At 46.2% G+C, this 72,089-nt stretch overlaps 1 protein-coding gene across 2 annotated transcripts; it reads right to left on the bottom strand.

Annotated features, from left to right (window-relative positions):
* Positions 1-34,516: 34,516 nt before the first annotated feature.
* LOC137519681 (protein QNR-71-like) lies at positions 34,517-63,404 on the bottom strand. Of its 2 annotated transcripts, none has more exons than XM_068238650.1 (11): positions 63,310-63,404; positions 49,252-49,404; positions 44,504-44,647; positions 44,268-44,432; positions 42,824-42,982; positions 41,878-42,243; positions 38,361-38,552; positions 38,187-38,286; positions 37,877-38,079; positions 35,989-36,079; positions 34,517-34,744 (listed from the first exon to the last, which is right to left on the bottom strand). In XM_068238650.1, exons 1-11 carry the CDS (start codon positions 63,314-63,316, stop codon positions 34,597-34,599), a joined length of 1,728 nt encoding a protein of 575 aa, XP_068094751.1. In that variant the 5' UTR covers positions 63,317-63,404; the 3' UTR covers positions 34,517-34,596. The 2 variants fall into 2 exon arrangements, with proteins under 2 accessions (XP_068094751.1, XP_068094750.1); XM_068238649.1 differs by lacking the exon at positions 63,310-63,404 and adding an exon at positions 56,013-56,117.
* Between the last annotated feature and the right edge of the window lie 8,685 nt (positions 63,405-72,089).

Below are 72,089 nucleotides of genomic sequence, written 5' to 3'. Positions count from 1 at the left end.
AATACACGTCTAAAATCAAGGCTGTGAGGAAACTCCGTATCCTGATCCCGGAATGTAGGCAATGTCCAGCCCTGATTAAGATGATATATGGTAGAGACCTTCGGGATGAAATGTTGTATAGGCCTGATGACCACTCTGTCTGGAAAGAAAACTAGAGAAGGTTCCTCTATTTCGATGGTCTGAAGCTCTGACACTCTTCTAGCAGAAGAAACTGCCAGTAAGAAAACCGTCTTTAAAGTAAGATCCCAAAGCGAACGTTCTTCTAAAGGTTCGAAGGGTGGACCTGAAAGTGCATCTAGAACCATAGGGAGATCCCACTTTGGGAATAAATTCTTTCTTGGTGGTTTTACCTTCATCACTCCCTTTAAGTATTGGACTAGTAACCGGTTAGTAGCCCATCTTTGTTCGGTGAATGCTGAAATGGCTGTTACTTGCACTTTAAGGGTTGAATAGCCTAAGTGTTTGTCCAGACCTGTTTGTAGAAATTCCAGGACCTGATATGCCTCCAGGTGTACTGGATCAAATTGTTTCTCTCTAGCCAATCCCATGAATCTATTCCAAACGTTATGGTAGGTCCGATTTGTTGATGTCTTTCGTGCTCCTAGGAGTGTGTTTCCTTAGTTTTTCCCCCTCAACAGCCATGCCTTCAAATTTAGTTTGTGCGGGTTCGGATGTAGAAATGGCCCCTGATGTAACACGTGCGGTGTGCTTGGTAACTGCCACAGAGGTTCGACCTTCAGGCTCCATAGTAGGGGAAACCAATGACGATGTGGCCAAAACTGTATTATTGCAATTACCATAATTGTCTCTAGTGGGATCCTGTTCAGGATCTTGCTGATCATGGGAACCAGGGAAAAACATATCCCAGACAAAAACTCCAGTTCGCCCTCAGGGCATCCGTGGCCTCCGCTGAAGGAGTCCTCCAGCGAGAGAAGAATCTGTGGCATTTCGAGTTCCGGGAAGTCGCCATGAGATCTACTTCTGGGATACCCCATCTCTTGCAGATCCTTTTGAAAATAGTTTGATTCAAGGACCACTCGTTGTTGCACAGTTTGCTGCGGCTGAGATAATCTGTTTTTATGTTCTCCACTCCAGGAATATGGGCTGCCCTTAGATTGCTCAGATTCTCTTCCGCTATACTCATTATGTGTGCTGTTTCCCTTAATAATCTTAAGCTCCTTGTGCCCCCCTGTTTGTTGACGTAGGCTACCGCAATTCTGTTGTCCATTCTCGGTAGAATTAATTTGTTGGTCAGGCACAGAAGGAAATGAAGTAGAGCCTGGTAAGCTGCTCTTAGTTCCAACACATTGGCTGGTTCCCTGGACTCTTTCTGGTGCCATAGGCCTTGGGCTGTCTCCATCCTGAGATGCGTTCCCCAACTAATGTTGCTGGCATCCGTCGTTAATAATAGCGGATTTTGCTGTACAATCTGATGGGCTCTTGAAAGGTTGTCTCTGTTCTCCTACCAATGTAAACTGTCTTTCATAGGTTCCGTTATACAAATCCTCTAAATCATACTGTGTCCGTCCCACTGGGCAAGGAACTCCCATTGGAAGCCTCTTGTATGCCACTGGGCCCACCGAACCATCAGAATGGTCGAGGTTAGAACCCCTAGTAGACTCAGACACTGCCGTGCCTGCAAACAGAAATTTGTTTAATTTCCAGGACTCTGCGGAGTATAGCGTCCTTTTTGTCTTCCGGTAGGCCTACCGTATTCATGGTTGTATGGAATCTTGCTCCTAGGAAAACCATATTCTGTACTGGTGTCAGTTGACTTTTCTTCCAATTTATCAGCCAACCGAAGTCCTGAAGTGTGTTCAAGAGAGTCTGTCTCTGTGTGTGAATCAACTGGTTGTTCTGTGCTAGAAGAATAATGTCGTCCAGGTAATGATATGTTCTTAACTCTCTCAGACAAAGAAGAGCGATTACCTGGACCAATACCTTGGTAAATGTCCTGGGGACAGTGCTTATCCCAAAGAGAAGACATGTAAACTGCAGATGTAATCTGTCATAGACCGCACGGGCCGGCCCTTGATCGGGTCAATCATTCAGAGTCAGAAACTCGGTCTCGCTGTCGCTTTGCGCATAGATGCCCATATGTGGATTCACAGTCTATGAACCAACTAGCGAAGAGGAGCGTCCGAACACCAAAGGATTCACCACACACGTACAATTCAAAAGCTTGCCACCACCTGTGAGTCAGCACAGGACTGTAAATATTTTAGCACACTGTGAACACTGTAAGTTAACCCTTAGCTGTATGCAGGGATTGGCGCCAGACCTGGTTATCTGTGCCCGATTCAAGCATACGAGTTATAAATACAAGATACTCTAGAACACAAGGTAACGTTTTTGGAGGAGTAAGTACGATTGTGTAGGTTCAGGAACAGGTCATAACCGCTAAACGATTTTTAAACGTTTAATAACAAAAATGCATTACACACATTTACATACATATACACACAAAGCTTAAAATAAAAGGGAATAATTGTGAAAAGGTTTACTTAGCCGAAATGCAGTCTGTGTGGGGATATTTCCTTCTGGGAGAATAAATGCAAATTCCTTGGTTTCAGAATCAGAGGTCTTTAGGTATACTTTGTAATCCAAACTGAGATTACAGTTTCAAGATGGCTGCTAACCACATGGTCCTCTGGTTAGCAGCAGCAGGTCGAGTTGTAATCCAGATGATGTTAAAATGGAGGACTGAAGTCCGCCTGCTGGCAATGTGCTTTTGATGAAGATGGTTTGGGGGTGTGGCAACGCCTGCCCTCTCTGAATTACCCACCAATGACAGTCCACCTCCTCCTAGGAGGATGTTGAGCTTAAACTGTAAAATACTGTAACTCATAAACTATACATGTCATATTTGGGTGGATAGCAGATTCATAATTGTCAGAAAATACCGATTAATATGACATCTTGCATGAGTGCGTTAGGCTGATTAGTCTCCAAGGAGGTTCATACACAATAACCGGACGGGTTATTGTTATGAATTTTATATCTGCACATTGGGCATATTTTAATGAATCAGACTATATTAAGTTCATAGCTGTGCTATACATGGTTTTCATGTTACAGACCAAACTCATAAACTACATTCATTTAAACCTGTCCCCTAGCGGTGCCTCTGTGTCTGAGGTTCAGTGGACTCCTGTGGGGCTAGGCTTCCTTTAGCTGAAAGCACCTCATGGTGTGTTAATTAGCATCGGAGTGTGACTAGCTAGAACACCCTTTGCCTAATTAACAAGTCACTGGCCAGCAAGGAATTCTTTTTGAACAAGCTAATTTAGTGTGGGTGAGGGGTTTGCTTCGACTCAGAGAGAAGGAAAGACATCTGTTGTACGTTTGAAAAGGAAAAATGTCATTCCGCTCTGCTTTGCGGAACGATACAGAGTCGCTAACCATCTCGATTTCGGTATCATTCATCACATAATCCTCCTACACAGAACATGAGGTAACGCTGAAAATCCTGTGCAAATATGCGTCTTCTAGGTCAATTGATAACATCCAATCCCCCACTCTTATGGATGAAATTATCGATTGTAAGGACTCCATTTTGAATCGATGCAGCCTTATGTGTCTGTTTAACTGTCTGAGGTCTAGTACCGCCCTCCATTCTCCCGATTTTTTCTTTACGAAAAATAGGGGTGAGTACAATCCTGTCCCCCGCTGTTTCTGTGGTACTTCTACTACTGCTCTTTTTAGGATCAGTTCCTGAATGTATGATATTAATATTTGTCGTCTGTCCTTTGGATCTTCGTATTTACGAATGTATTGGAAGGAGGCTTGATCTTGAAACTCCAACGGTGACCCTTGGTCACCGTATCCAACACCCAGGGATTGTGAATGTACTCCGCCCAAATGTGCCCAAAAATAGGGAGTCTTCCTCCGACGGGACACATCTGGGCGGACGCACCATCAATATCCCTTCGGTGCGGTAGAAACAGAGGACGTGGCCTTTTGTTTGTTTAGCCTCTGCAATGTGGCCTGGCCACTCTTTCCTCGGCCTGTATGCCCTAGCATTGCGATATCTTGTCTGTTGGAATCGATTACTTTGGGTTGAAAATGGTTTCTTTGTTCTGTGATCCTGTGGTATTAGCCCTGACTTTCTGCCAGTGACCTTGGAGATTGCCGAATCCATTTCGTCTCCGAACAAAGTTTTCCTATCAAATGGAATCTTACATCAGTTCTGCTTGGACATGGGGTCGGCAAACCATGACCTAAGCCATAAAGCCCTTCTGGCCGTGACTCCATATAACATTGCTCTTGCCATACACCTGACCAGATCTATGGCTGCCTCCCCTACAAAGTCAGAGGTTAAATTGAATTCTTGTAATGAATTGATTAGAGTCTCTTTATCAGTATTGGCTGCAATACCAGTCTGGAGGTTATCCGTCCATGCTTTAATGGCTCTGCTTACTGAGGTTAGGGCTACCGCTGGTTTTATAGCGCCACCCATGACTGTATATACCTTCTTCAAATCTCCGTCGATTTTCCTGTCGATCAGTTTTTTGAACGAGACTGCGTCCTCGATTGGTAAGATGACATGCTTTGCCAACCTCATTACTGAGGCATCTACGGCTGGTACCTTGTCGAAATTTTTTGTCTGCTTTTCTGGCAGTGGATAAAGCTTGGAGAGTGTTATTTAAGCCTGCCTTTCTCTCAGTCTTGTTCCATTCTTCCTCAATTATTTCTGCTATTTCTTCCATAAAGGGAAAAGCCGTCGCACCAGTGGCGGATACAGCCAGCAGTGGGCCCCTGTGCAAAATTGCAATTGTGGGCCCCTATGACCTGCCGTGGAAAAAATGGGCGTGGCTATAACCTAAAAATGGGTGTCGATACAACCCGCGGCGCTTAGCGTCAAAGCAAAAATGGGCGTGGCAATGACCGGATGAGGGCGGAGCTAACTGTAATTTAAAGTTAACCCGGGGTGAGAGTGATATGGAGGCTGCCATATTTATTTCCTTTTAAACAATACTGGTTGCCTGGAGTCCCTGCTGATCTATTTGGCTGCAGTAATAAACTGAATTACACCAGCAACAAGCATGCAGCTAATCTTCTCAGTTCTGACAATATGGTCAGAAACCCCTGACCTGCTGCATGCTTGTTCAGGGTCTATGGTTGAAAGAATAAGAGGCAGAGGACCAGCACGGCAGCCAGGCAGCTGGTATTGCTTAAAAGGAGAGAAATATGGCAGCCTCAATATTATTCTCACCTCAGGTTCCCTTGAAAAGTGCAACGCAGACAGTGGGCCCAAGTTTTGGTGACCCTTTCCCCAGAAAATTCACATAATTGTGCAGGTTTTCTCAAGATAATACACATAATGTGAGCAGATATGCACTGAAAATACGTGCAATCATGTCGGCAGATATGCCCAGAAAATACGTGCAATCATGTCGGCAGATATGCCCAGAAAATACGTGCAATCATGTCGGCAGATATGCCCAGAAAATACGTGCAATCATGTCGGCAGATATGCCCAGAAAATACGTGCAATCATGTCGGCAGATATGCCCAGAAAATACGTGCAATCATGTCGGCAGATACAGCATGCCAAGAAAATACGTGCAATCATGTCGGCAGATATTCCCAGAAAATACGTGCAATCATGTCGGCAGATATGCCCAGAAAATATGTGCAATCATGTCGGCAGATATGCCCAGAAAATATGTGCAATCATGTAGGCAGATATGCCCAGAAAATACGTGCAATCATGTCGTCAGATATGCCCAGAAAATACATGCAATCATGTCGGCAGATTTGCCCTGAAAATACATGCAATCATGTCGGCAGATTTGCCCTGAAAATACATGCAATCATGTGGCAGACCTGCCCAGAACATACACCTGCTAATATAAATTAAAAAAAAAAAAACGTTTACTCACCTGCAGCAGCAGACCTCCTGTCCCAGCCTCCATCCGGCGCGCAGCTCCCATGGGTGGTTGGGTGGGTAGGTAGCCTGGTGGGTGGGTGGGTAGGTAGGTAGCCTGGTGGGTGGGTAGGTAGGTAGCCTGGTGGTTAGGTAGCCTGGTGGGTGAGTGGGTGGGTGGGTGGGTGGGTAGGTAGCCGGGTGGGTATGTAGGTAGCCGGGTGGGTAGGTAGCCTGGTGGGTGGGTAGGTAGGTAGCCTGGTGGGTGGGTGTGTAGGTAGGTAGCCTGGTGGGTAGGTAGCCTGGTGGGTAGGTAGCTTGGTTGGTGGGTGGGTAGGTAGCCTGGTGGGTGGGAAGGTAGGTAGCCGGGTGGGTGGGTGGTTAGGTAGCCTGGTGGGTGGGTTGGTAACCAGCCCGGTAGGTAGGTAGCCGGGTGGGTGGGAAGGTAGGTAGCCGGGTGGGTGGGTAGGTAGGTAGCCAGGTGGGTAGGTAGGTAGCCGGGTGGATAGGTAGGTAGCCGGGTGGGTAGGTAGCCTGGTTGGCGAGTGGGTGGGTAGTTAGCCTGGTAGGTAGGTAGCCAGGTGGGTGAGTGGGTAGGTAGGTAGCCGGGTGGGTAGATAGCCTGGTGGGTGGGTGGTTAGGTAGCCGGGTGGGTAGGTAGGAAGCCTGGTGGGTGGGTGGGTGGGTGGGTAGGTAGCCTGGTTGGCGGGTGGGTGGGTAGTTAGCCTGGTAGGTAGGTAGCCAGGTGGGTGAGTGGATAGGTAGGTAGCCGGGTGGGTGGTTAGGTAGCCAGGTGGGTAGGTAGGTAGCCTTGTGGGTGGGTGGGTAGGTAGGTAGTCTTAGGTAGCCTGGTTGGCAGGTGGGTGGGTAGTTAGCCTGGTAGGTAGGTAGCCAGGTGGGTGAGTGGATAGGTAGGTAGCCGGGTGGGTGGTTAGGTAGCCGGGTGGGTAGGTAGGTAGCCTTAGGTAGCCTGGTTGGCAGGTAGTTAGCCTGGTAAGTAGGTAGCCGGGTGGGTGAGTGGGTAGGTAGGTAGCCGGGTGGGTAGGTAGCCTTTAGGTATCCCAGTAGGTAGCTATCCGGGTGGGGCCCGACTCCTATCCTCCCTCACCTCGGGGGGCCCCCCTCCCGGTATGCACGGCGGGAGAGCGGAAAATACAGGAAGTCTCCGGGGCTCCAGCAAGCACTAGAGGTTCAGCCGCTTGGTCTCCTCTTCTCTGTATACTGCTCGCTACCCCCTGGTTTAGTAGTGCGCGATATACAGAGGAGGAGACAGCAGAGATCAAGCGGCTGAGCCTCTAGCGCCTGATGGAACGCCAGAGACTTCCTATGTTTGCCGCTCTCCCGCCGCATTAGGGGGGGGCCCTGAGGTGAGGGGGGGGAGGATAGGAGTCGGGGCCCCCCAGGAAAAATAAAAATAGAAAAAAAAAACAGCAGTACTTAATGGGCCCCTGAAGCAACGGAACGTCAGGGGCCCTCGTGCGGCGGCACGGCCGTATGTCCGCCCCTGCGTTGCACTCTTCTTTAAGTGCTTGTAGTAAGTCTTTTTCTCTTTTTCCTCCTCTTCCCAATCTATGGCCTGTCTAACTGCCCTAACACATGGTTCTACTAGGGTGAAATCAAAGCCTACTTCTCCTTCGTCTAGACTCTAGAACCTCGTCCTCTTCTTGCTGGGAAGTAGAAGGAAGAGGCCGAGACTCGTTAGGTTGTGGCACCATGGATATATATTCTGCCATCGAATCCTGAACTGCCTTCTTGATGAGCTCTGAGACTTCGATCGGCTGCTGCTGTTCTGCAGCCATCTGTGAAAACAGTCCTGACACACTAATTTCCCTGGTAATGGAGTTCTTCCACAAGTCCAACATAGTTTGGTCGAATGTCTGTGCTGGTGGGAACGTCTATAATCCCTGGGAGATCTGCTCCTTGATCTGTCATAGTATCGAGAGCGAGACCTTCGCAGAGATCTTGGTCTTCTACAAACAAGTGTCCATTAATCTTCTGCTCTGTTTTACCTAAAATAAAATTACTTACCTAATGCACTCTTACCTGAGAAGCCATAGCTACCGTGCTGGAAGGCAATATGACCCTCTCGTGAGCAGCCTATTACTGCACAGACCCCAGTGCTAACCTTGAAAACACAGGATAGATACTTGAAATCGGCATTCTGGGAGGCGAACCTACACCCTGCAGCATGGACGCCGATTCCCGGCTCTGTAGAGCTTTAAAAACAGAGCTCTGATGCCTCCCCCTGACCTCCGTGTACATCACCTGGATACCCGGAAGCGGAAGTGACGTGGCAGCCAGGAACCAATCGTGGAAAGGCACAGAGCGGGCTGGCATGCAACCGGAAATCCTCCAATCACTGCAATGGAAAGCAGCCTTTATATACCTCTCACTACAATTCTCCTTTAAGAACTAACACAGTTCCACTGTATAGTATGATATAATCCTGAAATTACAGCACACAAGCTGTATATCAGTGTGTACAAGATTCCATAAATCTGGCCATGTCCACTTAAACCAGCAGCAAAGCACAAATCACCTGTCAACACACTTTGGCCAATGTCATCGCCAGAGGCGTAGCTACGGTTTTCAGCGCCCGGGGACAAAGACTATTAATGCGCCCCCTAAGGTGAAGGGGCGTGGCCAAATGTGGGCGTGGTTATGGGTGGAGCCAAATGTACATGGAGGTTAGCAGGCTCACGCTCACCCACCCTCCCTCAGTATGTACCTTCCAGCATGTTCCAAGACAAATTCAGCAATCATGAGCGCCCCCCCCCCCCCCATCAAGACAAATTCCGCAATCATGAGCAAACATGAGACCCCCAACATCACCAACTCAGCAATCATGAGGCCCCCAACAAGACAAATTTAGCAATCATGAGGCCCCCAACAAGACAAGTTTAGCAATCATGAGGCCCCCAACAAGACAAATTCAGCAATCATGAGGCCCCTAACAAGACAAATTCAGCAATATTGAGGCCCCCAACAAATCATGAGGCCCCCAACAAGACAAAATCAGTAACCATTAGGCCCCCAACAAGACAAATTAAGCAGTCATGAGGCACATAAATAGACAGCATTTCACATAAATAGGCAGAATGCCCCCTTAATATGGTGGACACCTCTCACCTGGCAGCAGTTCCCCAAAATACACTCAATCTGACAGCAGTGGTTCCCCAAAAATAGGTAGCTCCAGGTCTATAGGTGTCCCCAGAATAGGTGGCCAGCAGTATAGATGTCCCCAGAACAGGTAGACAAGGGTAGAGATGTCCACAGAACAGGTAGCCAGGGGTATATGTGCCCAGTATATGTAGGCAGGGGTGTGTGTCCCCAGTATATGTAGCCAGAGGTATATGTGCCCAGTATATGTAGCCAGGGGTATAATATGTGCCCAGTATATATAGTCAGGGGTATATGTGCCCAGTATATATAGTCAGGGGTATATGTGCCCAGTATATGTAGCCAGGGGTATATGTGCACAGTATATGTAGTCAGGGTTATATGTGCCCAGTATATGTAGCCAGGGGTATAATATGTGCCCAATATATACAGTCAGGGGTATATGTGCCCAGTATATGTAGCCAGGGGTATATATGCCCAGTATATATAGTCAGGGGTATATGTGCCCAGTATATGTAGCCAGGGGTATATATGCCCAGTATATGTAGCCAGGGGTATATGTGCCCAGTATATGTAGCCAGGGGTATATATGCCCAGTATACAGTGGTGTGAAAAACTATTTGCCCCCTTCCTGATTTCTTATTCTTTTGCATGTTTGTCACACTTAAATGTTTCTGCTCATCAAAAACCGTTAACTATTAGTCAAAAATAACATAATTGACCACAAAATGCAGTTTTAAATGATGGTTTTTATTATTTAGTGAGGAAAAAAAACTCAAAACCTACATGGCCCTGTGTGAAAAAGTGATTGCCCCCCTTGTTAAAAAAATAACTTAAGTTCAATTTCTGTAGTCACCCCCAGACCTGATTACTGCCACACCTGTTTCAATCAAGAAATCACTTAAATAGGAGCTATCTGACACAGAGAAGTAGACCAAAAGCACCTCAAAAGCTAGACATCATGCCAAGATCCAAAGAAATTCAGGAACAAATAAGAACAAAAGTACTGTAATTGAGATCTATCAGTCTGGTAAAGGTTATAAAGCCATTTCTAAAGCTTTGGGACTCCAGCGAACCACAGTGAGAGCCATTATCCACAAATGGCAGAAACATGGAACAGTGATGAACCTTCCCAGGAGTGGCTGGCCGACCAAAATTACCCCAAAAGCGCAGAGAAAACTCATCCGAGAGGCCACAAAAGACCCCAGGACAACATCTAAAGAACTGCAGGCCTCACTTGCCTCAATTAAGGTCAGTGTTCACAACTCCACCATAAGAAAGAGACTGAGCAAAAACGGCCTGCATGGCAGATATCAAAGGCACAAACCACTTTTAAGCAAAAAGAACATTAAGGCTCGTCTCAATTTTGCTAAAAAAACATCTCAATGATTGCCAAGACTTGTGGGAAAATACCTTGTGGACCGTCGAGACAAAAGTTGAACTTTTTGGAAGGTGCGTGTCCTGTTAAATCTGTCGTAGAAGTAACACAGCATTTCAGCAAAAGAACATCATACTAACAGTCAGGGCCGGATTTAGGCCTAGGCCACCTAGGCCATGGCCTAGGGCACCACAGGAGGAAGGGCACCAAAGCAGCAGGCTAATCTGGTGCAGTATTTGCAAGCTTGCACATGCTGCCATGCAGGGAGATCAGGCTAGCTCCTGACCGCGGTACTCTGCTGCTAGCCTCCTGTGCAGCAGCCCCCTTGCTCTCTGTGCACGTTTGCATTGTGGCTGGCGGCTATGGACTTGGGCAGCATTGGAGACGGAAAGGAAGAGGAAGTTTCTGCACTGGAAACGAGCTGAGAAATGAATGACACTGGTGGCTGCTGTGGTGTGAAGGCAAGCTGGCTACCTATACTAGAGGGAAGGGGAAGCGGTCATCTGGCTACCTATACTGGGGGAGGGGGGGGTCATCAGGCTACCTATATTAAAGGGAAGGGGAGGGGTCATCTCGCTACCTATACTAAAGTGGGGCGGCTGGTGACAGTGGCCTAGGGCGGTAAAGAGTACAAATCCGGCCCTGCTAACAGTAAAATATAGTGGTGGTAGTGTGATGGTCTGGGGTTGTTTTGCTGCTTCAGGACCTGGAAGGCTTGCTGTGATAGCTGGAACCATGAATTCTACTGTCTACCAAAAAATCCTGAAGGAGAATGTCCGGCCATCTGTTCGTCAACTCAAGCTGAAGCGATCTTGGGTGCTGCAGCAGGACAATGACCCAAAAGACACCAGCAAATTCACCTCTGAATGGCTGCAGAAAAACAAAATGAAGACTTTGGAGTGGCCTAGTCAAAGCCCTTACCTGAATCCTATTGAGATGTTGTGGCATGACCTTAAAAAGGCAGTTCATGCTAGAAAACCCTCAAACAAAGCTGAATTACAACAATTCTGCAAAGATGAGTGGGCCAAAATTCCTCCAGAGCGCTGTAAAAGACTTGTTGCAAGTTATCGCAAACGCTTGATTGCAGTTATTGCTGCTAAGGGTGGTCCAACCAGTTATTAGGTTCAGGGGGCAATTTCTTTTTCACACAGGGCCATGTAGGTTTTTAGTTTTTTTTCTCACTAAATAATAAAAATCATCATTTAAAACTGCGTTTTGTGTTCAATTATGTTATCTTTAACTAATGGTTAACGTTTTTTTTTTTTTTTTTTCAATTCTTTATTTTTGAGATATAAAGTTATAAAACAGAGCATACAGTAACATAACTATTAGGTACATTCTTGTGTGGGCACGTATATAACAATAAACACATGAAGTTACAGCAAGCCAGCGCTGTTTGAGATTAGGGTATATATGGCCATCTTGTATGAATGGAGGAGCTGGAGTCGGTCATGGACTGTCTATTGCCCAAACGGACTGTGGGTTGTCGGGTAGAGAGGAACAAACTCCTCGCTCTCGACAAAAGGTATATAATGTGAGTGAGAGTTGCCGCCAGGTCCATAAGGGGAATTTAGGGGCTGTGGTGACCCAGGAGCCCAGTGGGATCATACATCCCAGGACACCATATATGAAAGACCAACATTTGGACCAAGGGGGCTACAGTCCGGCAACCTGGAGAGGTGAGTATATATATATTTTTTTTCTCCCCTGATGACGCAAGACTGCGAAACCGGTCGGGAAGGTAACAGGCGGCACCATTGTCTATTGATCTTCGATTGACCATTACATGCACGCTAATCTTCTGGGGTTCCCTGTTTATGGGCCCCGTATGTGAGTTATCGTTTTTATGTCTACTGCCTTTTAAAGAAATTTTATCTAAATAAACGGGTTACGCTTAGATATTGCCGTTTTTGTTTTCCTATATAAATTCCTGAAACTTTACCTCCATACGGATGTCCACTGGATCTTCACGACGTCTGATGTTCCCTGGACGTTATCTGTGACATGAGCCATTTCACAACCTTATAATGTGGGTTGTTGGGAGCTGGTAAGCCTTTTCTAGTTTTAATGTTTGGCGGATACCTACCTCTGAGCATTTGATATATTGTGGTGAAGAATTTACCATTCCCTACATACAATGACTTTCTAAACCTGCGCTGACCTTTGATGTGCACCATAACAAATCAACTGATTACCTAGATCAGTGCTGTCCAACTTCATGGGCATGGAGGGCCATTTTTTTTTCAGACCCCATGGTGGAGGGCCGAAGGTTCTTGCTAGAGCCGCTGCCCCCCCCCCCCCCCCCCCCCGGAAAAAATGCAATTAAAGGATAATTAGATTGGCAGCACTTTTCACAAAATGCAATTTAAAATAACGGTGAAGTTGTGTGGCGCGCATAGCGCGCCAGAAAACACGAGGGTTCCATTGAGCGGCGCGCTTAGCGCGCCGCGCCGAAAAATGGGTGTGGCCATGGACCAGAATGCGGGTGTGGCCACGGGTGGAGACAAATTTACATGAACTTAGCAATGTGGGACATTAGATTAGGATAGTGGTGGTGAACCTTTTGGAGGCCGAGTGTCCAAACTGCAACCCAAAAGTCACTTATCGCAAAGTGGCAACAGCAATTTAAACTACATACAAACGTTTTAACTCATACATGAACATTATGGAAAATCCAAGTTGAAAATAAACTGTGAAGATAAACAATTTCATCCATCCTACTCCTGAAAAATGTGGGGTTTTTTTTAGAACCTCCCAGTTTTATTTTCCGTTTTAAAAAGCTAAAAAAGTAGGTTTAATGCTATTGTCTCATGATGACGATTCAGCTTTTCCATAGTCTCACAGTTCGCAATCATGTGACTCCCAACAAGACAAATTCAGCAATCATGAGGCCCCCAACAAATCATGAGGCCCCCAACAAGACAAATTCAGCAATCATGATGCCCCCAACAAGACAAATTTAGCAATCATGAGGCCCCCAAAAAATCATGAGGCCCCCAACAAGACACATTCAGCAATCTTGAGGCCCCCAACAAGACAAATTTAGCAATCGTGATGCCCCCAACAAATCATGAGGCCCCCAACAAGACAAATTCAGCAGTCATGAGGCACATAAATAGACAGCATTTCACATAAATAAGCAGAATGCCCCTTTAGTGACAGGTGCCCCCCACTTAGATAGTGACAGGTGCCCCCCACTTAGATAGTGACAGGTGCCCCCCAGCTAGATAGTGACAGGTGCCCCCCCAGTTAGATAGTGACAGGTGCCCCCCCAGTTAGATAGTGACAGGTGCCCCCCCAGTTAGATAGTGACAGGTGCCCCCCCAGTTAGATAGTGACAGGAGCCCCCCCAGTTAGATAGTGACAGGTGCCCCCCCAGTTAGATAGTGACAGGAGCCCCCCCAGTTAGATAGTGACAGGTGACCCCCCAGTTAGTGACAGGTGCCCCCCCAGTTAGATAGTGACAGGTGCCCCCCCAGTTAGATAGTGACAGGTGCCCCCCCAGTTAGATAGTGACAGGAGCCCCCCCAGTTAGATAGTGACAGGTGCCCCCCCAGTTAGATAGTGACAGGAGCCCCCCCAGTTAGTTAGTGACAGGTGCCCCCCCAGTTAGATAGTGACAGGAGCCCCCCCAGTTAGATAGTGACAGGTGCCCCCCCAGTTAGATAGTGACAGGAGCCCCCCCAGCTAGTGACAGGTGCCCCCACCAGTAGCGAGCCCGTTACCTCTGGGGCTGGCCTCTCCGGTGTCCCCGCTGGCCTCTCCGGTGTCCCCGCTGACGATGCCGCTGCCTCTCCTATGTCCCCCTGCTGCCGCTGCCTCTCCTATGTCCCCCCGCTGCCGCTGCCTCACAGATCAGACCTCACAGATCGCGGCGACTGAAGCAAGCAGAGCGCGCGCATGACACCCGCGCGGCAGAACGTCACATGCGGTAGTGACTAATGATTCACTTCCGCATGTGACGTACTCCGTGCGGGTACCATGCGCCCTCTGTTTACATCAGTCGCCGCGATCTGTGAGGTCTGATCTGTGAGGCAGCGGCAGCGGGGGGACATAGGAGAGGCAGCGGCAGCAGGGGGACATAGGAGAGGCCAGCGGGGACACCGGAGAGGCCAGCGGGGACACAATAAGAGGGAGCAGGCATGGCGCCCATAGCGCAAGCCATGCCTGCATCCCAGGGAGACGAGCGGGCCGCAGCAGGTGGCCTGGCGGGCCGGATGCGGCCCGCGGGCCGCCAGTTGGACAGCACTGACCTAGATCAAAAGGTTATAGAGGAGAATATATAGAAAAGGTAGCAGGAAAGAAGAAAAAGAAGATGGAGAGGAATTAGGAAACACTAACCCTTGCGCTGTGAAACCAGTGTGCCTTATCCAGAATTAGAAAGGTTGTCATGCCAGGAGATATAGGATTATATTTTTGTTTAGTTACGAGTCAGCTCCAGCCAGCAGAGATCTGAAGCTATTTGATTCAAGGAATTCATGCCAGGGCATCCAGGTGCGAGAGTGTTGCTCGTCAGTTCGATGAATTGCTGCAGTAAGAGATTCCATCTCGCATATGAATTTGAGTTCAGAAATCCACTCTAAGATGGAAGGTGGTTTAGTATCCTTCCAATGTCTGGCGATCAAAACTCTCGCAGCCTGTAGAAGATGTTTCATCAGAGACTTTTTTATTTTTTTGAGCGGTTTGTCAGTGTGGTATAAAAGATAGAAGGCAGGATCTGGTACTGGGTCTGCACCCGTAAGTTCTTTTATACAGATTTGGACTTCCAACCAGAAGCTCCTAATTAGTGGGCAGTGCCAGAAGATGTGTAGCAGGGTACCATTATGTTGCTGACATCTCCAACATTTCTGATCAGCAGTGGGATAAATTTTGTGTAGTCTGGTGGGCGTCAAATACCACCGAGTCAGGATTTTGTAATTTGATTCTTGAATTCTCGAGGATATAGCAGATGTGTGGTTGATTAAGATTATTTTAACTAATGGTTAACGGTTTTTGATGAGCAGAAACATTTAAGTGTGACAAACATGCAAAAGAATAAGAAATCAGGAAGGGGGCAAATAGTTTTTCACACCACTGTATGTAGCCAGGGGTATATGTGCCCAGTATATGTAGCCAGGGGTATAATATGTGGCCAGTATATATAGTCAGGGGTATATGTGCCCAGTATATATAGTCAGGGGTATACGTGCCCAGTATATATAGTCAGGGGTATATGTGCCCAGTATATGTAGCCAGGGATATATGTGCCCAGTATATGTAGCCAAGGGTATATGTGCCCAGTATATGTAGCCAGGGGTATAATATGTGCCCAGTATATATAGTCAGGGGTATATGTGCCCAGTATATATAGTCAGGGGCAGGGATGCTCAGATACCCCTTTTTATTATTCGAGTTAGGTCGAATTCGAATAGTAAATTATTCAAGTTAGGTCGAATATTCGAGTCGCATATTTTTTACTATTCGATTCGACCTCGGTATTCGAGCTCACTATTCGAGTCGGTATTCGAGCTCATTATTCGAGCTGACTATTCGAATTGGCCTTAAATAGCTTCCAACACTTGTTTTGGGGGTGAATGATGCAAGAAACATGCTTTTTTCCAAGTAACAACAGCAAGTGATTATGTGGGGATGTTCCTTTAAAAAAAAAAAAGTTTGAATGAGAAGGTGTGTCCAAAATTCTTTTCAATACTGTATATACTTCTTCTTTTTCTTCTTCATCTTCTTCTTCTTCTTCTTCTTCTATATCTTCTTCTTCTTCTTCTTCTTCATCTTCTTCTTCTATTTCTTCTATATCTTCTTCTTCTTCTTTTTCTTCTTCTTCTTTATCATCTTCTTCTTCTTCATCTTCTTCTTCTATTTCTTCTATATCTTTTTCTTCTATTTCTTCTATATCTTCTTCTTCTTCTTCTTCTATATCTTCTTCTATATCTTCTTCTTCTTCTATATCTTCTTCTCTATCTTCTTCTTCTATATCTTCTTCTTCTTTTTCTATATCTTCTTATTATTATTATTTTTCTATATCTTCTTCTTCTTCTTCTTTTTCTATATCTTCTTCTTCTTCTTCTATATCTTCTTCTTCTTCTTCTTCTTTTTCTTCTTCACTTATTTCTCTTCTATATCTTTTTTCTTTTTTTAAAGAAATGCAGCTATTTTTGAGCGTATTAAATAGCTGGTGGCGCATGGTGGAAGCACCATTGTATGTGCTCCCTGGCAGTGGAAACACACAGACAGCAGGAGGTAAATTCAGCAGCAGGAGGAGGAGGATGAGTGTGTGGCAGCAGGCAGTCAATGAGGCAGGCAGCGAGACATAATAGGCTGTGGTACCTAGCGGTGGTACCAGGCCGTAAATACACAGCATGAGGTTCCAGACAGCGGTCGTGAAGCCCACATCATTTCCAATACACAACTGGGACAACACAGTTTTCAACCCGGACACCTCTAAAAATAATATCACAAAGTATTTAAAAAGTATATGTTTTATTTTTTAAGAAATGCAGCTATTTTTGAGCGTATTAAATAGCTGGTGGAGCATGGTGGAAGCGCCATTTTATGTGCTCCCTGGCAGTGGAAACACACAGACAGCAGGAGGTAAATTCAGCAGCAGGAGGAGGAGGAGGAGGAGGATGAGTGTGTGGCAGCAGGCAGTCAATGAGGCAGGCAGCGAGACATAATAAGCTGTGGTACCTAGCGGTGGTACCAGGCCGTAAATACACAGCATGAGGTTCCAGACCTCTAAAAATAATATCACAAAGTATTAAAAAATATATATATTTTTTTTAAAGAAATGCAGCTATTTTTGAGCGTAATAAATAGCTGGTGGCGCATGGTGGAAGCGCTATTGAATGTGCTCCCGGGCAGTGGAAACACACAGACAGCAGGAGGTAAATTCAGCAGCAGGAGGAGGAGGAGGAGGAGGATGAGTGTGTGGCAGCAGGCAGTCAATGAGGCAGGCAGCGAGACATAATAGGCTGTGGTACCTTGCGGTGGTACCAGGCCGTAAATACACAGCATGAGGTTCCAGACAGCGGTCGTGAAGCCCACATCATGTCCAATACACAACTGGGACAACACAGTTTTCAACCCGGACACCTCTAAAAATAATATCACAAAGTATTAAAAAGTATATATTTTTTTAAAAGAAATGCAGCTATTTTTGAGCGTATTAAGTAGCTGGTGGCGCATGGTGGATGCGCCATTGTATATGCTCCCTGGCAGTGGAAACACACAGACAACAGGAGGTAAATTCAGCAGCAGGAGGAGGAGGAGGAGGATGAGTGTGTGGCAGCAGGCAGTCAATGAACCTTTTTTTTTTTTTACAGCAAATTACACAGATATAGCTATTGTTGGACGTAATAGCTGGTAGCAGAGTGGCAGCAGAAGGTAATTCTGTGTACCCTGGCACTGGGAGACACAGCCAGACAGCAGCAGCAGGAGGAATGGAGGAGTAGTGTGAGTGTGGCAGCAGGCAGGCAGCATGACATAATAGCCCTGGTACCTAGCGGTGATACCAGGGCTGTAAATAAACACAACAGGAGGTCCCAGACAGCGGTCGTGCAGCCCACATCGTGTCCAATACACAACTGGGACAACACAGTTTTCAATCCGGGCACCTCAGAAAAATTAAACCTTTTTGTTTTATTTTATTTTATTTTTTTACAGCAAATTACACAGATATAGCTATTGTTGGACGTAATAGCTGGTGGCAGAGTGGCAGCAGATGGTAATTCTGTGTACCCTGGTAGTGGGAAACACAGATAGACAGCAGAAGGGCAGTACACAGCAGCCCACTATACTATAAAATGTGTGGCTACACAGGCAACGTAATAGTCAAACTGAACCAGGCTGGCTTAGTGAGCAGGAGCCAGGAGGTGGTAAAGGGTGGTAAGGCATATTAACGATGGTTCCGGCACCCACTTCATGTCCCCCTCTCGCCGACAACAGGGGCCAGGAACTCGCCTTCCACCCACGCCTGGTTCATCTTGAGAAACGTCAGTCTGTCCACAGACTTGTGGGACAGACGTGAGCGTTTATCGGTGACCACGCCACCAGCTGCACTGAAGCAGCGCTCAGACAGCACGCTGGAAGGGGGACAGGACAGCACCTCCAGGGCGTACTGCGCCAGCTCGCTCCAGATCTCCAGGCGCTTGACCCAATACTCCATGGGATCAACAGGGGCATCGCTGTCAAGCCCGCTGTAGGATCCCATGTAGTCAGCCACCATGCGGATCAGGCGCTGGCTGTGACCGGAGGAGGATGCTGCTGCATGCACCTCCTCTCTAGTCACTGCTGGAGCCTCTACAGTCCTGTAGAGCTCGTTGCTGAGAGACAGCAGGTCTGTGGTGCGCTTGCTGCTGGATGCAGGCACCTGCTGCTGCCTCTGTGCTGGCTGGACAGGGGGGGGTGGAAGGCTGGGGGAAGGCTTCCTCCAAGCGCTCAACAAGGGCCTGCTGCAAGCTCCTTATTTGTTGCGCTGGGTCTCCTCCTGCAGGAGGCAGGGACTGGCTCAACTTCCCCTTGAGGCGCGGGTCCAACATCATGCTGATCCAGATGTCCTCCCTCTGCTTCATCTGGATCACCCTGGGGTCCCTGCGCAGGCGAGTCAGCATGTGCGCTGCCATTGGGAAGAGGCGGGCCACGTGTACTGGCACATCGACGGCAGTGCTGTCCTCATCCTCCTCCTCTGCCGCCTCATCCTCTCTCCACCCCCGCACCAACTCAGCTGCACTGTGCTGATCCCCCTCATCAGCAGCAAGGTCAGGGACCTCCACCAAGTCCTCCTCCTCCTCCCCCTTTAGAGGTGGACTGTGCAGCTGCATGCCGCTCCTGCTTGGCCAAGGCTGCCGCTCCCTGTTCCAGCAAAGCATCGAGGGCCCTGTTCAGCAGACAAACCAGGGGCACCCACTCGCACACCATAGCATGGTCCCTGCTCACCATGTTGGTGGCCTGCAGAAAGGGAGCCAGCACTAAGCACACCTGCTGCATGTGCCCCCAGTCGTCATCGGGGACGATGGACGGGATGTTGCTGGTCTTGTCCCTTTTCTGAGCGGTGGACACAGTGGCCAGGGCAAGGTACTGGTTGACAGCGTGCTTCTGTTCAACCAGACGCTCCAACATCGCAAGGGTGGAGTTCCAGCGAGTTGGAACGTCAAGGATCAGCCGATGGCGTGGAAGCTCCAGCTCCTTTTGCACGTCTTCCAGGCTCGCAGAGGCTGCAGGCGAGTGCCGGAAGTGCCGCACAACATTCCTTGCCGTTTCCAGCAGTTCGCCCATCCCCTGGTAGGTGCGCAAGAACTTCTGCACCACCAGGTTCAGCACGTGGGAAAAACAGGGGATGTGGGTCAGGTTTCCCCTGTCGATTGCAGCAACCAGATTGGCCCCATTGTCGGCCACCACCTCTCCGACTCTGAGGCCTCTGGGGGTCAGCCAACTCCTCTCCTGCTCCTGGAGTTTGGCCAACACATGGGTTGCCGTCAGTTTGGTCTTCCCAAGGCTGACCAACTGCAGCAGCGCTTGGCAGTGGCGTGGCTTCACGCTGCTGCTGAGGCGGTGGGTTTGGCCAGGTGTGCCGGAGGATGGCAGAGGATCGGAGGAACCTGCTGCAGTTCCCCTGACCCTGCGGGGTGGCACCACCCACTGTGTTGCTACTGCTGCTGTGCCCGCTGCTGCTCTTCCATCCTCACCCCCTTCCACCAAGCTGACCCAGTGGACAGTGAAGGACAGGTAGCAGCCTGCCCCGAAGCGGCTGCTCCAGGAGTCCATGGTGACGTGGACCCTTTTACCAACCGCATGCTCCAGCCCTCGCTCCACATGGGCCATCACAAAGCGGTGCAGTGCAGGCATGACCTGGCGGGCAAAGAAGTGTCTGCTGGGGAGCTGCCAGTCTGGGGCTGCACAAGCAAGCAGCGCACGCATGTCGCTCCCCTCCTGCACGAGCTTGTACGGCAGGAGTTGGGAGCACATGGCCCGTGCCAGCAAGCCGTTCAGCTGCCGCATGCGACGGCTGCTGGGAGGCAGAGCCCTAACCACCCCCTGGAAGGACTCGCTCAAAAGGCTCTGGCGTCGCCTTTTGCTAGCACGGGAATCAGCGGAGACAGCAGAGGAGGCCACTGAGGACTGGCTGCCAGAACAGGCCTCAGTGTCGGCAGCAGGAGTTGCAGAGGGGGGAGGAGCAGTGCGTTTCCGCACTCCTGCTGGTGGTGCTGGAGGAGCAGGAGGGCGGGTGGCTGCTGTTGCTGCTGCTGAAGGCTGTGCAGTGGTGGGTGTGGTGCCACTGCCAGCGCCAGATGCCTTCAGCCTCTTGAACTCCTCATGCTGGTGGTAATGTTTAGCAGCAAGATGGTTCAGAAGAGAGCTGGTGCTGAACTTTAAGGGGTCTGCACCTCTGCTCAGCTTCCGCTGACAATGGTTGCAAGTGGCGTACTTGCTGTCAACTGTGGGCATGGTGAAAAATTGCCAGATTGGTGATGTGAAATACCCCCTACGGACTGGAGCTGCTGCTGCCTGTCTCCCTGTGGTGGTGGGGGGGGGGGGGGGGGGGCTTGGGTGCGGCTGGTGGTGGTACTGGCAGATGCTGCTGCTGCTGCTGAGCCTGAGACACCAGCAGGCTGTGGGACCTGCCTACTGCTGCCAATGCTTGCAATGATGCGCCTCCTTGCAAGGCCCACAAGCGCATCCTCCTCCTCAGAGCTGCTGATGATGACATCCCCAGGAGCTGGTGACACCCAGTCTTTGTCCGTCACCCTGTCATCATCATCATCCTCCCCCTCCTGAAACATGTCCTGCTGGGATGATGACCCCCCAAACTCCTCTCCTGATGCCTGGATGGGCTGCTTGACTGTCGCCACAGTCTTGCTGTCCAATCCCTCCTCCCCCAAAGTACCCATCAGCATCTCCTCCTCAAAATCGCCAACAACAGCAGACAATTCCCTCATGATGCCTGGGGTCAAAATACTGCTGAATGACAGGTCGCCAACTTGTGACGGTGAACTGGCCTCCTCCCCAGGCCCTGCTGGGCGGCTGCTGCGAACAGGGGTGGTGGTGGTGGTGAGGGTGGAGGGCTCGGATGCAGAGCTGATGGCGGGCTGCTCATCCTCCGTCATCAGTTGCATCACAGTGGCTGCATCCTTTTCCTCAATGGGACGTTTCCGACCCGGCTGGAGGAAAATAAGGAGCAGGTACTACACGCTGCTGCTGCTGTGTCTCTGCAGCGTGAGTTGCAGATGGTCCTGCTGGGCGCCCAAGGCATCCATGGCCAGTGGCTATAGGCGGAATGTTAGCCACTGACGCAGCTGCTGCTGCTGCTGAGGAACTGTGCATGGTGGCGCGGCTTGCCACAATGCTGCTCCCTCTCCTCCTGATTCCCTTGCTGCCCTTCCCCTTGCCCAAACCGCGCTGGCTGCCACTTCCAGACATCTTAGATGTTTTTGGCGTAAACAAAAAAGTCTTTTAAAAGGGCGGGTGAAAAAGTGGGGTACTTTAATGGAGTGGGTTGGTGGGTGAGGTGACACTAATCACTAAGTGATTAGATCGCTAAGTGATTACTAGTACAGTACAAATACAAAATACAATAATCAGTAATCAGTGAGTGTGAACAGTGAACAGTGAGTGTGTCCCCTAGTACACTAGTACAACTAGAAAATACAATAATCAGTAGTAATCAGATTCAGTAGAAGGAAATAGAGTGTGTGTACACTACAGACAGTGCACGCACACACACACGCAGGAGCTAGCCTATGAACAGTGAGTGTCCCTAGTACAGTACAACTAGAAAATACAATAATAAGTAGTAATCGGATGATTCAGTAGAAGGAAATAGAGTATGTGTACTGTACACTACAGACAGTGCACGCACACACACGCAGGAGCTATGAACAGTGACAGCGAGTGTCCCTAGTACAGTACAACTACAAAATACAATAATCACTCAGTAGTAAAGGACAAGACAGGGTAGAATACACAGCAGAAACACAGGTATAGATGAGAAATAAACAGAGGACAGGAGGACAGCTGCCCACACAGGCAAGGCCCTGAGGCCTAAAGCTGTAAGCTTGCCTGCAGCAGCAGCTGTCTCTATGTAACACACAAGCTACTAACTAAAATACAATCTCTATCTAGCTAACAACAATATAGGTGTGTATAGCAGGTGTATGTGAGCAAAAACGCTAGGTGATTGACCACAATAGAGCACTTGCTAAGCCAAAGCACAAAGGAGCAGATCTCTCTCTGTACAAGTCTCAAGCAAGGACGGAAAAACCGAACATGGCTGCCGCTATTTATAGGGTAGGGGCTGGCCAGGGTCCCCCTCGGTGATTGGCTGCCATCAGAGGGCCTGGGAGCCCTCTGATTGGCTCTAAGGACATCAATCTGGGTTATGACGCTATTCGAGCTCGGTATTCGAGCTCGAATACCGCTGTTTGCTCGAATAGCACGAATAGTGAATGGGATATTCGAGTTCACTCGAATAGCCCATTCGAATAGCTGTAGCTATTCGAGCTCGAATACCGAGCTCGAATAGCTGAAAAAGAGCTTGAATATTCGAGCTACTCGAATATTCAAGCTCTGCTGAGCATCCCTGGTCAGGGGTATATGTGCCCAGTATATGTAGCTAGGGGTATATGTTCCCAGTATATGTAGCCAGGGGTATATGTGCCCAGTATATGTAGCCAGGGGTATAATATGTGCCCAGTATATATAGTCAGGGGTATATGTGCCCAGTATATATAGTCAGGGGTATATGTGCCCAGTATATGTAGCCAGGGGTATATGCACCCAGTATATGTAGTTAGGGGTATATGTGCCCAGTATATGTAGTTAGGGGTATATGTGCCCAGTATATGTAGGCAGGGGTATATGTGCCCAGAGTAGGTAGCCAGGGGTATATGTGCCCAGTATATGTAGTTAGGGGTATATGTAGACAGGGGTATATGTGCCCAGAGTAGGTAGCCAGGGGTATATGTGCCCAGTATATGTAGTTAGGGGTATATGTGCCCAATATATGTAGGCAGGGGTATAGGTGCCCAGAGTAGGTAGCCAGGTGTCCCCCTCCCCAGCTGGAGGGGAGCAGCGCAGAGAAGAGGGAGAGCTGTGAGCAGCGGTAGGGAAGGGGGGCAATCTCCCCCCTCCTTCCCTCACCTTAGGTGCTCTCCCTCCCTCGCTCTCCCCTCCATTACTGTCCGGGTGGCTGGCAGCGGCGGGCGGAACTTACCTCCGTCTCGTCGCAGCGCCGGATGGATCTGCCGCTGCGGGACCCGAACTTCCGGCCGGCGCTGGAGCGAGATGGAGGTGAGTTCCGCCTGCCGCTGCCAGCCACGAGCCACCCGGACAGTAATGGAGAAGAGAGCGAGGGAAGGAGAGCACCTAAGGTGAGGGAAGGAGGGGGGTGATTGCCCCCCTTCCCCGCCGTCCGCACAGCTCTCCCTCTTCTCTGCTCCCCTCCCTCCCCCCCCCAAAGAAAAAAAGCCCCCGCAGCTCAGCTAGGCGGAGGGCGCCCTTAGGGACTTGTCCTACCCCGACCCCCCCTAGCTCCGCGTCTGGTCATCGCAATTGTGTGATTGAGAGTTTGTGTAGTGCCCGTTTTGTTTGATCCCACATCAGAGAATGCAGAATTTTACTGCAGTTATTGGAATACCACTAACATTTTAGGCCAATCACAAGACTCAGGGATACTCGGTAGTATCTGAGTCTTGTGATTGGTCTAAAATTACCACAGTAAACAGATTTTCACTGAAAAAAAAAAAAAGTGCATTCTCCGATTGGTCCAATACTTCAGAGTTCTATGATTGGGCTAAAATTACTGAGTTGCGGTATTTCAGCATTTTCGCGAAAATCTGATTTCCGATCTCTACTGCCGAGTGTCATCCTTTTTACGGGGATAGGGTTTCTACTCATTTGTTCTTCCAATGACAGTTGTGATTAGTGAAGTAGACACGTGATTGTGTATTATTACTACATTTTGCAACATTTAATCAGTGTTGCTCATCTCAACCTCGTGATCACGGAATATGCAGGATATGTTAAGTAGAACAGTAGGAACAAGGGAACATTTTTTTTTTCCCAAAAAGACCTTATAGTTTGAGATACTCGATTGGAATTTCCTTTAAATGTTTAAAATTGATTTTCTCAAAAAGTACAAGGTGTTTTGGGGAAAAAAAAAATTCTGTTCTACTTAACATATCCTGCAAATTTGGTGTTTATATCCGAGATACAAAAGTGACATGAATGTCTGATTGATTGATAAGATTGGTGTTCACGATATGTTTTCTTTTTTACTGGATGTGCCATGATAGTTCATTACAACATTGGCGGTTATTCTCATGGCCAACTGACCATGAGAATGTTGCTATCTACAACATTAGTCAAAATATGAGATGTCGTGCAAAGTTCTCACATAAGCAATAATAGTCAGACGTGTTCTGTGATGCTTCTAAAGCACGTTGGGATCACGCAGTTAGGTGGCTTGTCTGCACAGGCGCACTGACACAAGCACATGGTGATCACGCACCCTTATCTGCACAGGCGCATTGATGAAACATGCTAACCACAAGAAGATTTATGCGTGCTCAACACCAAGCTTAACCCTTACAAGTCTGGCTGTGCAAATCTGGCTAAATTGGCTTATCATGAGGCATTGCTCATGCAAAATTGCATTTGCTTTCGCATGCCAAACTTTGCAGGGTCAAAAACTAATACCGCGAAGCAGTTGCCCTGCGGTAATTAGTTCATGCTACATAGCACTATCCAGGAGCGCCACGGGGAGGCTTCCCAATGCCCCCATACAACCGGGGAGGGGGGGGGGGGCTGCGGGGCCCCAGGCTCTCTTACTGCCTAGGGACCACAGCGACACCCCGGAGGGGGAGGCTGGGTGGCGCAGACAACCCCCCAAGCATGGCCAGCGCCGGGGAGGGCCATCTGCACCCACCTCCCAAAATTAAAAACAGGCACTTACCTTAACGTCCATTGCGTTCTGCTACTGCGCATTAACTTGGGGGCACTGCATGGGAAAGGAGTGACGCATGGGTCACCCCGAGCTATAGGGCATTGATGAAACATGTTCTACACTTGCCCAGTTATTGAATTCTGTCTATATAAAAGGAGGGAAAATACTTTTGAGTTGGGACTTTACGAAGGACAAGCAAACATGCCGTCTCCAGGTATTTCCCCTCCGAGGTCGCTGAGGTCCCCCGATCTCCTCTGGGTGATGCTACAATATTTGGTAAGAATATTGGTGCTCACTAATTACTCAAATACAATGTAACTATGATTCTGCAAGCTTAGATAATTATTATAACAGGATTGTAGCTTAATAAATATTACTTTTGAACCTTTCCTCATGTTTTGCTGCAATTCATTTTACCCACTACGGTGGTAAGCGAAGTTAGAGGGTATTAAAAAAAAAACAAAAAAAACCTTCCCGAGAGGCAAAACAATATCATGTAAGGGGGCTTTGCTATTGACCGCTAAAGTTGGCTGGGTTTAAATCACGGATACTGGTAACCACAGCCAACTCCGTGATTGAATTCCGTTATTGATTCTCGATCATAGAATCGGATCACGGCGGCGGATTCACAAGCATTTTTTCACTATCCGCCACAATCCAATTCCGTGATCGAGAATTACAGAATTCAATCACGGATTTGGCTGTGGTTACTAGTATCCGTGATTAAACCCAGCCGACTTCAGCGGTCAATAGCAAAGCCCCCTTACATGATATAAACACCAATTTGCAGAATATGTTAAGTAGAACAGTGGAAACTTTTTTCTTTTCCAAAAAGACCTTGTACTTTGAGGAAAATCGATTTTAAAGGTTTAAAGGAAATTTCAAAAGTATACATATAAATGCAATAAATACATTGACTATCATTACCGCATTTAAATGTATACTATTTTCCTTTGAACCTTTAAAATCAAATATCTCAAAAACTATAAGGTCTTTTTGGGGGAGAAAAAAAAAATGTTCCCTTGTTCTACTTAACATATCCCGCAATATATTTTTTTTTTAAGTAGTAGTTGTAGCCACTGATCACCTTTATAATCCATGCAATTTTGGTGATTGTAGCATGTTCGGGGGCTTTGCTAAGGAAAATCCGGATCACGGCCGTGATCTCGGAATTTAGAGGTAATCATGGCAAAAATCTGAGTCTAATCCGGATAAAAAAAAAACAAAAACAAAAAAAACCACACAACTCCGGGCTATCTGAGCATAAATACCTTTAATCGCTACTAAGATGTAAGTTTCCCTGCCATCCCTTTAGCTGCACTTAGATCCGGTAATATGCTTAGAGCTGGACTTCAGGGTCAAAAGCAAAGGTACTGCTGCATGGTCCACTGATAGACTTGTTACAGTACTGTCCAGTGGCGTAACTACAAATCGTGGCACATATCCAGAATCACTAGTGTATAGGGAGCCTATGTATGTTATATGTGATAGGGTTCCTGCCCTATCCCACAGAATCATATCCATTCATTCATGCCATGCACTGATGAGAACCAGAAAATCCTCTTCGGTAAATTTATAAGCTACAGGCTCAAACTGCACCAGTGGTTCTGGATGTGTGCCAGGCTTTCAGAGGCATAAAGAAATTTGCAAGTTCGGAAGTGATGCATCATGGTAATCCACATCTGCTAACTTAAAAGCTGAAAAATTGTACACTTGTTTTAAAGCGGAACTGAAATAAACTTCAAAGCTTCACCACGGAAGCACCAGGGAAGGTTGTTCCTTTCAGTAGGGAAGCCTGTTGGCACCTGCTGCACCATTTTTATTTTTTATTTTTTATTTTTTATTTTTTTTTGTAAAGTATAATTTAGGCTAGTTACTGGTGTGCGGCCTAGAATCGGAAGCTAAGCAGGAGATTACCTGTTTTTTTCCTTTTTTGAATGAAGGGGACTGGAGAGGTTCCCTCTCTTCATTATACTTTCTGCGGGCATGGCGGCGGTAAGCAGAGATGCCGCATTTTCCGCATGCCCGAATATGACGCAAGTTTTGCATGATAGGTCGCATGTATGCATCATTGGATACGCGTGAGCGCGTGGTGCGTACTGCGTCATGTATAAAACTTCATGCGTACTGATCGTGTTAGACGGCTGGATGTGCGAGTTTTGTAAACCGCGATGGCCACGCTTTACACAGACGCTACAGCTCCGAGGGGGTCATGGTGCAGTCAAGTGGGCCCACCACAGAAGCTCAGGAGAGTGCTGCAACTGGTGAAACTGAGCAGTCAGGTCACAACCACCGGTAAGCAAACACATTGCAGTGTTTATTGCAGACTCCTGTCATATTGTTAATGGGTACATGTTAGTAAGACTCTTGGTGTTTGAGTTTTGTACTACAGAAACTCAAAAGCACTTCGAAGTCTAGCTGATGTACTAAATGTGGTTGCAAGTTCCCTGAAGGAACCTCTAAGACTTTGTTTGATCTGTTATATCAAGTCTAATGCTGGATACACACCATGAGTTTCCGCGTCGAATGCGTCCATCAATTCGATTAATTCCGAGCATTTCCGAACGAATTTCGATGATTTTTAGGTCGATTGCCATGTAAAGTATGGCAAATCGACCTAACGATCCATCGAAGCTTGAATCGGACATGTCGGAAATAATCGAATCAACGCGTATCGACAGACGCATCGAACGCGGAAACGCATGGTCAGGGGCGCTTTTAGGCATAGGCAGTACAGGCCTTTGCCTGGAGCACCATTGGTCCTGGGGGCACCATGTTGCTGGATTAAGCTCCGCCCCTAAATGAAGCCCCGCCCCTGACTATGCCCCACCCTGTGGGTGTTCTATTACTTGCTTCTGCTGCATCTGCTTAGTGTAAGCTGCAGGCAGCTGCCACTGTGTCCCTCTGTGCCTTGTGCATCCTTTTTTCCCCTTTGTGCCTCCTATCTCCTTGTGCCATGTCTGACCCCCTGTTTGTCCTTCTGTCTCCCTTTATTCCTCCTTCTGTCTCCCTTTGTGCCTTCTGTCTCCATGTGCCTCCTTCAGTCCCCCTGTGCCACCTCTGCCTCCTTCTGTCCTCTTTTGTGCCTCCTCTCCCCCTCTGCCTCCATATGCCCTCTTGTGCCTTTCTTTGTCCCCTTGTGCTACCTCTGCCCCCCCTGTTCCTCCTTCAATCCCACTCTGCCGCCTTATGTCTCCCTTTGTGCCTCATTCTGTCTCCATGTGCCACCTCTGTCCCCTGGTGCCTCCTGTGCCCTTTTGTGCCTTCTTCTGTCTCCCTGTGGCTCTGCCTGTCCCCCTCTGCCTCCTGTCTCCCTGTGCCTCCTTACATCCCCCTCTGCCTTCTTCTGTCCTTTTGTGCCACCGTCTGTCCCCCTTTGGGCATCCTTCTGTTACCCTTTTAGCCTCCTACTGTCTCCCAGTGCCTCCTTCTGCCCCCCTTTGTACTTTTTTTCTGTCCCCCATTGTGCCTCCTTCTGCCCCGTGTGCCTCCTTCTGTCCTCCTGTGCCTCCTTTTGTCCCCCTTTGTGCCTCAATCTGTCCCCCAATGTACCTCCTTCTGCCCAACTTTGTGCCTCCTTCTGTCCCCCTGTGGCTCCTTCTGTCCTCTTTTGTGCCTCCCTCTGGCCCTCATGCCTTCTTCTGTCCCCCTATACCTCCCGTTGCCCCTCTGTATACCTCCTTCTGTCCTCCATTGTGTCTCATTCTGTCCCCCATTGTGCCGCCTTTTGTCCCTCATTGTGCCTCCTTCTGCTCCCCTGTGTGCCTACCTCTGTCTCCCTGTGCCTCCCTATGTCCCTCTGTGTGCCTTCTTCAGTCCCCGTGCCTCCTTCTGTCCCCCTTTGTGCCTCCATGAAAGTGGAGCGCTGCATATGTGTATTTCCTGGTGAAACGCTGCCGCAATAAGTGTAATTTCTGGTGAAACTATGCCACATTATGATTTTCTGGTGACAATTTACCGCTTCCTGACTATTTTCTAGTGAAACGCTGCCGCATTACGATTATTTTCTGGTGAAACGCTTCTGCGTTACGATTATTTCCTGAGGAAACACTGCCGCATTACAATTATTTTTTGGGGTGAAATGCTGCCACATTACAATTAATTTCATGGGGGGGGGGGGTGCCACAGGTTTTCTCGCCTGGAGTGACAAAATGGCTAGAGGCACCCCTGCGCATGGTGTGTATCCAGCATAAGTCTTATGCTCCTAGACCTGAAAGTACCACAGTAGCTTTGACCTGATGAAACAGGAAATGGCTACAACTTTCTCAGCTTTCAGAGCAGCTTTACCCTCTTGCCCTATGCAGGCTACACCTTTTGTTCTGGCAATTCCCTCAAATTCAAACGTTCATACCACAGGGGAGCAGCCATATACATAATCAATTGCTTGATTGTTGGAATCGTTTAAATCTAGGTCTCAGGCCTAGTGCACACCAGAGCGGTTCGGCTGCAGTTTGCGATCCGCGTGCGGATCTGCTAGGGTAATGTATCTCAATGGGCTGGTGCACACCAGAGCGGGAGGCGTTTTGCAGAAACTCATACTCCCGGGCTGCTGCAGATTTTGGATTGCGGAGGCGTTTCTGCCTCAAAGTATAGGAAAAACGCAAACTGCTCTGAAAAACGGCACTTCAGAGCGGTTTGCCAGGCGTTTTTTGTTACAGTAGCTGTTCAGTAACAGCTTTACTGTAACAATATATGAAATCTACTACACCAAAACGCGTCCCAAAACCGCAAAATGCTAGCTGAAACGCTACAGAAAAATAAGAAAAAGCGTTTCAAAATCTGCTAGCATTTTGCAGATCTGCTAACGGTTTTTGGTGTGCACTAGGCCTCAAAGTAGATTTTTCCACAATCAGGGATTGTGCATTTTGATTGAAGCATGGCTGATTACAATGAATGGCTGTGGTGCGGATTATGCAAATACGTGCATACATTTTGGTTGGCCATAATATTCTGAAAGCAGTTATACTTTCATGTAATGATTTGTGCACAAATGTTATAACAAGTTTGGGTTTTCTGTTAATGATTTGTGTGAATACATTTTCAGACAATTATATGCATGCTTAGTTTATCTGCCAGCAGGTGTGCTTTACAGATCCTGAATGCACTGCTACTTATCAGATAAGAATTAAGTGCAGGGTTTAGCACATGGATATTCTGAATGCAATGGTGCATTGCAGATAGGAGTTATGTTCAGGGATTGGCACATAGTCTGAATGCAGGGTTCTAAATGCAATGCAGAATTACATGCAAAAAAAAAAAAAAAAATATGCATAGAAACCTTCAGTTTGCAAAGCTAATTGTCAGATAACAATTGTGTGCAATAATTATACACAGACATTCTGTTTGCAATAGCAAGTGCTCTTTTCAGATGATGCTGGTAGCAGGTGTGCTTTCAGAAGATAATTTTGTGCAGGGAATATGCACAGGAGTCAAGCTATTAGCAGATGTAGTTTTACTTAATTATGTGCAGGGATTCTGCACATAGACATTTGAATTGCAACACTGTTTTTTGCATATATAGATGCAAGGTTGATGCATAAGTTATTCTGATGGCAAGTTTGTTAAAAAAAAAAATTCTAAAAGTGACAGTGGCTAGTGTGGTGGTTAAGGGCTCTACCTCTGACACAGGGGACTGGGATTAGTACCTTAGCTCTCCCTGTTCAGAAAGCCTACACCTGATCGGTAAGGAGTCCTTGGGCGAGGCTCTTTGGAACTGCTACTGCCTACTGAGCGTACCTTAGTGGCTGCAGCTCAGACCCCTTCCGTCCGTCGGGACAGAAGCACAACATAAATGCTGAGGCAGCAATTCAGGATTCAATCCCAAGTCTTTTTCATTTGCAGTCCTGAGTACTTCCTTGATGGGTTACAAGTGTTCCCAGGATCTTTATGAAAGATTATGATTTTAATAGCAACAATCTGAGTATACAGAAGATATTTTCTAGCTTTACCTAGCTGTGGAAATGAAGGAAGACTTAAGATAATATTCAGGTTGCTTTACAACTGTAGAGTATTTTAGGATGGATCTGCAGAAAGGATTGGATCAAAACCACTCTGATAGTTTTTCAGAGCAAAGGGGGTCACATACAAGCTATGTCTTTCATTTTGCCTGTATTCCAGCTGTTGCTTGGGCACAGGCTATCTACAAAATATTTCAAACAACATTTCTATGTCAGTGGTTGGATAGAGAAATCGATCTGGATGTCAGATCCAGTGACACTCTCCCTAAAAATGGACTTCTCAACCAAATCTGCAATCGAATAGATTATAAAATCCATTTGTTATGACAGATGCAAGACTGGGAAACAAAAACTGTGGGAGATTGTGAGGAGGTAGGATTATTATTATGTATTTATATAGCGCTGACATATTACGCAGCGCTGTACAGTGTATATATTTATCTTGTCACTAACTGTCCCTCAAAGGAGCTCACAATCTAATCCCTACCATTGCCATGTCTATATTATGTAGTGTAAGTACTGTAGTCTAGGGCCAATTTTTTTTTTTTAATATGAGGGGGAGCCAATTAACTTACCCGTATGTTTTTGGAATGTCGGAGGAAACCGGAGAGAACATACAAACTCTTTGCAGATAGTGCCCTGGCTGGAATTCGAACCAGGGACCCAGCGCTGCAAGGCGAGAGAGCTAACCACTACGCCACCGTGCTGCCCATTATACTGCATTAATTATCATTTTAATTCTCTTAAGGTGTTCCCGATTTGGGAGGGGGGGGGGAACTTACACAATCTCAGGAGGGGCCGTCTTGGAGGACGAAGGGAGGAAGTATACTTGAATTCTAGGCCTCAGGTACTAAAAGCTAGTTGAACAGCTGATCTATTCCACAGAAGGCAGGTCAGTACTGGAGTATCGTTACACACACCAGGCCCTCCCTCTCCAGCCACAGGGCACAGAGCTGGCTTTGGCTGTTGCTGCCACAGCTTTACTAGCTAGTCAGTTGGTAGCATAAAGGGTGTTTTCTCAACCTAAAGGTGGCCATACACTATGCAATCTAACAGTATAATCACCAATCTTACCATTTCTAGGTCCTATTCACATCTATGCAGCACAGATGCCCATGCGATCGGAACACAATATGTACGATTGCATGCCATCTGTGCCGCTACCCGCTGATCCCATTCATTTACAGTGAATGCGTCAGCTCTGTACTTTCAGGCAGAATGCATGCAGCGGTACGCAAGCGCACTATACTGCTGCGCAATGCCTTTGATGTGAACGGCAGAAGGGCTGTCATCTTTATACCTTCCTGACCACTCCAACTTGGCTGTTATAGCTTTGCATTAAAAAAAAAAACAAACCCACAGACAAGATTCGCTGCATGCTTGTTTCTGGTGATTCAGACACTACTGCAGTCAGTCATCAGGGCTGCCAGGCAACTGGTATTGTTTAAAAGGAAATAGAGATGGCTCGTACCTCCGCTTTTGGGTTCAAACCTCTGCAAAAGTTTGCATTCACGCACACTAGTAACTGTCCAGCTGATCAAATTTGGTCTGTCCACAATGAAGCAATGACCTTATCTTGAGTATGCCTCCCAACACACATATATAGGTTTGGTCATTGCTTCTTTCTGATAAGCAAGCCCCTTCACCACGGCAAAGTAATGATCATGAAGGGGAATTGACACATGTACATGCCTTTTGTTTTGTTGTTGCAGCCAGGAAAATGAGGCATGTACACGCACCAGAAAAATTATCCTGGTTAGCAAATTCAGGAATCCACCTGGCGTCCAGGACCCTGTTGGTGGTGGCCGAAAAGGGAGTCAAGTAGCCTGCAGGCAGTAGCCCTCCGGGAGCCATGCCTCATTCATTTTGATAAAGGTGAGGTGCCAGAATCAGCAAGAGGAGGATATGTCACAGTTCCGTGTGGAAGCTGGTGTTCTGTGTTAAATAGTCAACTACATCCTGACAATCTTGGGAGTTGATGGCACATGCCTTCTGAACACTGTACTTTGGTCAAGGGCCAGGCCGCACAAAATCATGTCAGACCTGCCTCTGCCTGTATTGTCCATATGGAGAAGGGGGGGGGGGGGGGGGAATGAAGTGAAGGTATGCAGTGACTGCTGGTATAATACAACGTGCAGTCAGAGGCAGTGAAAAAAAAATAAAAATAAAGTGTATGCACTGAATGTGCTGGGCCTGGCACAATATAGCAATTAGCAAAAGCCAGCTGCGATAGACAGGGCTGTATAGGTAGTGTCAGTGGGCTACAATAAAAAAAAAAACCCAAAAAAAAAAACCCAAACATTAGCTCTCGAAAGAGCTTTTTTTTGGGTGGTGCCCTTCAGCAACACATCAGTAAGCTAACAAGACCTAACTAAGCTTTCCCCATCTCTCCAGCAATGTCTCTCCCTACAGGCAGTAGACAGAGTGAGAACATGGCCAACGATGCGCTCCAGGAGGGGGTTCAGCCTAATTGGCTGCCATGTGTCAGCTGACTGATGTAGAGGGTAAAAGTTTAGCCCAATGATGTAGTATAGGAGGCGGGTCAAACTAGCTAAATGTTCACGTTTCGACACGAACAAGTTTGCATGTGAACCAGTCGGGCCAATTCTAAGGAAATGAAGTAGTCTCCATATCCCTCTCACTACAGTAGTCCTTATGACTGCCAATCCAATACAAATACAGTAAGCTTTTGAACACAGCAGGCTTGACCTGGAGCAGTTAGATTTTAAACCTCTAGCTCCAGGACTGTCATGATCGAAATAACCCATTTCAAAGTTCATGCAAATTTATGTAGAAAAAAAAAAAAAAAAGCCAAGTCCCACTGAGGTTTCAAATTGATTTGGATTACTTTCAAATAGTGGCATAGCCATAGGGGGTGCAGAGGTAGTGACCACATCGGGGTCCACCCCTCATACACAGCATTAGCTCTTTTGGTCCTGTGCGATAAGATTCACTTCTATAGTTGATTTGAATAGCAGCAATTAACACGATTCCCCAGCCCCTTCTTGTTTCTATAGCATGCTTAGGGGGCCCCAATGCTAAACTTGCACTGGGCCCACTGCTTTAGCTATGCCACCGCTTTCAAATGCACAAATTTGCATGCAGGTTTACATAATACTGCATGAATGTGGAAATCTGAGACTCATTGATCATTACCCCCCACATTAGGGCTGGAAGCTACAAGGAGCGCTTTGTGATTTGTAAAGCTCTTGCTAGTGTAATGCTATGGGTGGGAGGAACAAACAAAACAACACACCTTTAAAAGGATTAAGGTTTATTTTACCTGTTACAAAACATACTTTGGAAGCAGCAGAGATGCAAGTACATTTACTAAAGACTAGATTACACCAGCTTTGCTTTTCAGCAGAGGATCATGCTCATGATTCCCACAGAAGAGCACATCTTTGACTTGACTGAAGTACACACTGATCCGACTTCCATTTTCATCTGCTGCACTCCCGATGGGGCGGTACTGCCTGTATTTTCTGAGGGAAAAATAAAATAAATTTAGTGAAGCTCTGTGTATAAAACAACTTAAGTGAGAAGAATATGTAGGCTGCCATATTTATTTCCTTTTATACAATAGTTGCATGGCAGCCCAGCTGATCCATTTGGCTGCAGTAGTGTTTGAACTACAAAAAAAAAAAAAAAAAAAAAAAAAAGCCACTTAATCTGTCAAAAAAAAAAGTCAATAACTCCTGATCTGCTGCATGCTTGTTCAGTGGGTATGGCTTAACAGTATTAGAGCATCAAGGGGATAGCCAAGCAACTGGGATTAAAATGAAAATGGCAGCCTCCTCTTGCTTCAGTTGTCCTGTAGTGTACGTGACTTGTGTTGTACATATGCACTATGCATTTGGGTTTAAGGCTCTGGTGCAGTTGAGTGTTAGATTCTGTGGGTCAGGAGAGAGCCCCAACCCTTTACCCTCTAATATAAAAAAAAAAAAAAAAAAAAAAAAAAAAAAAAAGTCCACCCCTCCATAGTAGATGTTCTGGTGGCCACAATCTCCAGGCAGATGGACCTCTTATTCATATTGGCCACCACTGAAGGGGCAGTGACCCAGTATGAAAAGCCCTTTCATCTTACAGCTAGCACATACTACTGCAGCCCAATGGGGATAGTTAGCAGCTGAAGTTTAATGTAAGGCATGTAAAAACCTTTGGAGTACCATTCAGGATCCAAGCAGTCAGAAGTTAAAGTCTGGATGTACTAATGCCCAGATAGCAAGTTGCTTGGCAGGGTCTAGAGATTGCAGGGGAGACAGCTGGGGTGGGTGCTGAATGAGGCTCTTTTATTAATGGACTTGGGTCAATTCTCTTAAGATACTCTTCTCAGGGATTAGGGAAGACATTTGAGTGAGTGTTCTTCCCATGAGATGGTGCCCACTAAAATCATACTGGAGAAATTAGATGTAAAGCTGTAGTAGAGTACCTAAACCCGAGTACCACCATGTACCCAACATTTGTGGTAAGAGGTTTGTAGGTATTCACTGCAACATCATGATAGTTCCACTGGTTCTGGCCTTTCAAAGAATATGAAAGCCATCCTTGCACATTTCCAAAAACAGCTCCATATGGTATCCTTCAATACTCCCAACCACCTAGCACTGTTATCCGCCACCTACTTTCAAATTTGATGTATAGCCCTTTCTTACAACACAGGGTAAAACAGGACATTCTATTATGGGAATGTGATCCACAGCACTATAATAGACAAGACAAATCTTACTTGTACAAAATGACTCCAACCACTGCAGCAGCAAGAACCACCAGTCCAAGTATTGTTAGGGTTGCAGAAATAGTCTTGTTTGACCCAGGGCCTAAACAAAACAAATATTTTACAATACTCAAAAATTTGTCAGCATTGTTGGCCTGTCCCAAATCTGTATATGGTAACTTTTCATTTCAGGCAATCTTCTGGCTTGTGATATAATAGAGTCCCCATGCACAATGGGCACAAATTGAATATCATGCATTTAAGGGAACCTTAACTGAGAGGGATATGGATGTTTACTTTTAAACAATACTAGTTGCTTGTCAGTCCTGCTGATCTTTGGCTGCAATAATGGCTGAATCACAGACCTGGAACAAGCATGCAGCTAAAAGCATTAGATCAGCAGGAGAGTCAGACAACTGGTATTTTAAAAGGAAACAGCCATATCCTCAGTTTAGGTTCCCTTTAAGACCTTTCCACCCCAGTGCTCTCCTATAGGGACTTGATGAGTACACAGATATACTCTAGCCAACATTTGATCTGACAAACAAATGTCACTGTATTCACACAATTGTAGTAAGATTCCAGTTTTTTAGCAACTGTTTTTTTGCTGGGCCCTAGTTGCCCAGCAGCCTCTAGTGTCAAAGGAATCTATGATCTTTGGACTCCTAGCTCAAAAAAAAAAAAAAAAAACAAAAAAAAAAAAAAACCCTAAAGGCACAAAAAGCATTAGAAGACACGTACTATTCGCAATATTTCATATCTGCCACTTTCTGACCTCTTTCTCCAGGTTTGGCATTTTCTAGGTGGTCTGATTGTAAAGGACCTTTCTCCCAAATTGCCTCAAACAGCTTTTGGTTCTGTTACCTCAAGGGATTGTCTAAAATCTAGAGGAAGGCAGCTAAAACTCAGTGTCCAAATGAACGAACATCTACCAAGTCTTATTTGTTACAAAACCCAAGTTCACCCCCATAAACGGATTCCAGCTATTTACAGCAGTTAATTCCTTCACTTCGTAATAGAATTCAAAGTTTATAGATTTTAGTGTTAAAACATGCTACTGTACAAGATGGGAAGCATATTTGATAAAGTATGGGCATCATCCACACTGTCCAGATAAACCCACATGTACGGCCAACATGTTTTAGCAGATGACTGATGCCAGTACTCTCCCCCCCCCCCCCCCCTTTCATACCTCCTAGCTATAGAAGCTGCTATGTACCCCCCCACCCCCGTTCTAGCTACCCTTTATCCTGGGGAAGGTGTGAAGATTTCAAAGTCCACAGATGCTTTGTGTCCAAGTCTACCCCCCCCCCCCCCCCCCCCCAAAAAAAAAAAAAAAAAAAAAAAAAAGACTGTTCAAGATATAGCATTCCTTATCTGCCTGAAAAGGTCTGGTTGGGCAGACCTAGAGAGTAGAATAAAGGCCTCTACTAAACTATTAAAATGTGAAAAGGTAAAGTGACTTCTTAATGAGCCACATAGTTGGCATGCATGTTTAGTGTGCCATTAAAATGCCCTGGGTGCTAAAAATGGTGCTTTGTTACCTTGAAGGCCCATTTACAGTGGGGGCATTGCAACACTAAGGCAAAGCCTTAGCAACATTTTGTGCATCTAGTGTAGACATGAGGCATCTCCATGAGTGAGTTACTGTAAAATACACGCTGACCATGAAGCAATCTTACACTACGTAATGCATAATGTGCAGGTAATTCTTCACCCACTGAACACAGCCAAAGACTTGTAAAAGGAACTGTTGACAATAACTTCCTCCCACCAAAATGTCCCATTTACCACTATAGTGGTAAACCCCATGTACTACTATACTTTTAGTGTGGAGAGATCTTGGTGTACAAGCATTACTAATATCCATTTAGACCATAAATGTAAAACCTCCACTTACCCTGGACAGACACAAGGGTACTTGCAAGAGCAAGACTTGCACCATCACTCAGTGTAATATTGACACAGTAAGAACCTGGCTCTGCAAAACCTCTTCGTAAAGTTACCAGACACTGGTCAGAAGGTGGAATCTGATCACAGACCATGTTCTGAGGAATCATGCATGAGGCATCTGAAACAGTTGTGCAGGCATCTGTGGGTAGGCTAGAGGGGAAAGACAAATTGTCATTATGAAGACCATTAGAGATAGTCAAGGCACAAATAGGTCTGTCGAAAACTTAATGGGGTGGAAAGGGGAGAAAGCCACTCACCTCCCCTCACAAGACACTACAAAATCAATTAGAGAACTTGCAGCCTGAGAAGACACTTGAACATTGGCGGTTTCAACAATGTTGACTCGAAGGATGCCATCTACACAACAGACAAAAGTTTAGCCTCAAATTTTCTAGACAAGTGAAAGTCAAAAAGTATAAAGTTACACCCACCTACAACTGTTATCTTGTTGTTGTAGTACCCATATCTGTTGATAAAGCAGCCAGAAGCAGGAGTTGTGAACACGGCAGTTGTAGGCATTGTAGTGGTTTGCTCTGTAGTGGTACCGCCAGTGGTAACATTCTGCTCTTCTGTAGTCACTGACAGAGTTTCAGTTTCTAATGGTGGCAATTTAGTAGAGTTACCTATGGAAGAGAAAATGGATAAATACTGCATATCCCTAGCAGCAAGATACATTTGCCAAAGCTTTTTTCAAGTCTTTAACCTCTTGAGGACCGCAGCCTTAAAACCTCCCTAGTGACCAGGCTTAACTGTTGGTGGCAGTGGATAACTTCCCTGCCTACAGAGGCGACAGCAGTGTCACACGGCTGTCCAGTGCAGAGTTATTAGAAGGTGGTTGCGCTGGGAGACTGACAGAGCATGCGTGATCCCCTGCAATCTCCTGCAATCTCCATTCCCAGCCATTCATGCCAATCTGCGTGGAGTGGTCCTGCTCACTCCAATCGGCGTGGAGCAGTTAGGCAGCTAAAAAGGAGGGCTAAGAGTGGTACATCAAATTGCTGGCTGCAACTGTATGTTCAGGCCTAGATTTACATCACTGGAGCCCAGAGCCGGGACAAGGTCCTCCAGCACCCAAGGCTGAGACACCAAAGTGCGCCCCTCCATCCCTGCCACCCCAGCCGTCACACACTGATTGCTATTAGACTAAGAGGCGCCACAGGGCCCACAACCTCCCCAACACCTTACTATCTAGTTATCTGGATTGCAGTCACTGCTATGTATCCCCTTTTCTTATTTCTTTCGATTTCAAACACAATTAGGAATGACAGCTGAATGAATTGTACTCCCCCTCCTACACTGCACCCTGAGGCTGGAGCCTCTCCAGCCTATGCCTCGGCCCAGCCCTGCTGGAGCCTATAGGCATAGATGTCCTGGCACCTTAGACTTTGCCCTCCATGGACAGACAATGGCCTACACCACAAATGTGCTGACTGGCCCAGCTGTCACTTCCCCTGCCTGATGTAGGTAGCGGCAGGTGCCCATTTGTATTAGCTAGAGGTGCCCCTGACCAAAAAGGAGATATCAGTGGATTTCCAAGAGCTGGGTGAGTGACGTCATTTACGCTTGGCTTAGGACTATGTATAGGGAAGGAAGGAAGCAATTGAGAAGGGTGCTGCATGTCCATCATCAGGAATCTGTAGGCATGTGCCTTAGGGTAAATCTGGCCCTGTGTATGTTAGATTATACTCAATTTTCCATTTTTTAAGAAAGTTTTACTATGGCAACTTCAAGCGCCTGAAGTATCAAAGGTCTTGAAGTTTACAGTAGACTCATCCTGACCACAGCAGGACTCTAGTAACAAATTGAAGGCGATTGGCTTCCCTAACATGAGAGAATCATACATTGCAAATTTGCATTGATCGACCAAGCAATTCACTATTAACCACCAACTAGTGTTTGAAAGTTGATCGACAAGCGGCCCACACAAGCAATATCCTATGTGATTCACGTCACTAAATTGATCAGAACAAAGTTGTGCTTCCATGCTCTTAATCCAAAATTTTGTAAACTTAAAACAAAAATAAAAAGTGAACAGTAGCAGATTCCTTTACAATCAGCTGATGTGCTTCCATCCTGCTTGATCAATAAATCTGCCCGATTCACCCAGATGTCAGTTATGGTCGATCACACACTGGAACTCAATTTGAGAAAAATACAAATTGGTGGGTCAATCGCACCAAATTGCTAGATGTATGCCCCCAAATTGTTTATATATGACATTGCAATCCCTTTTTCAGAGTTTGATAAACTATGCTCTTGCTTGCATTGGACCCCTAAATTTGGTACCATATATTGCATACATGTGTTACATTTTTTTGCTGCTAGTAGAATCATTTTACTCAATTATGATAGTAAGAGGTCTTTTTTTATATATAATTTATTGAAGGAAACCGCATTCATACACAGCAAGTCACAATTCCCCAGCAAGAGACTCCACCTCTACATCCTGAATTCTGTGCTCTGACGAATCTCGAAACCATCTCACCCATTTACCATTAACCCCCCATTTGTCCTGCTGAAGAGCCATCTAATTTTCAGCACCCTTCCAAATACTAGCTTTGCCCATCCATTCTCTAAGGCAGGGGTCTCAAACTCAATTTACCTGGGGGCCGCAGGAGGCAAAGTCAGGATGAGGCTGGGCCGCATAAGGGGATTTCACAAAAAAAGTGAACTATTTTGCCTATTGTACCTTATAGTTCGCTTCAGTGCTCCCATTACAAGTAATCCGCTGTGTCCCCGCCGCAAAACGAGGGCTGCAGAGCCCCCAAATCGCCCGGGGGCAATCCGCCAGCATTTCCTGGCCGCCCCTCTTCCTTCAGAGAGGGGCGGGGAGAGGCGGCGATCCATGTAGTGATTGATGTCAGGAGGGGCAGAGCTACAGCTGGAAGCTCTGCCCTGGATGTTTGCCTGGGGGCTCTGCAGCCATTGTTTAGAGGCGGGGATGCGACAGATTACTTGGGAGCACTGAAGCGAACTATAAGGTAAAATAGTTAGCTTCTGTGTCTCTTGCTTTTGCCGGCGCGGGCCACAAAATATTGTACCGAGGGCCGCAAATGGCCCGCGAGTTTGAGACCCCTGCATCTAAGGGATGGAGGATCCCGACATCTCCACTAACTGGAATCAAGCTTCCAGCAGCTAACAATTGATCTCTTATAACTACTAATTGTATACAATGCATCATGCAATAACACTGTAGAGCGTTCCCATCGGTACAAGAATCAATTATCCTTCCAGAACAAACCAACACTTTATCTCCCCCCTCCCCCCAAAGTCAACATTTTAGGACACTCCCATACCAAGTGCAATAATGTGCCTTTTTCCCCACAACCTCTTCAACATCCATAATTTACACCAGGATATATAGAAGCCCATCAGGCATTTTATACCATCCAGTTAAAGTAAAATATCTAATCTTTACTGTGATCTAGACTCCTACTCACACAACCCTCCCTCTACCAATGCCCAACCCCCAGTGCTTAACCTTTAAGCAGACCTGAACTCAGAACACCCTTCAGGATTTATGAAAGCAGACATTGTTAACATCCTGCGCTTTCAAATGATCTTACCTGCGGTGGCAGTGTCATGTGACAGGGGGCAGATCAATTTAAAACGTGTGAGATTAGACACAAGTGAGGGGGATTATTACTCCAAGTACACAGGGTGCATTTCTCTCATTTCCCTCTGTCCGGTGCAAGAGTTCAGCTCCTCTAATGCCAAGGACCACACATACTGCCAAATATTAAGCTGCAATTAGTGGCTTTTAACAGGCACCCAAATTACTGTTTATAGCTGCTAATACTAACATTGCCACCTATGGCAGCACTCCAGATCACCTCCTATGCCCATCCTTTCCCCAAATTCATGCATGGATAGGCTGCGGAAAGAATGCTGCCCAGGTGAAGCCTTTGTAAGTAACCCACACAGACCATTTCCTATATTAGAACTTACTGGTGGTGTGTGAAGGAGTGGCGGTAGGCAGTTCTGTGGTTGCCATGTGTGTTGTAGCTGCAGGAGTTGTTGGAAGGGAAGTCACTGGAACTGGTTTACATGGCCCAGGGATAGCTGCCTTAATTGTCAAGTTCAGACTGAAGTTCCCAAGCATGGTGTAATTATGAGTGGAAACTGGGCTATTTGACACAAAGGAGCCATTGCCATCACCATAGGTCCAGTTAAATGACAATATAGACTGATCGAGATAGTGGCTTGGATCATGGATTTGTACATCAAACTGGATTGGAGAATCCTTGATGAAGATGTTGTCAGAGGCATTCTTGTCATTCTTCTGGGATATGTCCACATAAAAAGGAATTTCATCTGAAACAAGAAACACAAGAGACAAGAATGCTGTGAATTTGTTAGTCCATGGAATTGACTGGAACCTAAAATTCTCTGCTATTGGATGGTTAAAGTTTTTGCAGCTTCATCATTGCAGATGGGTTACTAAAAAGTTATATGGCGTAACTGCAGTTTATGCCTTACTAATACGATGCTGGCCTGGAGCATGCCTATTCAGCCACCAGGAGATTTGGATGTAGAGTAAAGCCGGGCTCACCCTGCTCAAGTCCTGGCGGCGTTCATTACTATTCCACCTCCAGGTCGCCATAGATCGTGAATACTTACAATGTGCTCCTAGTGTACTATTTTTGTACTTAACGTTTTAAATCAGATAAGTACACATATAGCTGGATTTATCCCACTCATGTTTACAGAATATAGCTATCCTCTCCACTGATTTAATGATCCTCTGAAGGATGTTGCTGGCTGTACATCCAGACCATGAAGGATGTTGCTGGCTGTACATCCAGACCAGGATAGAGGAACAAAGACCTGTAAGGCCCAGGGGAAAGCTAGAGCCGTTGACAAGTCTTACACATAGTTTGAATCTCCAACTTACCAGTTACAATGTACATGCCACTGGCTTTAGCAACAGGGTAGTGTCTTCGATAGCCTCTTCTGAACACTTTTACATCAATCATCTGGGCACCAGCTGTGATGTTTGTTGTATTTATTGACAAGAAAGCTGAAGATCTGCCAATTGTCTGGTAGTACTGGCCTGGGGATTAAAAAAAAATATAATAATAATAAAATAACCTAGAGTGGTACAACATACCAGATGCAGAGCTTATGTACTGAATATGGCGCTAGTCTACTTTAGGGGACCCACCGCAAATCCCCATAGACACTTTCAGCTGGGCTGCAAAACTGAACAAATGGCTTCCGTTTGCTTGTTGAAACCCCCACAAGCCATATACCCATGGATAGGTAAGCATGCCCTGTAACGAATTGGGAGGTTTTCGGTAACAGAAAGTTTAAATTGGCCGTGTAGGAGCCACCGAACGGCCTAAATCTCGGTTCCGTCGGCCATCTTAATTCTGCTGTGCAGGTCTCTTTCTTCCTCATTGGAGGGTTTGTTAGCTGGCACGCCCCCACCTAACAATCCCTCCAATGAGGAGGAAGAAACGACCTGCAGAGCAAAACCAAGATGGCCGACGGACCCGAAATTGCGGTCGTTCCGAGGCTCCTACACAGTCAGTTCAAACTTTTTTTTTTTACCGAAACCCGCAAAATTCGTTAGAGGACATGCGTAGCTACCCGGGGATATAAGGCTTGTGGAGGTTTCATCAAGCAAACAGAAGCCATTTGTTCCGTTTTGCAGCCCAGCTGAAAGTGTCTATGGGGATTTGCGGTGGGTCCCCTAAAGTAGACTAGCGCCCTGAATATATAGCCTACAACTCTCCAAAAGAGTACACAATCTAAAGTGTTGGTTCCAATATCTGGTTTGCACAAATAAGTGGCTGTACCAGCACCATTATATACCAAATACACTACTTCCTGGTCAGTCTTCAATGACTAACTCCTAGCCCCCATCCCCTTAGAAATAAGTTGTGTCACCACAAAAGCACTATACACAGTATGAATGGTGAAGAGATCACAAGATGTGTTTAAGCATAGGCAGAGACTTGAAGGACAACTGAAGTGAGGTATATGGAGGCTGCCATATTTCCTTTTAAGCAAGGCCTAGCTATCCCGTGGATCCTCTGCCTCTAATACTTTTAGCCATACACTGAACAAGCAGGCGGCCAATCAGATGTCAGATTTGACAGTTGTCGGACAAGATGAGCTGCATGCCTGTTTCTAGTGTGATTCAGACACTACTGCAGCCAAATAGACCAACAGGGCTGCCTGGCAACTGGTATTACTTAAAATATGGCAGCCTCCATATACCCCTCACTTCAGTTCTCCAAGCCCTTTAGGATGTTTGGAGATGCAGTTAGGAATCTACTGCTCATCCACAGTGCAGGCCATTAGGAGGATTAACAAGTCATTCATGTACCAACCTAATGTTTGGAAGATGTAGATGTAGTTATGGCGTCTCCAGTCATGGTGGTGAGGAAAAGATTGTCCATCAGGAAAAGTGTTGGCAAAACTGCAGTTCCCTTCACTACAGTAGTCTACCCATTTGGTCCAGTTGTACACATACTGATCTTGATAACCAGAGGTAGCTAAAACAAGCAGACTTGTTAAGTCAACTATACAGTTTTTATTTAATATATACTGCTATGTTAATATTTACCATTTCCACATCTTTTTTCATAAACAATATCGCCATCCTCGTTCTCTTTTTGACATCTGGGAAACTGAAGCGTCACAACAAATGTAACATTTGACCCTATCAGTGCAGGACTGTCACTGGTCAAATTGGCTACTACTTTGCCTCCTAGAAAGAGAAAACAAGGAAGAATTGTCACTATCAGATGCAGGGCCATGCAGAGGGTCCTTAAGTGGGGGGTGCTCAAATTTAAAAAAGGGGCCTGGCAATGCCTTCCCCCGCATGCCCCCCCTCCTCGTTTCTGGCTAGGGGGGGTATTGATCGTCATGCTGCTGAATGCAGATGATGGGTGCCATGTGGGTTCTGGGTGTAAGTACTGAGTGTCATGTGGGTTCTGGCTATGGTTGGGTATCGAGTGTCATGCGGGTGTTGATTGCAAGAACTTAGTGCCATGTAAGATCTGGGTGCATGTACTGGATGTCATGTGGGTGCAGGTACCGGGTGTGAATACTTGGCGCCATGCCTGTACTGGGTGCTGGCTATGGGTGGGCTTTGGGCATTACATGGGTTTTGAATGCAGGTACTTTGGGTGCGGTTACGGGTTAAGTGGATACTTGGTGCAGATAGTGGGTGCCATGTGGAAGCTGTGTGCAGGTGTGAGTACTTGGTGCAATTTTAGGCCTGGGTGCAGATACTTGGTGTCATGTGAGTGAGTACTGGGTGCCAGCTATGAGGGGGGAAGGGGTGGCTGATGGGAAAAGTAGTAGAGGTCAGTGTGGGTGCTGCAGGAAGGGGCAGGGCCATGCAGAGGATCCTCAAGGGTGTGGTGCTCAAATTTGAAATCGATAAAATCGTGCCAAATTGTGTATGTAATACCCCCTCTCCATAAAGCATAAGGCAGTCTTATTCTCCCCCCCCCACACACACACACACACACCCCTTTATAGCAGTATCAGGCAGACTGTGTGCCTCCTTCCAACTCTTTTGGTGCTACCACCCTTAAATCAGCAGTTATAGGTGCCCACAGTTAGTGGGTTAGAGTGGGCACAGTGGAGCCCACTGTAGGCACAGATTCACCTTTCATTACTGGGACCTCTGTCCCTCTTGATCAGCACCCAAGCCTCTTTTTAGGCAAAGGAGTGGTTACCAATATGCAGTGGTTGCTAAGCATTAGTAGATGCAAAACTGCTGTAAGTGCCAAGGTGCAGTGGGTGCCCAGATGCAGTTGGTGGTAAGATGCAAAGGTTCACTTTGTGCTAAGTTGCAGTGGGTGCCGAGATGCCAACATAACGTCTGTGTCAAGCTGCTTTGGGTACCAAGGTCCAGTTTGTATTGGGTGTTTATTTGCAGTGGGTGCTATGCATTATTGGGTGCTGAATGAGTAGCAGATGGTGATAAACAATAGTGGGTGCTAATTGGTACAGGGAGCCTTGTTAGTGTTGGACATGAGTGAGTAGGGAGTGCCATGTGTGGTCTGGATGTGTGCCATGGGAGAGTACTGTGTCTTATATGGGTTCGGACAAAGGATGGGTACTGGGTGCTATTTGGGTGCTGGCCATAGACTAGTACTAGGTGCATATAATGACTTTGGAACTTGGTGACGTGTGAGTACTGTGCCATGTGGGTGTTGATTATGGGGGTATGTGGGTCAAATACTGAGTGCCAAGTGGGTACTGGGAGTGAGTACATGGTGACATGGGTGATGGGTGCTGGCTAGTGGGATATTTGTTGTCATGTGGGTGCTAAAGGCAGATGCTGGGTGCCATGTAGGTTCTGGGTGCTGACACAGGGTGTCATGTGGATTCTGGGTGTGTATCAACCATCATGCAGGTGTTGCAGGTACTCAGCCCCTTTTGAGTTCTGGGTGCAAGTACTAGATGTCATATGTGAGTGCTTGGTGTGGGTGCTGGGAACCAAGTGGAGGCTTAGTGCAACTGGAACTACTGCAGATGAAACATGTGGGTGTTGGGTGCAGGTACTGGGTATCACATAGGTGCAAATACTTGGTGCCATGCCGGCACTGAGTTCTAGCTCTGGGTGGGTGTTGTGTGTCACGTGGGTTCAGAGTGCAGGTACATCGGGTGCTAGTACTGGTTGACTGGGTGCCATGTGGAGGCTGTGTGCAGGTGTGAGTAGTGAGTGATATGTCAGAGCTGGGTGCAAGTACTGTGCCATGTAGGTGTGAGTACCGGGTGCCGGCTATAGGGTGAAGGGGTGCAGGTATTGGGTGTCATGGCTGTTTGATGCAAGTACTAAGTGCCATATTGAGGCCAGATGTGAGTATTGGGTGCAGGGTGCTTGGTGCAAGTGCTGGGTGCTTGCTATAGTAGGGGTTACTGGTTGAGTGTAATGTGGATGCTGAATATTGGTGGGATTGCTGTGGGTCCAGGGGGTGGGAGGTCACTGTGGGTACTGCTATGAATGGCATAGTTGCTGCTAGGGGAGGTCGAGGTCAGTGTGGTTGATGGGGGAAGGGTAGGTCACTGTGGGGGAGAAGTAACTGTGGTTGCTATGGAAAGTAGAGGTTAGTATGGGTGCTGGAGGAGAGGGAGGTCACTGTGGGTCTTTTGGGGGGAGATAACTGTGGGTCTCAGGAGGTAGAGGTCATTGTGGGTGCAGGGGGTGGGAGGTCACTATGGGTGCTGCTATGGGAGGTAGAGGTCAGTGTGGTTGCTGGGGAAAGGGTAGGCCACTGTGGGTGCTGGGAGAAGTCAGTGTGGTTACTAGAGGAGGGAGTGGATGCTGGGTGTTGGGAGAAGCCACTGTGGGCGCTGGCAATTGGAGAGGTCACTGAAGGTGGTGCTTTTGGGATGGGAGGTCCCTGTGGGTGCTGGGGGAGGGAGAGGTCAGTGTGGGTGCCGGGGGAGACAGGATCTCTGCTAGTGCAGGGGAGGGAGAGGTCACAGTGTTTGGTAGGTGGAGGGAGAGGTCACTGTGGGTCCTAGGTGGAGGGAGAGGTCACTGTGGGTCCTTGGGGGAGGGAGAGATCACTGTGGGTGCTGGAGGGAGGGAGAGATCACTGTGGGTGCTGGAGGGAGGGAGAGATCACTGTGGGTGCTGGAGGGAGGGAGAGATCACTGTGGGTGCTGGAGGGAGGGAGAGATCACTGTGGGTGCTGGAGGGAGGGAGAGATCACTGTGGGTGCTGGGTAAGAGAGGTCTCTGTGGGTGCTGGGTAAGAGAGGTCTCTGTGGGTGCTGGGTAAGAGAGAGGTCACTGTGGGTGCTGGGTAAGAGAGAGGTCACTGTGGGTCCTAGGTGGAGGGAGAGGTCAGTATCACTAGGATTCCTGTCTGGGCCTCTTCACTTGAAAGTGTCCCAGGCGGAGGTGGAGCTTCCCGCGGGTGGGTGGGGCTTATCGCGTTCGGGGGCAGATCTTATTTTGCACGCGAGAGGGGCCTTTTTTTAAGATTTTAAAAGGGGGGGTGCCTGGGCACCCAGAGCACCCCCACTGTGCACGTGCCTGATCAGATGGAACCAAAGTTAAATTGCTAGACTTCCTAGGGATGAGCAAAGACATGCAAATGCTCCAAATTGATGCAAATTTATGCAGTTTGAAAATGGACCAATTGAAACCCAGGTTTAAATTGGTCTATTTTCAAACTGCATATTTATCTGCATAACATTTTGCATGAACGCCAGAAAGAAGAAAAAAAAAAATAGTGCATCGCAAACACTAAGCAGAAACCCCACGGAGACAATCATTGCATACATTCCTCCATGCATCTGCGGCAAAACTGCAGATTCTCCCAAAGGGCAACCCCTGCCTTACAGGTGAAGTCATGCAGGAGGAAGCAGACCTTAACATGACCCCTGCGTCACTTCACCCCCTCCGGAAAAATGCTCCAGTTTGAAGTCCACTTGAAAAGTAAGCTATAACAGAAATCCATTGGTTGAGCAGTTTCCACAGCTTTTTGGGACAGTGATGCCATCATCATCAAGTAACAGCACCAGCTTCCATTTGCTTTACATACCAGCAATATAACCTAAGGAAGCCAAACCCCAAATTCCACTATGAACAGGCCTACGGTGCCAGAAAAGCCAGCTACTGGAACCCACCCTAGTATTAGTGCTATACGCCTATGCATTAGGCCAAGAAGAGAACCCCATACAAACAATGATCATACAAGTTTAAGTACACAACAGACTGTACTTCAGCAAGTTAAAGTCTGTGCTTATATTTTCAACCAGTCTTCGAGAATCAGTAAAGATTGGCAGAGATGCAAATTCTGGCTTGTATGCGGCTTGAAACTGGGCCAATCAAAATTGACAGGAACTGCATTTGGGTAGTCCAAGCTACATGTAATTTGGTGGCCAATGTGATGCAAATTCTGGCTTGCATGACCTAGTGGATGGAGTGCAGCGTAATGTTGCCTTCTTTGCAGTGACATGGTAGATGAAGTTTAATATTGTAGATAGATTACCCAAGAGGGAAGGCTCCGGATCCCTGTAGAGACTTCTTGTCGCTCTGGGTTCTCTGTTCAAATCACCCACTGCATCTTTGCATCTGCTTGAAAGTGCTCAGTGTTGAGTACTTTCAAAGACAAGCACCTCCATACTATCCCCCCCCCCCCCCCCCCCCGACAAGCAGTTTTGTCCATTAGCCATATGCGCCTTTTTGCCTGTCCCAATTCTGGGCCCCCGCAGAACTTCAAGCTGCAGTGTGTTACTGTGGTAATCCCAGAAGAGCCCCTTTTCCTTCTAGTTGCAAGTATAACATGCAGTGCATTTGTTCCAAATCATAATGTCAGTGTAAAAGATCCCTTAATGTTACCTTTCCAGCAGTTTTCCCATCTGGGATCTTCAGATGTCCAGGCAGGATAGAGCTTCTCATCCCAAGAATGGCTGTCAGGGGACCAGCCATGTATCTGGTTGTGATGACTGTCACGGCCAGATCTTCTTCCATACTCTGTCACATCCTGAAAGCCTGTAAATCAGGATAGCCGATTCAGAACATTACACAGCAACCCCAAATTAAAAACACAGCTGGAGGCATTAATTGAGCCCCTGTCTTAAAGTATTTTCCTGTAACAACCTATAAATCAAGATTTCTCACCTGTAACAATTAAGCTGACCAGTCAATTAGCACTTGATTTAGTGCACGGTCAATATTAACCACCTTACGAATTTCTCCGTCCCTTATTCCATCCTTTAACCCCCAGGGATGGAGAAATCCGTACTTTCCGTGCTCCCGCCAGTAAACACGCCGCAATGATCCGCTGCTTATCCGATAAGCAGTGCGAGCATTGTGTGAAAAAAAAAAAAAAAAAAAAAAAAAAAAAAAACTCCCAGCCTCCTACTACTTCCTGCAAACGTCCAGAAGGACGCTTGCAGGTTGTATTAAACAAAAAGTTACTGTTGCCATCTTGTGGCCAAATAGTAAATTACACCCTAAAGGATTTTTTACATAGAAATAAATTAGTGTTACACAAAAAACACCTTACCTCCCACACCCCCATTTTTTTTGTAATTAAAAAAAAATTAATTAAAAAAAATACATAAATAGTTACCTTGGGGACTGAACTTTTTAAATATTTATGTCAAGAGGGTATAACACTGTTCCTTTATAAACTATGGGCTTGTAATTAAGGATGGAAATACATATATCCAGGCCCATCGCCTCTAGTTAGGACATTAAATTATTAGGAAAAGGGAGGTGCTGAAGGGTGTGTGGCTAGAAAACAGCAATGTGTATGTGTTTGTCAGCATGCACACAGCTTATGTTGGTGTATGCGCATGGTGCACATGGACACAATGTTAGCTCCCTTGTGCGATTGGTAAGATGCACCATCTTTCCCAGGAGAGGAAGTTAGGATGTGTGCTCCTAATCCATTGATAGGTTTGATGCAATGAATGTGTTGGCATGTATGCACTATGCATGTTACAGGGCCAGAGTTAGGACACCTATGTTTACCTGGGTACTTCTGCGCAGTATAGGTGACTAAGCATAAGAATGCATTCTTCTGTGAACTAAAACCCTGGCTTTTAATTTAGCTGTAGGGATAACAGTTGTGCCTGGATGAGTGAATCTGTGAATGCATTTGTTTGAACATTTGCATGTGAGTGTGCAAAGGGTTAATAGATTTTTGTAATTAAGGATGGACGCAAAACTGAAAAAAAATGCACCTTTATTTCCAATTAAAATATTGGCGCCAAACATTGTGATAGGGACATAAATTAAACGGTTTTATAACCGGGACAAATAGGCAAATACATTTAATTGGTTTTAATTACAGTAGCATGCATTATTTAAAAACTATAAAGGCCAAAAACTGAAAAATAATAATTCCCACATTTTTTCCTATTTTCCCATTAAAACACATTTAGAATAAAATTCTTGGCATAATGTCCCACCTAAAGAAAGCCTAATTGGTGGCGAAAAAAAAAGATATAGTTCATTTCATTGTGATAAGTAATGATAAAGTTATAGACGAATGAATGGAAGGAGCGCTGAAAGGTGAAAATTGCCCTGGTCGTCAAGGGGTAAAACCCTTCAGTTGGGAAGTGGTTAAAGGACAACTGTAGGGGAAAAAAAAAAAAAAAAAAAAAAAAAAAAAAAACACAAACAAACACGACATCTGTGGGGTACCATTAGAAGCCCCAGGTAAGTTCCCCTACAATACTCCTTTAACCACTTGATGACTGAGCGTTTCTCCCCCCCCCCCCCCCCCCCCCCTTGTAGACCAGAGCAATTTTCACCTGTCAGCGCTCCTCCCTTTTTCACCAATAACTTAATTACTACTAATCACAGCGGAATGATCTACATCTTGTTTTTCCCGCCACCAATTAGGCTTTCTTTGGGAGGTACAGTATGCCAAGAATTATTTCATCCTAAATGCATTTTAACAATAAAAAAAAAAAAATTGAAAAAAATGCATCATTTCAGTTTTTGGCCATTAGTGTTAAAGTAAAACATTCTACTGTGGATATAAGCCACGCATTTGTCCCGTTATTGCAACATTTACATTTTTTTCCCCTAGTACAACATATGGCGCCAATATTTTATTTGGAAATAAAGGTGCATTTTTGCATTCATCACTAATTACAAGCCCATAGACTAAACATTTATAGTAATACCGCCTTGACATACATTTTTAAAAAGTTCAGCCCGTAAGGTAACTACTTTTTTTTTATATGTGCATTTTTCCCCCCTTTACAAATAAAAAAAAAAGTTTGGGTACCATGGAAGGAAAATTATAACAGTCAGTGTGGGGATTTTTATTAAACGAAATTTTTTTGGTGCATTATACTATTTGGCCACAAGATGTCCTTAGTCATTTCCGATTTACGTACGCAAGCATGTGAAAATCGGAAGTAGTGCTTAGCAGTGCAACAGGAAGATACAATGATTGCCGGCGGTGCATAGCGTCTGACTATGCGCGGCTTACCCGACAAGATGGACGTCACCGCGTGGAGGCCGACACCAGACAGGTAATGTATAAATGCACTACATTACATTTATACATTTTGGGGCAGCAGCGGGGTGGACACGGCGGCTCAGCCGATTCCATGCTGAAATCGGACGGGAATCGGCCTGTAGTGTATGGGCAGATTCGATTAGAGATAAAATTTGTCTCTTTGTCTAATCTGCTCATACTCATTCCAATGTTTGGGCACCTTTAGTGTCAAAGTAGCTTCAGGTAAACAAGACAAAGTTGCTTTGGGTTCCCAATTACCTAAGCTATGCATCCATGCCTATTGTTGGCGCTTCAGCAATGCAAACACCACCACCCTTGAAATTTGCCATCCTCTATCCTGTGCTCAGAGATTAGGGGTGTGTAGCTAGAGCGGATGGGGAGGACCACCCCACAGAACAAAAAGGCTGCTTCCTGCTGAGCACAGAAGCATCTACAGTAAATGGAGACTAAGCAGCTAGAAGGTTCACAACAACAACAGGCCAAGGTCCATAGCGGAGAGCTGAGAATTGCGCATCTCCAGTGGATGCTCATTCAAAGCAAAATTTCAATTAAAAAAAACAAAACAAAAAAAAACAAACGAACACCAAACAGGACAGCCAAAAATGGCTATATCACATTATGCCTAACACTAACACAAGACACCACAAAAGATTATATTTGCTGCATGATCTCTTAGCAAGACTTGTAATTGTAGACGGATAGCTGATCTCTCCACAAACCCATCATTGTAGTTGGTATTACAGTACAGAATTTTCAAGTTTGATTCTCAGCCAAGACACCGAGTGTAGATGTGCTCCCATATCTGCAAGTTTACTCCACATTCCAAGACTCCTTGGTTAGTTTACTCTCTTTCCTCTAAGAGTTGCATACACATCAGGGGTCTAGTCCTGGGAAAAGATGTGAGTGGACTCACCCGAACACCCTCACCAAAAATGGGTGGGGTCAAGCACATTGTGGGCATGGACATGGATGGGGCCAAATATACATGACCTTAACAGAGATGTAAAAGGTCTGCCGGGGAAGTTTGAGCTCTGCTGTAGTGTATCCCCCATGTAATCTGACAGCATTTCACCAAAAAGACACATAATCTGGTAGAAGTTTCTCCAAAATACAGATAAGAGAGCAGTAATTCCCCCAAAATAGACAATGTGGCAGCAGCAGTTCCCCCAACATACACAATCTGGAAGCAGTTCCCCAAAATACGCGAAACCTGGCAGCGGATCACCCAAAATACATGTAATCTGGCAGCAGTGGTCCCCAAACATACACAATCTGGCACCAGTTCCCCAAAATACATGTAATCTGGCAGCAGCCATTCCCTTAACATACATGTAATCTGGCAGCTGTTCCCCAAAATACACTTAATCTGTTAACAGCAGTTCCTCAAAAATACAGATAATCTGACAGCAGTTCCCCCAAAATAGGTACCGCCAGCATAGGTAGCCAGGTCTATAGGTGTCCCCAGTATAAGTAGCTATGAGTGTAGTTGTCCCTAGAATAGGTAGCCAAGTGTAAAGATGTCCTTAGTATATGTAGCTAGATGTATTGGTGTCCCCAGTATATGTAGCCAGGTCTATAGGTGCCCCCAGAATAAGTAGCCAGATGTCCCCACAAGGAGGGGAGGCAGCGCAGAGAAGAGGGATTGGTGGGCACAGTGGGGGAACGTCTCCTCCCCCCGCAGGGCTCCCCCTTCCTCCCTCTCCAGAACTAAAGTTTGCAGGTGGCTTGCAGCAGCACCACTTACCTCCTTCACTGGGTAAGTAGCATTGTCCGGTTCATTTGAGCCAGTTCTTTCCTGAGAGTTGATCCACTGAATCAGTTCAGTGGATGAGACGGATCACTCAACTCAAAGGAAAGAACCGGCTCAAATGAACAAGACATTACTACTTACCCAGCGCTTGGAACGAGATGGAGGTAAGTTCTGACTCCCGCCCGCAAATTTTAGTTCGGGGGGGGGGGGGGGGGGGAAGAGAGAGTGAGGAAGGGGGAGCCCCAAGGTGAGGGAAGGGGGAGGGAAACATCCCCCCTTCCCTGCTGTGCTCACCGATCCCTCTTCTCTCGCTCTCTCCCTTCACACATGCTAGGGTGGGCGTCATCCACCTTCTGAAAATAGCAGGTGGACGACGTCCACCCGCGTCCACGCCCCACTCGACCCCTGATGCACATCCAATTTTCATTAGCCATTTTTACCACTTCCACACGAGGGCCAACAGATTTAACACACTAGGAACAGTGTGTAGGTAATCATACTAAAATTGGATGTGCATATGCCCCCTAAAAGCAGTTTAAAACTGACAAAATTTTCAACAAAAATGTTTTTTCCTACTTTTTATAACCCATACAATTATCATATTTGCTTTTGTGCACAAGTATTATTCATTTAGACATAACGGCCAAAGTTCAGTTAATTTGTAAAGCTGCTGGTGCATTTTATTCATAACTGTTGTGAATGCTGCCAGCAGTGACTTCTGACCTGTGTTTCACCCCAGGACTCATCAGCTGAAGTCCTGCACAGCCAGAGAATGTTTACATAAATGTATCAAGTAAAGAATGTATACACAAGATAAGCTTAACAGCAGTTCGGATGCAGGTTTGAATGCGGTTTTACAAAAAAAAAAAAAAAAAGTTTGATCAAATCAAGATAAGATTCAGAAAGCACTATCACAATCGTTAGCGATTTGTGATAGCATTTTGCGAGTTCGGGAGCAATTTCCATGCTCCTATACAATTCATTAGAATGGAAACACTCCAAAAATGCTGCATGTCCTGCGATTGCAAGTGGAATTTGTCCCATCTATTTACAGCAGCAGAGCGTTGAGGGTAATAGCTAGTAATGGAAAGCACTCTAAATGGGGGGGGGGGGGGGGGGGGGGAGGAATTGAGCTCTGGGGCCAACCTCAATGTCTAGTGGCCACCTCTCCCCTCCCCCATACAGTTCCCTGGTGTATAGTGCCCCCCCCCCCCCTATACGGTTCCCTGGTGTATAGTGGTCCTCCCTATACAGTTCCCTGGTGTCTAGTGGCCCCCCTCCCTCTCCTATACAAGTTCCTGGTTCCTAGTGCTTTTCCCCTCCCCATATTTCCCAGTGGTGATCTAGGGCTTACTCTCCAATATACCTTCTCTGGTGGTCCTAAGTGGGCCAAACATAATACACAGTGGGGAATCCACCTGACACACACTAACAATTTTTCACTAGAAATTGGACCATTAGAGTCCACCTTTAGGCAGAGGTAGATTAAATGGCCACGCCCACCCTCCAATAACTAAAGCAGGGGTCTCAAACTTAATTTACCTGGGGGCCGCAGGAGGCAAAGTCAGGATGAGGCTGGGCCGCATAAGGAATTTCACAATCGCAGCGCATCGCCGTCTCTGCCCGCCCCTCTCACTCTTCCTTCACAGAGAGGGGCAGGGAGAGGCAGCGATCCGTGCGCAATTGATGTCAGGAGGGGCAGAGCTGAAAGCTCTGCCCCTTCCAGGAAATGCTGGAGGATTGCCCCCCAGGCGATTTGGGGTCTCTGCAGCCCTCGTTTAGCGGTGGGGATGCAGCGGATTACTTGGGAGCACTGAAGCAAACTATAAGGAAGCTTTTGCCAGCGAGGGCCACAAAATATTGTATCGAGGGCCGCAAATGGCCCACAAGTTTGAGACCCCTGAACTAAAGCCTGGCAAACACTTCTAATTTCAATTGTCCATTTTTTAAACACTTCTGTGTAGTATGAGGACCAACAGGTATGTAAACTCTCATACTTACATGAAAGTGGTAAAACTGGCCAATCAAAATTTGAGGTTAATTCACCCTATGACAGGAATAACTGGCTATCAGCTCAATGAGCCCATCCTAAGTTACTCATGAGTTCTTCAAGAGAAGAACTACACAAGTGTTAAACATTTGCATAAAAAACAGGCACACCTGTAGAAGGGAGCAAGTTTTCTTTTAAAACCATGCAATATCTAAAACAAAGATTAACACTTGAGGTTGCAGCATTACAGCAGCCCTGGTTGTGATACAAATCACTGCTCCAGTCAGCCACACTGCCCAATAAAGTTTTATTTTCCTTGCAACCCTACAAGCCACCAGAAGCCATAAACATAACTACACAGCTCCCAAAGCACTTACGTTTGGCTGCCTGGACAGAGTATATGAGACAGAGAGCAATCAGCAGCAGGCAGCCTCCCAACCCAGCAGCCTTCATCCTGGAAGTGATCAGTGCAATGCTCTCTGCTCCCATTACAGCAGTATTTAAACTGAGCTCCACAAGTCACAGCTGCAAGTAATAGCTGTCAGCCTCTGCTGGTCCCGCCTCCTTTGTTTAAGAACAGCCTGCAGGCCCATCATATGATGTGATAGTCAAGACAAATAACATTTATATCACTCTTTTCTCCTGGCGGACTCAAAGGGCTCTATTCTCAAAGAGCCCAAATCACCGCAAAATATTACCGCAAAATTACCGCCAGTGGTAAACCCCGCATTTTTTCCACATTCACTAATATTTTCTGCATGTTTTCCGCACGCGGGAAAAAAGATGCAGTAACAGCCATTATTCATGCGGAAATCATGCGGTAAAAAGGTCGCATGAAAAAGTGTTAAAAAAAAAAGTTAAAGTCCAGCAAGCACAGCCCATAAGCCTCCAGACTTCATTAACCACTTGATGACCCACCCTTTACCCCCCCCCTTAAGGACCAGCGCTGTTTTGAGTGATCTGTGCTGGGTGGGCTCTGCAGAGAGATCAGATTGCCCCCCTTTTTTCCCCCCTATGGGGATGATGTGCAGGGGGGGTCTGATCTCTCCTGCCTGCCTGGGTGTTGCGGGGGGGGGGGGCACCTCAAAGCCCCCCTCCGCGGCGAAATTCCCCCCTCCCTCTCCTACCTGCTCCCCCCCCCCCCCCCGGCGATCGAGGCTGCACAGGACGCTATCCGTCCTGTGCAGCCAGTGACAGGACGTCCCCTGTCACATGCCGGCGATCCCCGGCCGCAGATTGGCCGGGGATCACCGATCTGCCTTACGGCGCTGCGCAGCAGCAGCGCCGTACAATGTAAACAAAGCGGATTATTTCCGCTTGTGTTTACATTTAGCCTTCGAGCCGCCATCGGCGGCCCGCAGGCTATTCACGGAGCCCCCCGCCGTGATTTGACAGGAAGCAGCCGCTCGCGCGAGCGGCTGCTTCCTGATTAATCAGCCTGCAGCTGGCGACGCAGTACTGCGTTGCTGGTCCTGCAGCTGCCACTTTGGTTAAAGTCAATGGGATGCGGAATATATCACCTACTTCTTGTAGGTGATAAAAAATCGGTAAATAACGACGAAATGATGCGCCTGAACATTTTTGAGAATTGATTTTTTATTACGGAAAATACCGACTTTTGCGGAAATTTTTCCGCATGAATGCCGCACTTTTACCACACTTTTTCCGCATGCGGAAAAAACATGCGGAACATTTTGAGAATGTCAGCTTGACGGTGTTTTGGTCGCAAACTTCCCGCATGTACTTTACCGCATGCGTGAAGTCTTTGAGAATAGAGCCCATTGCGCCAGAGCTGCAGCCACTAGGACGCGCTCTATAGGCAGTAGCAGTGTTAGGGAGACTTGCCTAAGGTCTCCTACTGATTATGGAATTAGGAAAGATGCTGGATTTTACGCCCCGGCTTCTGCTTTGCTGCTCATGTGCTTATGAGTCATTCTCATGAATCTCAGACTTTTACCAAGTTTCTCACATATCAGAGGTGTAAGGCCCCATTCACACTAGAGTGTTTTGCCACGATTTTTGGCAAAACGCTCAAACGCTAGTGATTTTTAAAAGCGCTAGCGTAATGAAACCCTATGGGCCGTTCTTGGGTGATTTGCGCAAATCGCCCAAAAATGGGCAAAAACGCGAAACGCGTCGCCTGCACCATTTTCAGGCGATTTCCCAGCGATCGCGTCTCAGTGCTATAGAAGCGTTAAACGCGATCGCGGCAAAATCGCCGCAGTGTTCAGTGATTTTTCTACGTGAAATTGCAGAAAAATCACTCCTTGCGTTTCTAAGTGTGAATGGGGCCTCATGATAGGCCTTCTGCAAGAGATGCAGTAATTCTCTCTGTAACACGGAATGTGTTCTGCGGGGACTACAACCCAAATATCTGAGTTTGGCACAATGTACTGGGCCTTCCATTTGTCTCATATTTACAGATGTGCACCCGCTAGGTGGCAATTCGGTCCCACTTCTCAATTCTCAGTGTACAGGTCTTCCATCCAGTAGTATTATCTGATCAGAAATCCTGGAATATTTTGAAATAAAAAGGTAAATCAAGTGTAATAAATGTAATTAGCACTGTGTAGTATCGTGCAGGTTGGTTCTTATGTGTAAAGACTGGTACACACATCCAATTTTAATTGGCCAATGACTGGACAGTTTTAGCACCTCCATACTTCATGGAGGTGGTAAAGGTGGCCATGCATCAGGCGACTTAGAGGCCGATCGACCATCCAATTCGATTATAATAATCAAATTGGATGAAAATCGGTGCCTCCAAGTGCATGCCCGACAGACAATGCGACCAAATTTGGGACGAAAATTGGTTGCATTCTCGATCGCACATGCTGCAAGATGTTGCTCAATCGGGTGTGCGACGGTAATGGCATGCAGCTTCCCGACCATCAACGAACGCAACGAAACCTCCAATGCTGTCCCCCCAAATGTAAATGTCCTCCCACCCGGTGCCCCGTTTAAAGGATACATTATCTGTCCGTGGCCTGCGCTCGTCCCTCATCTGGCTTCCGGCGTGCATTCCACTCTCCATACACGCACGCCATACACTGACGTCAGGAAGTGAAAAACCGGAATCGCTCTACAAAAGCATTTCCAAAAAAACGCCCAGCTCACAGAAATCGCCGGGAAGGGGAAAAAAGTGTCAAAAAACGCCCAACGCAAACGCAACAGCGATCGGAACGCAATGTGAACGAGGCCTCACTGGATGTAAAGGGAAAAATAGCACCAGGTACACACCAGTGATTAAAAAAAACGGTATTAAAGGATTCCAGAGCTGAAAAGAATAGGAGAAACGAAGGGAGCAGGCATGTCTGGGGAGCTGTCCTGACAACCCTCCCTCCCCCGGCAGCCTCTTCCTGGTTGCCAGAGTCGGGCTGCACTGCGCCTGCGCTGGCCTGGCTGCACGCGTCCTACACCGCGCAACCGTGGCTGGGAGAGCTCTGCGCATGACGAAATCACTGGTTTCTGTAAAAATGCCCATGTTCAATCGAGACAAATGCACAAATTATGAAGCAAAATGTTTGAGGGGAAACGTCTGCGTTTCCTGCAGACACATGTGTGATCCCTCACTCACACTGTGAAATGCAAGTGTATTCTCTAAGCGTTTAGATTGCGATTTCCAGAGCAAATTTTTTTAAATAAATGTGCATTTTTGTACATTCCTCTTAAAGTTGAATTGCTCCAAAAACTGCTACACGCGTAGCAAGATTTCGATTTTCTAAAATTTGTAATGATGCTGTGGGAACATCCTCATACAGTGACACTGCACTAGCACTTTACTGATCGCAGGGAAGCATAGCAGAAAATGCATGCGAAATTGCACGTAATTTTAGTCTATGGGACACATAAAATTGCACTGGGATGTGTTTTCAATGCAATTTCCTTCTTCCTGCATACTGTACTGCAAATCACATGCAATGTTCTCCTATGAGAAATCAAAAACGCATGCGATTTGCATTCGTTTTTGGGCCCTATATGTCCCCTCATTTTTTTGAAGTGGTGTGTGTGCCTGTGCCAAACTGTGCAGTGCCAACAGGTTTTTTTAGCTACAGTAACAAGCTTACCTCAAAATGCAAATAACAGAAACTTCCCATTTCAGATGCGTTTTAATGAGTTTGCAGTTCGCAATAAAACGCATATGTGTTTTGTATGAATTTTGCATGCTTTTTTTTCATGCGTTTTATGCAAATCACAAGGAAGTCAAGAGGAAGCGGAAATACTTCATTGAGGCCTCTTACACAGTGCGACGTTAAAGTCGCACGATAGAAAATGTTTCAGCGCAGACTAACGCACAGCAATGCTAAGTCTGTGCGACATTCACAGTGCACACTTTGCGTTTGTGTGTAACGTGTAGCGTTATTAGAAAGTGCTGCATGCTGTGCGTTATACACGTTATTAGCTGCATTAGACTGTTTGCACATGCTCAGTAATGACCTGGAAACATACTTTTCATTGCCTGTATGCTCTACTGCAGTGTTTTTCAACCAGTGTTCCGCGGCACACTAGTGTGCCGCGGAACGTTGCCTGGTGTGCCGTCCTCTTCTCCCCCTCCCGCCCGTGCCGCCGCTGTTATTAGCATAGCAGCGGCCGCTCTCCCCTCTCCGGCGCCTGTATATTCTAGCAGCGTATCTCCGGCTGCTCTGTCTGTGTGATGCGGAAGGAGGGAGGGCTCGGTTCCCATAGTAACGGCGATACATATCGCCGTTACAGGAAGCCGCTGCCCGGATGCTTCCTTCCGCATCACACAGACAGAGCAGCCGGAGATACGCTGCTAGAATATACACGCGCTGGAGAGGGGGAGAGCGGCAGCTGTTAAGATAATAACAGCGTTGGCCGTGGGGACGGGCGGGAGGCACTATACTGGCTATCCTGGGGCACTATTCTGGGGCACTATACTAGCTATACTGGGGCACTATTCTGGCTATACTGGGGCACTATACTAGCTATACTGGGGCACTATACTGGGGTACTATTCTGGCTATACTGGGGCACTATACTAGCTATACTTGGGCACTATACTGGGGCACTATACTGGCTATACTGGGGGGCTATACTGGGGCACTATACTAGCTATACTGGGGCACTATGCTGGCTATACTGGGGCACTATTCTGGCTATACTGGGGCACTATACTGGCTATACTGGGGCACTATACTGGGGGCTATACTGGGGCACTATACTAGCTATACTGGGGGGCTATACTGGGGCACTATGCTGGCTATACTGGGGCACTATTCTGGCTATACTGGGGCACTATACTAGCTATACTGGGGCACTATGCTGGCTATACTGGGGCACTATTCTGGCTATACTGGGGCACTATACTGGCTATACTGGGGCACTATACTGGGGCACTATTCTGGCTATACTGGGGCACTATACTAGCTATACTGGGGCACTATGCTGGCTATACTGGGGCACTATGCTGGCTATACTGGGCGGGTCAGGAAAATATGGCGTGGGGAAAAAATGGCGCACAGTGATAAATCTTTTAAAACGGTATTTATAGTTTTAAGGATATGCAGTAACTTTATTTAAAACGCTATTTATCGTTGGTCTGACTCCCGCCCCTCATGTCCTGCGGTGTCCCCCCGTTCCTGTCTTCTGCTTCCCCCGCCCCCCTCGCACGTCCAATTTTGTCTCCCAGTGATTTCATCTCTGCCCCGGACTGGAGTGTAATGCTACAACAGTCCTACCTAAGCAGATCTTACGAACAGCTGGTGGATGTATCTGCTCGCTGCCGCCGGAGACTTTCTGATGCACCAATCACGCTGGGGGCGCTGCTCCAGAATTGCCAATCACCGCTGCTCATTTCTCTGCTCCGTCTGCTAATTGGACCCAATGCTCCCGCCTCCGAGACCATCGCGTCCAATTAGCAGACGGAGCAGAGACATGAGCAGCGGTGATTGGCAGTTCTGGAGCAGCGCCCCCAGCGTGATTGGTGCTTTAGAAAGTCTCCAGCGGCAGCGAGCAGATACATCCACCAGCTGTTCGTAAGATCTGCTTAGGTAGGACTGTTGTAGCATTACACTCCAGTCCGGGGCAGAGATGAAATCACTGGGAGACAAAATTGGACGTGCGAGGGGGGCGGGGGAGGCAGACAGGAACCGGGGGACACCGCAGGACATGAGGGGCGGGGGTCAGACCAACGATAAATAGCGTTTTAAATAAAGTTACTGCATATCCTTAAAACTATAAATACCGTTTTAAAAGATTTATCACTGTGCGCCATTTTTTCCCCACGCCATTTTTGACTGTACGCATACTGGGGCACTATGCTGGCTATACTGGGGCACTATTCTGGCTATACTGGGGCACTATACTGGCTATACTGAGGCAACTAAACTCCCTACACTGGGGCAACTATGCTAGCTATGCAGCCGCAACTCCGCCCGTCGCCGCCCCCCCCGCGCCGTTCCCCGGAGAAAAATTTGGTCAGGCAGTGTTCCCCGGGCCGGAAAAGGTTGGGAACCACTGCTCTACTGCATGCAACGATAACGGGGCATTAAGTTTGGGGGGCGTTGCGTTGTAATTTGCGTTGCGACCAACTGTGAAAGAGGCCTAAAATGTTTTTTTTTAAACGCCTGCAAAACGCATACAAAACGCACTAAACGCAATACCTCTGCGGCACCATTGACTTTCAGTATGTGCGTTTTTTATGCGTTTTTAAAAAACATGCAGCAAAACCAGCGTTTTTAAAAACGCACATTGCAAAGCATATGCCTTTTTTTCATGAGGCCTATTGACTTGCATTATGTGAGTTTTTTGCTACGTTTTCTGCAACGCTAGCGTTTCTGTCTAGTGTGTTCCTACCTTAAAAACAACGGGATGTTTAAGCTATATAAATAATTTATTATTAGATAATTTTTTTCAGTTAATATGGAGTTTCATAGGTGATTACATAGGGGATCTTTTGGCCCCATACTTACACCACAGTTACATTCCATCCCAAGTGATAATAATCATAACAATTCCAGGATGACAGCTGGTCACCAAGTCATTTCAGACCTTGGATATTGACAGTCTAGAGCTGCCACAAGCTTGTTTTTTTGTTGTTTTTTCAGAACTTGTGAGACCCCTGAACTCTCCTCACATAGCTTAACCTTAATCTTTTCTGGGCTGTTTTTAACCTTATACTCCTCACTCCCCAAAGCCACAGTCTCTTCCTTGCTGCTTCCTCGCCCTGTCACCCTGTCACCCAGGGGCGTAGCAATAGGGGGTGCAGAGGTAGCGACCGCATCGGGGCCCTTGGGCCAGAGGGGCCCCGTAGGGCCCTCCCTGAATTGCAGTATCAGCTCTCTATTGGTCCTGTGCTCATAATAATCACTTCTATAGATACTTTGAATAGTGGTAATCATTAACAAACTGCTCACTATTCCCTTCTTGCACCTCTGACACTGTAGTTGCCATTGGCAGGTTTTGGCGCAACGTATCAATTGATATGTATGGAGATTGCTTGGGGGGCCCCATGTAAAACTTGCATCGGGGCCCACAGCTCCTAAGCTACGCCACTGCTGTCACCTCATATTCCAATCAACTGTAATTTCTTCCCTGACTGATGCCAAACCTAACCTAGAGCTGGATCATCCACAACACAAGGCAAACCTAGGCAGTTGCTAGATGTAAGAGGGGGTCACATATTGACTAGGCAGCTTTGTGGTAGTCTCTTACCCAGCATCCCTTGCTTTTGACTTTAGTCTTTACATATTTTAGGCCCTGTTTACACTAAGGGCTCTTACACAGTGGGACGTTGCGTTGCAGGGGACGTTAAGGTGGACGCTACATAGAGCCGCGTTATGTGGCTCTTGGTGCGCCGTTTTCGTTCGATAGAACCGGCAATGATTCATATGAATCATTGCTAGCAGGCAAAAACCGAGAATGATTCATATGAATCATTGCTAGCAGGCAGAGAATGATTCATATGAATCATTGCTAGCAGGCAGAGAATGATTCATATGAATCATTGCTAGCAGGAAGAGAACCGGCATTGCAGTGCAGCGAATATTAATTAGCCATGTGGCTAGGCAAAATTGCCGACTCTCCCCTCCTCCTCTCCTGCACACAAAAAACTATAAAACAACATTACTGAGCATGTGAAAAACAGTCTAACGCAGCTAAAACCACCTATAACGCAGCACTTCCTAAATATTGCTACACGTTACACACAACGCAACTTGTGCACTGTGAATGTCGCACAGACTTTGCATTGCTGTGCGTTAGTCTGCGCTAGAACATTTTCTAACGTGCAACTTTAACGTCGCACTGTACACATTTTTTTTCTTTTCCATAGCAGTGCATTGTGAAAAAGATTTCAGTTAAAATGCGTTAAGTGTGAACTGTGCCATTGGGAAACACGGGCATTACTTTGTATATCAGTTGTCCTTTCAGTTATAACTGAGAGCAACTGATTAAGTGTAAACGGGGCCTAATTCCAGTGCAGTCTGTTCCTTTTCATAGAGAGTCTGTCTTTTAAAGGGGTTCTTCCGCGAATGAGGAAAAAAATAAAAAGTGGTTTATGCATAAACTATTAAACATCCTTCTAAAATAGTGTAAAAAGATTTTTTTTTAAAATGAATGGTTTCATCAATATAACATGTATTGTAAATAGTGACGTATGAAGGACTGGGAGGCTAATCCATTTGTTAGGGGTGTTTTGTTTTTTTTACTTTTTTTTACAACCATCTTTTACAACCATAACTGCTGCCTACATAGTTTTCAGTGGTATAACCCACTTCTACCAGGAATCACGTTATAACCCTTACTGCTGAGCTCTGCTGAGCTGCTGAATATGTGTTTACATTGTTGCTAGGCAACCAGACCCTGTGCAGAGACTCATTTTGTGAAAAGAGTCATAAGCTGCAGGGAGAATCAGTTCAATCTATACCATATGATTCTTTGTCAGATTCAATTCAATTTGATTCGATTCATTGATTTGATTTGATTCAATCTGACATGTCTGATTTCTGATTCGATTCAATTTGAATTATATTGAATCGAATCATGAATCGGACATGTCAGATTGAATCAAATCATATCAATGAATCGAATCAAATTGAATCGAATCTGACAAAGAATCATATGGTCTAGTTGGGACTGATTCTCCCTGCAGCTTATGACTCTTCACAAAGGCGTCTCTGCACCTGGGGTCTGGTTGCCTAGCAACAATGTAAACACATATCCAGCAGCTCAGCGGAGCTCAGCTATTAGGGTTATAAAGGCGATTCCTGCTAGAAGTGGGTTACACCACTGAAAACTATGTAGGCAGCAGTTATGGTTGTGAAAAGAAAGTAAAAAAAAACACCCCTAACAAATGGATTAGCCTCCCAGCCCTCATCTGTCACTATTTACAATACATGTTATATTGATGAAACCATTCATTTTTTTTTTAAACAATCAACTTTTATTGAGGTGCTTGAGATAACAGACAGACCATCAAGTTGCGGCAATATACATACAAAGATACATACATTGTGATAGTCTTATACATAGACAGCCTGAGAGAGCAAGTATATCCTCATTTGTAAGTAGGGAGGGGGAGGGAAGAGAGGGGAGGAAAGGAGGGAGGTGGGGGGGTATAAGGGGGTGGGAAAATGGAGGGGGGTAAAAGGGTGGGGGAGGGGGGTAAAAGGGTGGGAGAGGGAGGGGGGAACAGGGGGAGGAAACCAATGGTATCACTTACAGAGTAAGATTAAATTCCAGATTATAACAGAGATAATGCTATTATATTAACCAATTGCCTAACCCATATTGGCGTAGTGTGAATATGGGAGGGCGACTACTGCTAAAAAGTAAACATTACTAGTCTCAAAGCTATATGGGGGATAGGTAAGTATAAAACCATTACATACTGATGGTGTCAACGTATTGCCTTGAAAAACATTATACCCGTTATCACCAAAAAGGGGTTGTTGAGAGAGATGTTGGGAGAGATGTTGGGAGAGGACTACAATTAAGGGATGGCTAAAGGTCATGTGATTGGATATGGAGATGAGCCCAGCCAAAAGCCCTGATGACTAATATGGGGTGGTGGGGGGGGGGAGAGGGCCTAGTTTTTTAGGAACCTATTGAAGGCAACTCCGTCCACACCGCCCATCTGGAGGTGAAATTGTGAGGGTTGGACTGAGCTGTCTGAGTGAGTTCGTCCATTCTCATGATATGATTGACATAAGAGATTAATTCGGGCACCTCAGGGGGGTCCCTTTAGAGCCATTTTCTTGCAATTAACTCTCTAGCTGCTATCAAGATAAATCTGAACATTGATTTATTAACTCTGGATATAGAGCCGGCAAAATGGAGAGGAGAGCGACCTCAGGGGAGAAGGGCATTGGGCTCAGGTATAAAAAATCATGAAGATCAAAGACCTTGTCCCAGAATCCCCTCAGTTTTCCGCACGCCCACCAAATATGAAAGAAGTCCCCTCTTTCAGAGTCACATCTCCAGCATCTCCCGGAGGCATTGGGTTGAAATTTGGATAGTCTAAGTGGATCTCTGTACCACCTAGTGATGAGTTTCTAATTTCTTTCCTGAAGGAGGACTGATGGGGAGGTCTTATGGGCTAGGGTGAAGACTTTGTCCCATTCCTCTGTGTCGATCTCCCTACCAAGGTCCCTGTGCCATGCCTCCATCAGCTTTTGGAGGCATTTTTCTCCAGACTCTGCGTTCAGAATGCTATAGAGTTGTGAGAGCTGGTGTTCAGGACTGGAAGCTAGAGCGCATAGATTCTCAAAGGCTGTAAGGGGCCTGTGAATGTAGCTTTTGGGTTTGAGGGATCTGTAAAAGATATTAAATTGATGGTGCAGGAACCAGCCAGGGGGGGGACTGTGATCAGTGACACTCCAGTTAGAGGGGGATTGGAGGCTATCGGATGTGATGTAGTGTCTGATCTGGGGCCATTGTTGCCTTTGTCTACCCAGTAAGGAACCCCTGCCCACCCCAGGGCCAAAGTCAGCATGATCCAAAATAGATGTAAGCGGGCTAGGGATCATGGAGATGTTATAATTCTTTCTGATCCTATCCCAGCGCTCTAGTATTGTTCTGGACCAGAATTGGAGAAGGGAATGGTGGGGTCTCTTGGGTTTGGGGGTCCAAAGTAGAGCCCTGATATCAGATGGGTCCGAGGCTGCTTCATTGGAAACCCACTGTTTTTGTGGCCTACCATGGAAGCAATCTATTATCAGTGAGAGAAGGGAGGCATCATAATATTTTTGAAAATTAGGGAGGCCCAGCCCTCCGTCCTTTTTGGGTCTAAATAATAGATTGATATTAGTCCGAGGCTTCTTTCCTTGCCATAGGAAGGAGCTAAGTTTGGACCTTAGTTGAGAGAGGAACGCCTTAGGAATGCCGATGGGAATGGCTTGTAAAACGTACAGGATCCGGGGCAGAATGTCCATTTTGATAACATTAACCCGGCCTAGCCAGGGGATGCGCAGATCCCTCCACGATTGAAGATCCTTTATAAATTTTATCAGTAAGCGGGGGGAGGTTCAGGCTAAATAGGTTAGATAATTGACGTGGAATAATAATCCCCAAATATTTTATAGAGTCTTTGACCCACCTAAAGGGGAAAGAGGACTGTAGATTTTGAATAGCAGGCTGGGGTAGAGAGATGTTGAGGATCTCCGTTTGTGATAAGTTAATTTTGAAATTACTAAGATCCCCAAATTCCCTGGCCTCCTTAAGAAAATTGGGCAAGGAAACCAAGGGATTCGTGATGTATAATAAGAGGTCATCAGCAAAAAGTGAAAGTTTAGCAGAGGAGTCCTTGTAGTCCATGCCTCTGATATCCGGATTGTCCCAGAGGGCCCTGGCAAAATGTTCCATACAGAGGATGTAGAGGAGCGGGGACAGCGGGCAGCCCTGTCTAGTACCGTTATTGATGTCGAAGGCGTCCGACAGGATCCCATTGACCCGTACCCGAGCAGAGGGATTGTGGTATAGACTCATAATCTTGTTGAGGAGGTTGGGGCCCAGACCTATCTGAGCCAAGGTCTCCCTAAGGAAGCACCAATGGATCCTGTCGAACGCCTTCTCAGCATCAACCGCCAGGATACACATTGGAACCTGGGCATCCTGAGCTCTGTGTATGAGGGAGATAGTTTTGAGAATGTTATCTCTTGCCTCCCGCTTGGGGGTGAATCCTGCCTGATCGGGATGAATTAGTGTAGTGAGGTGCTCTTTAAGCCTTTCAGCAATTATTTTGGAGAATATCTTAATGTCTATATTAATTAAGGAGATGGGGCGGTAACTACTGCATGCATTAGGATCCTTTCCGCTTTTGGGTATGACTACTATGTGAGCTTGTAGGGCCTGTCTAGGGAAGGGTTGGGAGAGAGATATGATGTTGATGGCAGATGTCATCATGGGAGCGATGTAGTTGTCAAACATCTTATAGAAAGCACCTGAGTAGCCATCTGGGCCCAGGCTCTTGCCAGGTCTAAGAGTGGCAATGCTAGAGAGGACCTCCGATTCAGAGATTTCCTTCTCCAATTCTTTGATCACATCCGAATCCAGAGTGGGGAGACCCGTTTTATCTATATAGGAACGTATTTTGGCAGTGAGGGACTCATGATCAAGAACATTCATTTTTTTAAAAAACTTTTTACACTATTTTACAAGGATGTTTAATAGTTTATGCATAAACCACTTTTTATTTTTTTCCTGATTCGTGAAAGAACCCCTTTAAGGAAAATTTCACAACCTTAGGCCCCATTCACACTAGAGCGTTTTGCCGCGATTTTGGCAAAACGCTCAAACGCTAGCGCTTTTTAAAAGCGCTAGCATAATGAAACCCTAATGGGCCCGCTCTTACTTGGGCGATTTGCGCTAATCGAGCAAATCGCCCAAAAACGCCAAACGCGTAGCCTGCACCATTTTCAGGCGATTTCAAGGCGATCGCGTTTCAGTGCTATAGAAAAGCAAAACGTGATCGCGCCAAAATCGCCGCAGTGTTCAGTGATTTTTCCGTGTGAAATCGCGGAAAAATCACTCCTGCAAAACGCCGGCAATAAAACGCAAGTGCGAATAGAGCCTTAAAGTGGTTAATTGTATTTTTTCACATTGACTTTCTCCTCTGAAAAGATGTATTTCCCCCCCTTTAGCATGTGATTGTATTATGCATTATTTATACCATTACATTGCACAGGAACACATAAGCAGAAAATATGTTTTGAAATCTGTATCATTTCTGAGGTTGTCCTCCTCATGCTGCTGTGTCTGTATCTGTACAAAACATTCTTATTTTTTGCTCAGGGCAAGGGATGGGTCTGTAAATCTACAGTAAGCATCTTTGTAATAAAACCTTTATAATGAATATTTTACATCAGTATATACAGCATATAGGACAGTTCAACTGCTTCTAGCCCCATGGGGTCAGAAGAACTCAATAGCTAAAGTGAGCCTTTACCAAGTAAAATTATTTAAAATTCTGTAAACACGATACACCTGCAAACAAATATTACATACTTACCTTAGATTTTGTGAGACTTGTCTCTCCAAAAACTGAAAGCCCTACTTAAGGTGGCCACACATCATACAATTTTTAAAATATCTTTTCAATTCATGTTGCAGATTGTAACATGTCAAAAATCTGACCAATGCAGTACACACATATGTTCAGTTTTTTCCCAATTATGAAAAAAATGTTTGAAAACTCAAAAATTGCTTGGGTCTGTACATCAAGAAATTGTCAATCTACCACACTCCATTCAATTTACATATAAATTGATCAGAAAAATCCAACATTGCAGGTCTTCTTTTATCGAATGAAAACAGGAAATTCGATCAGATTTCTCGAATGAATAAAAAAAAAAACAGCTTTTAATTTTTTCTGTACAACTGATTGTTTTTATCGAATTGCCATAAACCTGGATCATTGTATTGTATGGTGTGTGGTACCTTTACTTTTTACTTTTTTTTTTACTGTATCAGTTGCTGTCAGTTATAACTGAAAGGACGACTGATGTGCAAGGTAATGTCCATGTTTCCCTATGGCTCAATGGAGTGCTGACCCAGAAGTTGTTACAGGGTCATCGCTAATTCTAAAATGGAGGACAGAGAATTCCAGCGATCACAGTGGACCATAAGGACGCAGAAGAAGAGCAAGTGATTGATGAGCAGACTACACAGAGGCAAGTATGACGTGTGTGTGTTTATTTTGACTTTATTTTGACATCTTGCAGCATGTCCAATCGATACATGTGACCATTCAATGTCTGCCCGATATTGGTTACATAGTTAATAGGGCATGTTCTTGGCGGCACCAATTTTCATCCGATTTGATAATTATTAAATCGGTCGGTCGATCGGCTGCCAAGTCAATAGATGTTTGGCCACCTTAAGGCAGTATAGATCTGTCCTATCTACTCAAAACAACTTTTCTTATTCTTTGGTTTCTTGGCAGGCAAGTCCTAATTCTTCTGGTTTCAGAAGGAATGTGATTCTTTATATTCTGGCGTATAAGACTATTTTTTAACCCTTGAAAATCATCTGAAAAGTCAGGGGTCGTCTTATACGCCGGGTGTCATACATGCCAGGTGATACGCCCTGTCCTTTTACGACCCTCAGATCTCACTGCTAAGCACTGTACCGAAGCGGCGCAGGCGCACATGTGCGAGATCTGAGAGGCCGAGGAGGAGGTAAATAGGATACTAGGGAGGGTAAGACGGATGAAAGAGGCATGTTTTAAGGGCACAACGCAATCTATTCTTCTATTCCGCTCTGATAAACAGGTAGACAAGAAGAGCTGACCAATCAATACTGTTATAGACTGGGTACCACATACAGTAAAGCACCAGTATCTGTTCATACATAGCAACAGCATATGATGGTTTTTTTTAATTTTTATTTGGTGTGCGTTGGAAGAGGGGTAGTCTTATACGGCGAGTATATCTCAAACTCTATATTTTAACTGGAAAAGTTGGGGGGGGGGGGGGGGGGTGGAGTCTTATACGCCGGAATACACGGTAACCATCTAAGCCGTTATGTAGGAGGTTGGGTACAGGTTAGAGGGCCTGCCACTGCCGTGCTGTTCGGTTGCAAATTGACAGGAAGTAGGAGTATCATATCAGCCTAAAGGTGTGTAGATAGTTGTGCTTCTGAAGAGAACATACAAATACCTTGTTATTGATAAAGTTATTCGGAGTTCAGGTAGTTTTTGTTGGTCAGCAGCAGTGTCTATATTGGAGCACTAAGACAAAAACTGTAACATGGAAAATCTAGATGTGCATGTGCTTGTAAGATGTACATTTTTCTAAAGGTAAAATGCAGTGTAAAGTAATTATTTCCTTTCAAAGTTTAAAGCTGACAACTTTGAACCTCTTACTGACAGGTTTTGCGTTAGCCCATGTCATAGTGGAAGCACAAACCTCTAGACAAGACACAGAGCATTTATATCGCGCTTTTTCTCCTGGTGGACTCAAAGCACGAGAGCTGCAGTCACTAGGGTGTGCTCTACAGGCAGTAGCAGTGTTAGGGAGTTTTGCCCAAGGTCTCCTCACTGAGGTGCTGGCTTACTAAACAGGGAAAGCTGAAATTCAAACCCTGGTCTCCTGTGTCAGAGGAAGAACCCCTAACCAGTACACTATCCAGCCACAGCCACTCTACACAAAGATACCTGCCTACTTTTAGACTAGTCTGGCAGTTGGACTGAGGAACTGCCGTTCAGTAAGTTCAGAAAAACCTAGTCCAAAAAGTCTTTTCAGGTTGTGTGGAGACCCAAATCCTGGAGTAACCCTTTAAAGCACTGTTTTTTAGCTTAAAGAGGAACTCCAGTGAAAATAATGTAATAAAAAAGTGCTTCATTTTTACAATAATTATGTATAAATGATTTAGTCAGTGTTTGCCCATTGTAAAATCTTTTAAATCCCTGATTTATATTCTAACATTTATCACATGGTGACATTTTTACTGCTGGCAGGTGATGTAGCTGCTGCTTGCTTTTTTGGCAGATGGAAACAGCTGTAAACAGCTATTTCCCACAATGCAGAAAGGTTCACAGACAGGAAACTGTCAGGACCATGATCCTCAGAGTTTCTTGTGGGAGGGGTTTCACTCCAATATCAGCCATACAGCGACCCCTGATGATCCGTTTGTGAAAAGGAATAGATTTCTCATGCAAAAGGTGGTATCAGCTACTGATTGGGATGAAGCTCAATTCTTGGTCACGGTTTCTCTTTAAAGAGGAACTCAAGTGAAAATAATGTAATCAAAAAAGTGCTTAATTTTTACAATAATTATGTATAACTGATTTAGTCAGTGTTTGCCCATTGTAAAATCGTTCCTCTCCCTGATTTACATTCTGACATTTATCACATGGTATCATTTTTACTGCTGGCAGGTGATTTCACTGGAATTTTTTTGGGCAATTGGAAACAGCTGTTATTTCCCACAATGCAACAAGGCTCCCACAGTGTGATGTCAGGACCTCAGAGCTGTGAGGCGCTGACATCATACTG

The sequence above is a fragment of the Hyperolius riggenbachi genome, chromosome 5 (assembly GCF_040937935.1).
Source record: "Hyperolius riggenbachi isolate aHypRig1 chromosome 5, aHypRig1.pri, whole genome shotgun sequence".
NCBI classification, from domain to species: Eukaryota; Metazoa; Chordata; class Amphibia; order Anura; family Hyperoliidae; genus Hyperolius; species Hyperolius riggenbachi.
The sequence above is the reverse complement of the archived record's forward strand: the minus strand, read 5'-3'. Positions and strand labels throughout refer to the sequence as shown.

What these genes read in the sequence shown, in the direction of transcription:
- LOC137519681 (XM_068238649.1), bottom strand. Translation starts at nt 56,088, where the DNA reads ATGAAGGCTGCTGGGTTGGGAGGCTGCCTGCTGCTGATTGCTCTCTGT. An exon ending in CTCTGTCCAGGCAGCCAAAC is followed by an intron (nt 49,405 to 56,012) that starts GTAAGTGCTTTG and finishes CCTGATTTACAG; the next exon opens with GCTTTCAGGATGTGACAGAG. An exon ending in CAACAAGATAACAGTTGTAG is followed by an intron (nt 38,287 to 38,360) that starts GTGGGTGTAACT and finishes TCTGTTGTGTAG; the next exon opens with ATGGCATCCTTCGAGTCAAC.